The sequence below is a fragment of the Lemur catta genome, chromosome 7 (genome assembly GCF_020740605.2).
Source record: "Lemur catta isolate mLemCat1 chromosome 7, mLemCat1.pri, whole genome shotgun sequence".
NCBI lineage: Eukaryota > Metazoa > Chordata > Mammalia > Primates > Lemuridae > Lemur > Lemur catta.
In genome coordinates, this window is record NC_059134.1 from 37,937,832 (window position 1) to 38,009,920 (window position 72,089).

General features: G+C 32.9%; 1 long non-coding RNA gene across 1 annotated transcript; it reads left to right on the top strand.

Annotated features, from left to right (window-relative positions):
* Nucleotides 1–26,556: 26,556 nt before the first annotated feature.
* LOC123642234 lies at nucleotides 26,557–37,956 on the top strand. The gene is made up of 3 exons (XR_006736406.1): nucleotides 26,557–26,571; nucleotides 30,414–30,487; nucleotides 37,945–37,956. It is a non-coding gene; the product is annotated as an uncharacterized LOC123642234 (long non-coding RNA).
* Nucleotides 37,957–72,089: the final 34,133 nt, after the last annotated feature.

A 72,089-nucleotide genomic window follows, 5' to 3' on the forward strand; every position in this document is an offset into this window, starting at 1 on the left:
TTGCATGTAGTTTTGAAAATAATTCTTAGATCATAACCATCTTTCTCTGGAAATGAGATTTTAAATCAGTTTGGTCTAAAATTTTAGCCTCATGAAACAGTTAAGCCACCATAAATCCTTCTATTAAGTTTGAAATTAGTTTATCCAGTGATGGGGTAAGCTTGTGAGAAGTAGGAATTTTATTACTGCAAATTGCATTCTGAACACAGAACAGTTTGGGAGAAGATAAACTTCTCTAGGGAACTCAAAATCCTTCATTAAATTCATATTTTATAGACAGGAGATGACTCAATAATCAAAGAGATAAAACAAGATTTAAAATTTTCATTTTAAATGTTAAGTTAAAAGACAAGTAGAATTTCTTAATAACCTGAAAATTGATAACTTTAAAAATCTGGGTAAAACACTCTTCAAAAGCATTATTTTTGAGCCCATACAAATATAGCAGCCAAATTAGAGATTGTTTCTAAACAGGCCTAGAATCAGCTCCCTCACATAATGAGAATTATGTGTATGTATTTCAAATGTAGAATCCATACACTTCACGTTTCTGAAATTAGTTAAATAATTTTTGGTCCTTCAGTGGCTGATGTCCATTGGATAGCCAAAGGAGGAGACTTTTTGTTTTCCCCCTGAATAGTCATATATACACATGCACAGAACACGAATAGCAGTTATTTGTTTTTCCACACTCCAATTATAGATGAAATCATCTGTCTATTTAATACAACCATTGGAATCTAATTAGTTTACGCCCTCGAACTTCTATGTCACATTTTGTTTTATTACTCCCTGAATCTTTCTTCCCTTTAATTCAGTTTTTATAACAGAGTTTACTACAGTTATTATCTTCTCTTAGTGTGTTAAAGTTTAAAGGGGGATTTGGCAAATCTAAAGGTTTAGCTTGTTTTCTTCTTCCTTTTTTTTTTTAAATGAAGCAGAACGGGGCTTAAAAATGTAATTGTTATTGCTAAATGTCACCCAATTTCAGAAGATCTCTGAACACTTGGCAACTGACATGAAATTCATATTGGTCCTGAGAGATTTAAAATAAAAGAAGCAAATTAGATGCAAAAGCTAAAAGGAAAGTATATTTCCGTATTTTGGTAAGGAAAGACCAGATGGCTTGGGGAGCATTCTAGAAATGTGAAAAAAGTTGTACTGTTTAATAGGTTAACAAGAATGTAAAGTAAAGGAGGTAACAATGTGAGAACTGGTTTCCAAAAAAGAAGTTCATAAAACCATTGGCATTGCCCAACTCTTCATCGTAATGATGTACAGAGTAAATAAGAGACAATATAAATGTAAGCATCATAGACTCCTTCTTCAAAAAGGGCACAGTAAAAAGCTGACTTCATATTGCCCTAAAATTTACCTACCCTTACTCTATGTCATTTTCCGCTTTCTAGGCATTCCCTAAAATTACCTAAATGCATGATATCCCTTAGCTGATGCTTTTTGGGTTTATATTGGCTTGTTGACAGTAGGAAAGTTTGACTAGGAAAAACTGGATAGAGAAACAGAATGAGGAATTCCCTCAATATATTTTTTCCTTAGAAACAATTATCAAAATTTGCCTTTGGCAGTTAATATCCACCTTGCTCTGAAACAATCTGAGAATTGGATAATCTTTAACAAAAAGTATTGTTTATTTTGCCACAATAACCACGGGTTTTATATTTTTCCCTTGAGAGAGGAGAATTTGAAATAAAAAATTAGAGGGCAAAGATCTATAGAAATCATGTAAATGTGCTCTATATTCAATTTCACAGTAATATTTACTCCTTTTACTGTTTAGTCTCAACTGATAATATGTCTATGGCAACACTGTGATGGAAAAACTATTCATCTTTCTTATAGGTTTAGCTAATAATTGATTATAATAATCATGCATATTGGATAGTGGGAAAATAGTATAACTCATTTGGTACATGCACAGAGGTTTTAATAAAATGACAGCTTACAAAACTAATTGGATAATGGATTTTCTTATTTCTTGTAACTGTTTTTGTAAAACTTTGCTTCTTGGTTTAGCTTCATCTTAAGTTCAATTAAGTAGTCGTGAGCTGCACTGAAAAATAAAATCTTTACATAATAATGACTGAGAATAACCATTGATAGCACATACCCCCAGTCCATCATGACTTTAGTAAAATTTGTGCAAGACATAGTAGAATGTATACAGGTAAATTGTGCTGTAAGTCTGGCAAAATGTCATTATTTCCACTGGAAAGAGTTATCTCTAAGAGCTTTTCTGGCACAGTTGTCTGGGTGAAATTTTCTGAATCTGAATTCTAACTCTGCCACTTTCTTGCCATGGAGGCTTGAACAAATTACTTACTTGACCTATCTATGCTTCATTTTCCCCTCTATAAAATGGAAGAAACAACAGTATCTGTCTCATATGCTTGTTATAAGGATTAAATTAGCTTCTATAAAATGATTACACCAGAACCTAGCATATGTTAAGCACTCTATAAGAGCTAAATATGGATTTTTTTTTTCCACAAAGGAAAGCAACAATTGTGTGTGTTGCGGGGGGCAGTGAGTGAGTGAAGTTTACATTGCTATTTAACTTGATACAATATTTAAGCTGGAACGTTTGAGCTAACAAGCCATGCTCATTTTCTGAATCATCTTTTGGATAAAAGTAATGCAATTATAACATATCACATAATGCAATGTAATGTGTTATAATATAATATATTCCACATAGGCAGTGTGTAAATTATTATATCTTTCTTGTATACGAAATATATTTTCTGACAATAATCCCATTTTTAAATTTTATATATTTATCAAATACATGTTCTAAAATATGTATACATTATAGAATGACTAAATCAAGCTAGTTAACATATGCATTATTATGTGTAACTTTTTTTGTGGTGAAAACATATAAAATCTACCATTTTAGTAATTTTCAATAATATGATACATTGTTATTAACTATAGTCACCATGTCATATACTAGATATCTTGAATTTATTCTCCCTATCTAATTGAAATTATATATGCTTTAATCAACATCTTCCCATTCTCCCTGTGCTCAACTTCCAACCACCGTTCTATTCTCTATTTCTATGAGTTCAAGTTTTTCAGATTCTACATATGAGATCATGCGGTATTTGTCTTTCTATATCTGGCTTATTTCACTTAGTATAATGTCCCCCAGGTTCATCCATGTTGTCACGAATGACAGGATTTTCTTCCATATTTTTCAAGGCTGAATAGTATTCCATTATGTATGTATATATAGATTTTCTTTATTCATTCTTTCATTGATGGCTACATAGTTTGATTCTATACCTTGCTATTGTGAATAAAGCTGCAATGAACTTGGGGATGTAGATATGCCTTCAACATATTGATTTTAACTTCTTTGCATATTTTTCCAGAAGTCAGATTCCTGGATTATATGGTATTACTATATTTAGTTTTTTGAGTTACCTTCATACCATTTTCAATAATGGCTATACTAAATTACATTGTCCACCAACAATGTCCAATAGTTCCCTTTCTCCACATCCTATCTAACACTTATCTATCATCTTATTGATAACAGCCAGTATAACAGGTGTGAGGTGATGTTTTATCACAGTTTTAATTTTGATTTCTCTGATAATGAATGATTATTTTTTTAGCATTTTTCATATACCTGTTGACCATTCATATGTAATCTTTTGAGAAATATCTACTCAGGTCTTTTGCCCATTTCATAACTGGGTTATTAGTTTTCTTGCTATTACGTTGTTTGAGGTCTTTATGAATTTTTGGATAGTAACCCCTTGTAGATATATGCCTTTCAAGTATTTTCTTATTCCATTATGTTGTCTCTTTACTATGTTGATTGTTTTCCTGGTTGTGCAGTAGCTTTTTAGTTTGATATACTCTAATTCGTCCATTTTTACTTTGTTGTCTCTGATTTTAGGTTGTTATGCAAAAACTCATTGCCCAGACAAATGCCATGGAATTTTTCCCCTGTGCTTTCTTCTAGTAGTTTTACAGTTTCTGTTCTTACATTTAATTCTTTAATCCATTTTGAGTTTTTTATTTTGTATGTGGTGTAATAAAAGGGTCTAGTTTTATTCTCCTGCACGTGAGTATCCTGTTGTCTCAGCACCATTCATTGAAGAGATTGCATTTTTCTCATTGTGTTTTCTTGTCATTTTTGCCAAAAATCAATTGATCATAAAAGGGTAGAAATTTTTCTGGGCTCTATCCTGTTCCATTTGCCTATGTTTCTGTTTTTTATTCCAGTACAATGCTGTTTTAATTACTATAATTTAGTAATCTCTTTTGAAGTATAGTGTGATGCCTCTAACTTTGTTTCTTTTTTCTTCAGATTGCTTTGGCTATATGGGGTCTTTTGTGGTTCAATGCAAATTTTGTGACTGTTTTTTCTATTTCTGGAAAAAACTTCATTTGAATTTTGACAAAGATTGCATTGAATTTGCGGATCACTTTGAGTAGGGGAGATATTTTAACAATGTTAATTCTTCCAATCCATGAATATGGGATATATTTCCATTTATGTGTGTGTTCTTCAATTTCTTTCATCAGTGTTTTATAGTTTTTGTTGTATAGGTCTTTCATCTCCTTGGTTAAATTTTTTTCCTTGTTTAAATTTATACTTAAGTATTTTTTTTTGTAGCTATTACAAGTAGGATTGCTTTCTTGTTATTTTTTTTCTCAGATAGCTTGCTGTTAATGTATAAAAACAGTAGTGATTTTTGTATTTTAATTTTGTATGCTGCAACGTTAGTGAATTTGTTTATTACTTTCAATAGTTTTTTGGAATCTTTAAGGTTTTCTATTATAAGATGATATCTCCTGCAAACAAGGACAGTTTAACGTCTTCCTTTTTAATCTGAAAGTATTTTATTTCTTTCTCTTGCCTAATGTCTCAGGCTCAAACTTCCAGTACTGTTCTGAAAAGAAGTTATGAGAGTGGGCATCCTTGTACTGCTCCAAATCTTAGAGGTAAAACTTGAAACTTTCCGTTATTATTTAAATCTGATGTTAGCTGTGAGGATGTCATATATAGCCTTTATTGTGTTGAGGTACATTTCTTCTATACCTATACTTAAGTGTTTTTATCATGAAATATAATTATATTTTATATGATTAAACTGGATTTCACAGAGTTGAATGATTTATGTGAAGTCATATAGCTAGTTGTAATTGTAATACTTGTACTCAAACTTACTTTTTTGAACTTCTAATTCAGCTAAAGATCATGCCATTTAATAGCTGTGTGACCTTAGAATAAATAATTGTTCTTTTAGAGCCTCATTTTTTAAAAATCTTCAAAATGGGCATAAAATTATGTATGTTATAGGGTTATTTAAAGCATAAAACTTAGAGCATATCAAACATCTGACACAGTCAAAGTTCAAAATAAATGACAACTATATTTTACTTCACATATATATATCTCATATTAGCTTGCAAATATGATATACAGAGTAGCATGTATTTGAGAAGTGAGATAAGTGATGGATGGCATATAGTCCTTTTAGAAATCCACAGTAATAGTTAATATTTATTAAGTTCTTATTATGGACCAGTTACTATTCTAAGTACTACAGATGTATTGCTTCATTTAATCTCATAATAAATCCAAAAGGTAGGTACTATGATTATACAAATTATATGTGTGAGTAGATTTTGTTATCAAATGGATAAACAACTTGTTTATGGTTTCACAGCTTACAGTAAGTGGGGAAACAAATGAATCCAAAGAGTCTTTCCAGAGAGGGTACTGCTAAGCACTCATACTTGCTGCTTCAGAAGGCATAGAGAAGCACTAATGCACAAATAACTAAACTTTATTATCCATTCAGTATTTACAGATTAAGTTATTTTAACTGCTTTATTTATTACAAAGTATTTGTTAGGGATGTGGAACACTACTGTCTTTGTTACTATCAGTTTCTCTCTTTCCATTGGTTTCATGTCAATTTCATAAGCTAATAAATTACACTTTCAGAAAAGACTCTCTTCAATACTTTCATATTACAAAAATTAACTGGTTCTTTTACTTTTGCTCAACATAAGCATCTCTTTAGATGCAGTATCATCCTAAGGGAGTTTGCACTATTTTTAAACAAATTAACACCTAAAACTAACATAAATCCATAAATCTACTAAACTCATGAGATAACAAAACATAAAAATCTGTGTATCTATCACTGCTGACTGTTTTCTCCTCACTGATTTATCTCCTGATACAGTTAGACACAAATAGAGACCCTTCATTCTGTGATTCTCAGTCTATTTGTCTATAAAGACTTATCTTCCCCTGTGTAATGTAGTAATGACAGATAACCCCTTTAACATTTTATACTTTCTCTTTATTTATTTACACCACAGTGTGGTGCCACTGACCATTTTTCAAGTAAACTTGGTCCAGTACTATGTAAAATTGGTAATGCATTTGTATAAATTAACCTGAAACCTCTGTAGTATAAAAATATATGTTCTAATGAGAATTGGGAAGCATTATGGTTAGATGCCACTGATAATTTTAGTGAATTCTAATAGCCTCTCTTACGTGTCTACTATAATATTGCCTTGTTATTTCTTTACATGATCAACTAAAAGCCTATTCAATGCATATTGACAACTAAAATTGAGGAAATACTTGTGATATATCATAGTTACCAGGAAAATAACAATTTTTAGGGAACATAGGAAAAAGACTCCAAAAATTTGCAACAGCATGACATTTTTTGGCTTGTGAGTATCCATGCCAAGTGCCTTTGTCCTTTAGAAAAATTTTAGACATATTGTACTGTGTTTTCAGAGATGCAAAACAAAGCAAGATCCAGTTCTTTCTGAATTAAATATTCTTTGTCTTCAGTGAAGAATGTTGTAAAGGTTGAGGAGACTTTTTACTGTGGTTACAATCATAAAAACAGAGCAACACTGAACAGCAGTTTTGCTGCTGGAAACATGGAGCCTTGGTTGTTCAGTGTTTGAGACAGAAAATGTGTTGTGTGTGAATGGTTTTCAGCCAAAGTGGGTCACAGCAATTCTGGGAATCAAATGAGCATAAACACCTAGATGTGATTCCACTATTTGCTCTTCAAATTGCTTAGCTCAAATAAAAAATCTAAACTAATGAAGTGCATCAGAAAATAATTAATTCATTGTATGAAGTAATTTTTTTATTTCAACAAAAAAATTGAGACTGTATTGCTTTAGCAGATACTTCCTCTATCAGTTACATACAAACATACACATACAGAGACATACATACACATGCACACCACACAGATATTAAGGACAACACCTGCAATTGAGTTTTAAACACAAAATCATATTTGTGAAAAGAGCTTCAAAATATACTCAAGGAAAATATTTTTAGTACAATAAAAGTTGATGAATACATTTATTCTGATTTGACCTTTTTCAGAATTTCTGTTTCTCCTGACTTTTTTTTTTTTTAATACCTACATGTTCTCCAACATTTTTCTGGTTATTCCTCCTCAAAGAGTGAATAAAGGGGAAGATGTGGCTATTTTTCAGAATTAAGAGTTTGGGTAGTTAAGTACACTTTTTGACTTAATCTTTCATACAACTTTAAATACTGTCATCAAAGCAAAATCTCAGCAGGAAAGAAAGAAAACTCGCAACTTCCCACTAACAGCATTATTTCAGAAAATTAATTTTAAAAATCATCTCTCACCTGTGGTTCATCATTCACAGCCACATTTCTTTAGATTGTAAGATTTATTTCCCTTACTGAGCCTTTATAATTAGAATTTTAAATGAAATTACAGTAATTTTTGTGACTTGGATTTAAAACTGCCACACAATTAGTTTTTATTACTACCTACATTTTATCTCTTCACTAAAGCTTTTATTCACTAAGTCCATTTCATTCACCTTAAATCAGTAGTCCATAAGGAGAAGTCTCCCGGGTTGCTTTGTCTTGCCAAAGTTGTGATAGCCTTGGACAGGGAATTCAGTACTGGGAGAGACATAAGAGATAATTTGACACTTTGGGATGTGTAACAGAAAAATGGAGCAAACTATGGCAGTAGGTTGGCGTGATTTACCAGTCCACACCAGGGTGTTGAAAAAGAAAGCCTAAAACTAGAAAGGAATCTTGTGCTTTTGGGGAATGAGCTAGCAAACCATGAAATGGCATAATTAAATAAATAAAAATGCAAATCAAGAAGGTGATGGCGTCCCTTGGAAACAATGACAGGGTGTAGCCTCCACACGCTCAGAGTGGAACGAAATGTACTAACCTAGCCCTCTCAAAAAAGGAAAAAAGTCAGTAACAACCTCAATGCATTTTGTTTCCTTTCTAAATTTAATAGGCATATTAAAATGTTCAGTTCTCATTTAATTTTTCTTTAAATGCATTTTTAGAAAATAACCTCTAGCTACAACACAACTATAGTGGCAGAGATTTTATTTCATTAAAATTTTAACAGGACTAAATGACGGTAACAATCTTCTTAGGCATATTTCTAGTTTCCGTAGAAGGGAATTAACAAGCTGCTGTTTATATCCTTGGTGGAAAAAAAAAGAACTCAACTCAGAAACTGCTTCTTTTCAAGCAGGTGTTTCAGCATATAAAAAGTAGAATTACCTCTAATAGCCATACCCCAATATAACTTTCTTTGTTGTTAGATAGTTCTCTCTAAAGATAATAATGCCAGGCAAAGACAGCTGCTAGACTTTATGTATTTTATTATTTTTTTAAAATATTGATCCACTTTTGGTTAAATCATTGTAATTGAACCGGATGCTTGTGACATAGACAGATGAACACAAGTTGGTTAAGAAAATTTTCTCAGAAGGGCTACCCTGCTTCTGTCCACTGGAGCCTTAGGACAGGAGTGGGAAACTTGTTCGTGTTGGAAGGCCACATTAATTTAGCTGTAATCAAGTAAGGTCACGTTCAAGCAACTTCAATTAGCTATACTTAAAAATGTATATTATTTTGTAAAAATCTACTATGTACTTAACAATTTCAAAAAATGAAAACTATCTGTTAATTTTAAAGTTAACTAACCTTTTAATGACTTTGTTGTATCTGCTTTTTGTTGGACAGCATTTGAATATATGTTTGCAGCATGGAGGTCTGCAGTTTCAGTTGATCCTCTAGATGGGTATCAGTCATTTGTGACCTTAAGGGTATCTTGATTTGGGTTAGGTAGGAGAATGTAAATTTGCAACAAGTGGTTGAAAAGCAAGACAGCATCATTTGTGCATGTTGCCGAAGGTGTGGGTATTCTACATTTTTCCGTATTTCAGTTGGATTTTTCTTAGCATCGATGATTTTAAAAAGTCATCTACTGAGAGCTCAATCAATTCCACCTGTAGTTCTTTAGTTGCCTCAGCAAGTTCTAATTTGAGTTTGATGTCATGATTCTCAAAGTCAGTGAACCTTTCATTGTATTCTCCAATTAATAGGTCTATTTCAGTTGTATATTCTTCAAATGATTCAGATATATCATCCTGCTCATTGAAAATACATTTTAAAAAGGTATAATGTAGTCAGCCCTCTGTATCCACGGGTTCCACATCCATAGTTTCAACCAACTGTAGAACAAAAATATTTGGAAAATAATTCCACAAAGGTCCAAAAAGAAGAATTTGAATTTGTCACACACCAAGTACTATGTTGAATCTTCACAAATGAAGTGATGTGTAGGCATTTTTTTAGGCATTATAAGTAACCTAGAGATGATATAACAAACTGTATACAAGAGGAGGTGTATAGGTTATATGCAAATAATACACCATTTTATGTCAAAGACTTGAGTATCTGTGGATTTTGGCATCTTTGGGGATATCCTGGACCCAATCCTCCATGAATACGGAGGGAAAAGTGTACTTATTTTTCTATTTAATATTTATTGACTTTTGCAATTTTCTAAAATCATGATGAGATGTCTAGGAAAAAGAGAACCTCCCTAAAATATATCATATCTAATGTAAGGTGTTCAAACCTTTGAGTGTCAGGACCTCTTTATGCTCTTGAAAATATAAAGATATATAAAGGACCTAAAGATCTTTATGTGTATTATATCTATCAATCTCTACTATATAGGAAAATAAAACCGAGAAATTTTAACAATATCTATTCAATGTTTTAAAAATAAAAACATATTACATATTAACATATATGTGTTAAAATAATTATATTTTCCAAATAAATTGAGAAGAATGACATCATTTTTAAAATTTTTGCAAAACACTTTAATATCTGGTTTAATAGAGGGCAGATGGGATCTTATTTCTACTTCTACTTCCAACCGATTGAATTATACTGCTTTGGTTGACTTATATGAAGAAAATCCAGTAACACAAATATGTAGTTGGATGAGAAAGGAATATTTTGATAGCATTTTTAGAACATTCTGGGTACTTTTCTTTGCTACTACACCAAAATTCAATGACCTTCTCAATAGTGGTTTCTTAAAAGTTAAGTAAAATGTGGAATCTGACAGTTTATTAATTATTGCTTTTGTACTCTGTTTACCTTAGAGTATATTAATCTTAGAAAGCTGTCATCAAATTCATAATGACAAAGATAATTTTCTCAACTTCTAAATCTTTCTCTAAAGCCAGACTTTTGTCACAATACTATCAGTTGTTTTTTTTCTTGAAATTACAGGTTCCCTTTATTTGTTTTCGAGAACATTTCAGATAATTACCCAAATCAGAATAACCACAATTTCTCTGTCAGTCATTATTATTTTAAATAAAAATGATGTTGCATGAAAAAAGCAGCTAGTTCAGCTCACATTCACGATGATCATACAACTACTTTATCAGGAAATACTTTTGTATTGGGGTACACAACAGAAGTGCTTTCTATGCACTTCACATTTTTTACACAGACTGTTAAAAAGACATGAGCTCAATGATCAATAGTTGATATAATTAATATAAATAATACATTTTTTCCTGTTTCATCAAGGACATTGTTCAGCAACGTTGTTTACCTTGTGTATTTATTTATTTAGTTATTTGTTTGCTTATTGATTTATTTTCACTATCCATGTATGGAGGTGAGGAATGCAAGATAATATAGCTTGATGCCATTGCCTTGATTCATGCTAATCCACCTATAATTTTACCACCATTGCTTTTGCCCGATCAGTGCAAATGCTAGCACAGTGAGAAAGATAAGTAATGTCTTAGTGTTACTATGAAAATTGTTCAGACAATGCAGCCCCATCAAAGTTTCTCTGAGACACCCAGAAGTTTGCAGAAGATACTTGGAAAACCATTTGTCAAGTGGAACCACACTATCTTCTTTAACAGTAGAACACATGGAAGAAATATGCACTTTGACCAAATTCTGAGAAGCTTATACTTTCAGAATGGAGACAGTATAATAGACCACATATTTATAATCAGAAATATCGAGGTTTGAATTCCAGCCATGGTACTTAGTACCTCTATGGCTTTAGGTATATATTCAATCCTGTTTTTTGCTTTTCCCTCATCACTAAAAAAAATTGGGGGAGAGTTTAAGGAAAAAATGAGAATATACACAAATGTATGCATACATACACAATGCCTGGAATATGGAAAATTTCTCATAAACAGCAGTTTCTAGTATTTTTGTTGTTGCACACAAGGCATATGATTAATAGTATTATATAACTTGTAAACTTTTTACCCCACAAATCTTTACCACATTCAGTAAGATAAATTATAGACAACTGCAGTAGGTTTTAGTAAAAGAGCCAATTTTAACACGTGGGCCATGACAGGTGATTCATTCTAAAGATAATAGCACTGGAAAATTAATGCAGATAGGATCATATTATTCAACTGTTTGTAAGAAAAGAATATTATCCTACTTCATCATTGCCTACCCTTTTTGGGCATCATCTTTTCAATCATTGACTTTCATGTGTGAGTAACTGTGACCCATCAGAATAAAATGCCACAGGAGTTGGGAGAGCTAATCAGTGAGTCTACGACACCACAAAAGAGTAATGAAAGAAATGGGCACTTGTTTCTTATTTTAGGAATATATTCTTCACATATAAAAATGATTCAACTGTTGCAAGAATTCCAGGAAAACTGGATTTTTATCTTTGTCCTACATAAGAACCTAAACTGTGAAAATGAGAATAGTACAGATATATCGAGATTGGGCTTCCATTCTGTTTAGACCTATTTCAGTTGCTATTAGAATTAAAAGAAGAATGTAGAAGAAGGTAAAGCATATTTGAAGCAGTGAAAAGGCTGTTAACTTTGGAGTCAGTTAGGCTGGATTCATGCTCCAGCTCTTACAGAATCCAAGAGTTACTCTAGATAGTTCCTTAACTTCCTTAAACTCTGATTTCCTCAACTGTAAAAGGGTTATAAAATAATTTCCACATGGTGATTCTAAAGAATTAAATAAGATAAACTAAAGTGCATAATATCCCCACGTGAAGCAAGTGTTCACTAAATAGTAATTTATTTTCTGCTTGTTCTATCATTATTACGTTGATGGGAAATTCAGTTGTATAAATATAAAGTCGATAGAAAGTCAATCCTTTCCTAATGTATAACCAGCCTGTCCCTGGTTATCTATCCCTGTCCCCTCACAAAGTTGATTGTGGAATATGAGGTTTTCAACACTTCTTCCAAAGGGTTAGTTGATTTGGTCAATTCAACAGACACATATCTCATATTAGAATCTCAACAAAAAATAATTTAATAAAAATAGTTGTCTTCTTCTCTGTGTAGTTATGGAAATATAGAATTGAGTTGTTATTAAGATTATCTTTATTTTCAAAATAATTTTTAGCAAGGTAGTGACCATATGTATCTTTGAACATTGTTAAATGCTGTTAACCAAAGCAGCAAGAAAACACCATCGAATTTAACTTTGCAGCCTGCTCCATCCCTGCCACCATCACTCCCAGTCAGTGCTCCTACCCTGTTCTTCATTTTCATGTGTTCCACAGTTTTATTACTATTCTTATGTGCCATATGATTTACTAATATGTTATGTCTATTGTGCATTCCCCCTCCCCCTGCTAGAATGTAACTTCTTTAAGGAAATAGATATTGGAGGTTTTGTTTCTTGATGCACTGTAGGAGGAGCATCTGACTCATAATGAGTGCTCACTAAATGATTTGTGAGTGACTGTTTTGAATCAAATAGGTGTTAAAAACTGTGTGGAATAAGATTATTGCTTTATGCCTACTCCATTTTATGAGTGTTAATTCACTATATAAGAAAAATAACTATATATGTTGTTCCAAAGATATTAATAAATTATATTATTCCAAAGATAATATAGAGCTATAACATATTCCATATTTATCAATTACACTGAGCAACATTTATTAAACACATATTCTGTATTAGGCACTATGCTTAACAGACATAAAATCATCTGACAGGGGCAACATGAGGGTATCAGGGTAAATCTGTTGTATGTAGTGAATGTAAGGCTTCATTCTTTCTATTTTATTTAGAATAACAAATATAATTTTATTCCCATTCCTCAGTGGGAATAAAATTGGGGAGTGTGTGCCACACTTTGTAGCATAAAATCACTTTTATATAGATAAAGAAATATTGTCACTCTACTTTTGGAAGAGAACCTAAGAAATGTTGAAACTAAATTAATCTGATACATTTACATCACTATAGGTATCATTCAAGTTATGATTAAAACTTGATCCAACCTTATCTACTAGATTTGATCTCTATGTTGCTTAAGGTGACCTTGAGGCACAGTTCCTGACCTAGTGAGAATCTTATCTAATTATAATGTGATGAAAAGATTTTGGCTTCATTTCATATATTAATTCTGAAAATACTTGTTGAATGATTATTAATAAATAGTCTCTCTGGAAATGAAGAAAAATAATATTCTTGATTTCTATGGGTTGAATTCTAGTGGGCAGACAACCACAGAACAGTAGTATTGATGTAAGATAATTGCTATGATAGATTATTTATGAGGGCAGAAACTTCAAATTCTACTGGGGAAGTAAGCAATACTTTTGTTAGGTAGCTAGTTAGGCTATCCGGCTCTTCTAGGGACAAGGGTCCCCTGTTTGGTGGTGTTTGGAGCAATTGCTCCACTTGGGAAGAAGGATAAGGACAAGCACTTCACTTTTGTGTTGCCCCACCCTTAATCCTATCCCAAGCAATTGCTACACCTGGGGAAGGCAGGAATGCTTTAGCAATATAGGAATTTCCCACCCCAGGCATGATAGGATTTGGAAGGTGACTTAGAGTAACCTAAGGCTAATTATTATGCCATTAGCTTTAATCTGCATTGTGGTTCACCACCACCACCACCACCACCACCCGCCCCTCACCCTGCCCCACCACCCCGCCCCAGGTGGGCTTTCTGCGAGGGACCTCCTATATATATATATATATACATAGATGGAATTTTGAGGACACCTGTTGATCATTTGATAACATCGTCCTACATCTCCCGAGAGCCCGCCCCTGGACTGGGCTAATAAAAGGAAACGATCAAAACTTCAGAGTCAGTTCTTCAGTCAAACAATCAGTTGGTCTGTCTCTCTCCACTCGCAGAGACAGACCCATTTTGTTCTACAGTAAAGAGCTGCTCCTCGGAAACTGCTTCCTGCCTGCAGTTACTCTGTCCTATCGGCCCTGCTGGTGACTTTTCCAAGATAATAGTCTGGAATAGTCATTTTTCAGCCAAGAGCACACCAAGAACCGAGGGCAGACTGCCACCCTGACACTTTCAGAAGTTACCTACTCATAGCAGATATTCAAGTGACAATCATAATATTTTCAGGTTTGCAGAAGTACTAGTGAGAAAAGAGCATTTCAAGTAGAGGAAACTGTGTAATTAGGCATACAAATATAGACATACAGACACCATCAGAGTGTATATGTGGTTCAGTTTTGTCATGGGTGGAACAAGTAGAAGATGAATGAGCAAAGTGAGGTAGAGGTCAAACTATGAAGGGCATTGAGTGTCACATAAAGGGAAATTAGATTAAAAGTCTCTCAACAGACTGTTTTACTTCTCAGATATTTCCTAAGTATAAGAAAACCTGACATGACTATGTAATCAAAGTCACTCAGTTGTAATAAGATCTTTTTTCTTTTAAAAAAAGAACACTTTTTTATAACACTTTATATAAGAGCTCCGTCATTTTAAGCCAAGTTGAGATTGAATTAATTTATTTTAGAAAGTGAAGCTCTGCTAATTAGGTTTAGTCCTCAGGCCTATGGCAAGTTGTCAATGTAGATTCTGGTGTAGAAGGCAAGGGACTCCTTATTGTACTAGCCTTTGGGAAATATTACCTTAACTGCTGAATTGCAGAAAAGTTACCAAGAGCTTCCACCAGCCTTTGGTGGACAATTAGAAAGAAGGGAACTGTGATAAAACAAGCAGATTTTATAACATGAAAAAAATTTACAACTCCAGGTGTTTTTCTATGAGTAGGAATCTCAAAATATTTTTAAACCACAGACAAAGCATGTTAGCAAAATTGTCAATGTACCTAAGTAGTTTTAAAACTTAGCCTTAAAATTTTGAAAATATTTTATAACAAAGATGCAGTTTCACTCTAAAAAGCATTTATTGTAAGTGGGACATTCTGCTAAAACATGGATAGTGTGTACTAAAATAAAATCTTAAGCCCCCCAGCCAACTGAATGGACCCCCTCTTAGCCAAGGGGACTCCAGAAATACCTTAAACCTGAGTTGCTGGCCTCGAGAAGGGAGGTCAGACACGCCTGATCATACCCCTCTCCCTTCCTGGAGGCATCCTTTCTAACTCATTAACAGGCCTAAGGCTATTCACGATAAAGCTTAAACCATATCTATAGGTCATCAATTTATTTAATAGATCACTTGAATCCTTACCTTAAGTTAAAATATTTCAAGCCTTTAGACAAAGCTTCATTTCTTTAATCAATTATACATCAAAAGATCTTAAAAACGTCTATAACATGTAATGCCCCTCCTTGAAATATCCTGGCTTTTTGGGCCAAACCAATGTATGCCTTCCATGTATTGATTTATGACTTTACATAAATTTGTTTCCCTGAAATGTCTAAAAACAAACTGTAGCCCAGCCACAGGAAGACCACTTGCTTAAGGTTTCATGGCCCTGGCTCTCCAGGACATGGTAGCAGGTATTTGGCTCAGAATAAACCTCTTTAAATTATTTCACAGAGTTTGGGTTCTTTTCCATTGACACTAGGTATTCACTATGTACTTTGCATCCTTAATAATGGTTTATAAAATTCCAAAATGTAAACTGTGCTCACAAAACTAAAATGCAGATGTCAGAAACTATTAATATGTTCCGTCTCTATGCTAGTACTGTATTCTAACCAGGTGTTCTTTATTATCTCCAGCTGTAAACTTCAATCGAGTTATTCTTGGATAATGGCCACTCGTCTTCCCAAGAAGCAATTGATCTATGAAGCTCCTTGACCTTAGTTATAGGTCTTTTATTGTCATTAATGCCTCCTATATACTGCCACAATTCTTGAAGATGACTGGGTTCTGAAGTGTTTACATACATGTTGACCACTCTCTTAGGTTCCTACTGGTTTGTATATATCTGCCTTTTGACCCACTATTTTGAATTCATATTTGTTTATGTCTTACTTTGAGTTGTTCACTTTGTCCTAACCAGATCTTATTTATAATAATTTCCTTATTTTATTTTTTTTTTACAACTGTGGGGGTGCTTCTTGTGGCCAGAGAACTTCCAGGTGACTTTAACTAGCTGTTCATATGCCAGGTTAGCACGGAAGGCTTTTTCATGTTTGTTTAATTTTCCACCTATGGGCAGTTTTGAAGAAGAGATAAGTTTGGATTTGTATTCAAATCAATTTTTATATTAATAAATTTAATCAAGGGTAATTAAATATATCACTTGGAACACTTAAGAAAGTTATTCATGAGTTTGTGTGGGTCAGGATTTGAGAAAGGCTCCACTGGGCATCATTTTTCTTATTCATGTAGAGGCAGATGGAACTGGAGGATCTATTTCCAGTTGGCTCACTTTACTCTCTGGCTTCTCTTTTTCTCTTAGCATAGGATCTCATTCTTCAGGGGCCATCCAAGTGCCTTAGCTTCTCACTTTTCAACTAGTTAAACTTGGAAAACTTACCCTTACTCAGTAATACTGAAGTAATCATAGGAAAAAAGAAGAGTGACTGATGAGGATATGAACATAAACTAAGAAAAGTCTAAGAGATTTTGTCCCACATAACTTGATTACAATTATGTCCCCCATTGGAGCCCTGTAATGGTGGCCCTGTTTCATTCCTGTAGTCCCTCTCCTCAAGTACTTTTCAGAAAATGGCAAATTTAAAAGAAAGATCCCATTTTAAAATGAGTAACGATATACAGAAACTAGCTTGGGAACGCTTACTTTTACAACAGAAGTCTTTCAATATTTAACTATAAATTACACAAGGGATCAGAAGAACGTATTTTAAAAATGAATCTCATAAAGTCAAAGAAAATAATGGTATTTCCCAAACAACAGTACAAAAAAGAAATGCTAGGTTTCAAAAAGGTTATAACAACACAGAAGGAGATGAAATGTAAGCTCATACAATTCAGGAAATAAATGAAAGTAAAAAGTAAGATATTACAGAAATTAGAGCCTCATTGAAAACGTGGATTCAACTTGATTACCCCAGTGAGCAATCTGCTGCCAGCAGTGTACTGTGCCAAGGGCCCCCAATCGCTGCAGCTTCCTTTTGAAAAGGAAGAATGATAATCTTGTGCTTTGGACATGTTCTTGTTCACAGGCTATAATTACACGTTGGCAACTTTCATTTCCCTTTCCTCTAGCTGCTGCTTCTCCAAGGAACTTCAAATGTATCACCCCACCAGGAGTGCTTTCTGCTGCCCTCCATGCTCATTTTGAATTCAGGGCAGAGGGATCATGAAGTGCTGAGATTTATAGCGCCATGGTGCACAGACAACATCCTGTGAAAATGTCTCCACATCAACCCTGAAGCCAGCAGGCTCCCAGTCATCTGTAGGCTTGTCAGAAGCAGGAACCCTAATGAAAACACCTTGGCAGATGCACAATAAAAAGAAACTAGAAAATAATACTTTTGAGGGAAGGACTTTGAGGAAATGCCAAGATGCCCTCTTACTTTTGCCTGGAAGAATTCTTCCTTAAACTATTTGTGTATTTGATATTAGCACAACTTTATCATGCTTCTCAGACTTGCAGAGGCACAGGGAGCCAAAAAAGACATTTGCCAAAACTGTTGTAGTGTAAATTAAGTCTTACATTAGTGGCTTTCCATTTCTAGGCCAGACTGAGGATGTAAAAAGTAAGTCTCCAGAAGTCCCATGTCCCTTGCTGCCTGCCAGAAGTTGCAGTAACTCAAGAACCATTCCATTCCATTTTTTGTCAATCATTTAGGGAGTTTCAGGGTGCTTTTGACAGTGGTGCTAGAGCTCAAATGCTACCAGTCCATAAATATGTTGGTGAGACTGTAGCATTAGTTGATTTGTGGAGCGTGGTTTTAGTTCTAGCTTACCCAAAAGTGGCCACGTATGCTTACTAGATTTGTGTAACAATATTGTTTCTGAGCTTTCCCTTTTTGTAAAATGAGTTACCAATATCTGTCATGGGGATTTAATGGGGATTGATTTTGGGATTTGCTTTGTACTTTTGCACTAGTGGGCTTTGCCAGAAAAGGTCTCTGTCCTTCCGGGAATGCTCCCACCCACTCTTGCTCCTCTGCCAGGTGAAATCCTTTTATTTACTCTTCTGTCTTTATACTCATCCTTTTCTAACTTCTCCCATTTCCAAGAAATCATACTTGTTTTCTCCTCTGTATTCTACACTTCAGTGATTTTATACTAAACATGCAGATTCCTAATTCTCAGAGATTATGATTTACAGGCCTGGTGGAGCTCATGAATCTGCAGTTTTTAACAAGATCATTGATGATTCTGATGCCAAAAAAAAAAAAAAAAGACAAAATGCTTGTAACTCAATTTTTAAAACTTTCTGATGACAGCTTCTAATATTTATTTTTATTTTTATTTTAACACTTCCAAATGCTATTACAACTGTATCAATGAAAACAAAGGTTATGTCTTAATTTTCACTTAAGTTCTTACAACATAATAGAAAAAAATCAATAATTTTTTATTGAGTGAATGAAGCAAAATACAGTGCTATAAAAAGTGATTTGCCACTACAATGTCTCAATAGTTCTGCTTCTTTGGTTGAACACTGAAAAATAGAATACTCCACCAAATTAAAAGACTAGACAGAAGAAAACCATATGTTCATATCAATTGATACAGAAAAAATATTTGAAAAAAATCAATATCCATTCATCGTTAAAAAAACAAAAACAAAGCTAAACTAAACAAAAGAACTCCTAACAAACTAGAATTAGTGGAGAGCTGCTTCAACTTGATAAAGAACATCTACAAAATACCTCAGCTAAAATAATGATGAATGACTAGATATTTCCTCATTAAGATTAGGAACCAGACAAGGAAGTCCACTCTCACCATTTTATTCAACACAGTACAAGAAATTCTAGTCAGTACAATAATGAAAGCAAATGAAATCAAATATATTCTGATTAAAAAATAAGAAATTAAACAGTCCACTTTTTGCAAGTGACATGATAATCTATGTAGAAAAACCAAGAATTCTACAAAAACTGTAAAATATGTTAGTTTATCAAGGTTGCAGGATACAAGGTTAACACACAAAAATTATTTGTATTTCTGCACAGAAAAGCTAAAATTAAAACTATAATATCATTTAGAATGACTTAAAAAATTTTCAACCTAGAATTCTATACTCAGAGATAATCTTTCAAAGATAAAGTCTAAAAATTTTTTATGGCTTCCAAAACTGAAGGAATTATTGCCAACAGGGCAACCCTAAAATAAATTTGACAGGAAGTTTTTCAGTGCGGAAAAAAAAACTAAATAAAAATATGCATCAGTGAACATCAGGACTGACAATTATGTGGTTAAAAACACAGATATTGTTTATTTAAATGTCTATAAAAGACTTCTGACAGGTTAACAAAAATAAGAACAAAGTATTATGGGATTTATAAAATATGTATAAATAACAATATTATAATTGGGGTTGAATAAAAAATGTACTATTATAAGGTGTTTATGCTATACATAACTTAGTATAGTAACACTTTAAGTAGATTATAATTAAAGATATATGATGTGAATGGTAAGGTAATTGCTAAAATAATAAAGATAGTATAGATAACATACTAATTCAATATAAACAATAAACCAATAGATTAGAAAAATGGAATTATAGAAATTCTTATTAATCTTAATGATTGAAGTAAAACGGGAGAAAGGAAAGATGGGACCAATAAAATACTCATAGCAAGAAACTAGAATTAAACCTAATTGTATGTGTTCATATTAAATGTAAGTGGTCTAGACATTCTAATTAAAAGAATGAGATTTTCAAACCAGATAAAAAAGAAAAATCAAATATATGCTGCCTACAAGGAATGACTTGATATATAAAGACAGAAATAAGTTAAAAGAAGAAAAAATGTTGATATCAACTTCAGAAATGTTAAGGATCTCAGTGAACTTGTTCTCTCACTCAAAAACAACAATACTGGCAAAACAATTAAAATCAATCATTTCAAGACTCTAATAATTAAAACCACAGAAAGAACTGAAAATCATCTACCAAGAGAAACGGTGGAACCTCAGTGAGATAGCAGGGTCTATGGTGTTTTCCCAGTTCATTGGTGTGGTAGCTGTGAATAGCTGACAGTCTTGCAACTGACAGAGAGGAATAATCTGTTTTGGAGCTCTGATAAAAGCTTCATGTTCCAAAATTGTCAATATTTAGTCCAGATTTGCAGGTCTCAGAAAAATTTCTACATGCAGGATTTTCCAGTTTATTATGTTGACTCAGTGCTCAGCTCAGAAAACAAAAAACAAATAAAAAAACCTACATCCAGGATATTACCATAAACTATCACAATGTGTTGGCAACATCACAGCTGCCTTAGGCTTTGATTTCATTTGGGACAAACAATAGCCTGGTAAAAGTTTACAGTGAAATTCTGGTGAACTAGACACCCCCATGCAACTTTGTAAAGTTTTAACATATTCCCGGGGATAGAAAAGTTTGTATGCATGCTCAAGGCTATCTTCATGCCTAAGAAAGACCTGGAAATGGTGAAGGCATCAGTCATTCACTTCCAGCTGACAAAGAGGACTTGTGCAAGCAGTAAGTAAAAGCTAAAATTGTCTCATAAACTACTTGAAGTTTGAAGGTATACTTTTCTCACACAGATCCCCAGGGTAAAGGGTGGAAGTTACAGTTTGGAGAGCTAAGAAATTCACCTAACATATCACAAGAGAACCATTAAATTATAATGATATGCAGGAGACCTTCATGAGGCCAGGCTTGAAAACAAAAACTTAAAAAAAATATATTACTAGCTAGCAGAGAACTTAGTGTCCTCATACTGCAAGGAATGCATCATCTGCACAACTAGCCCAGCAAAGTTGCTAAATAAACATCAAGAAGAAAATAATAATAGCATTGAAAACAAAATAGAAACAATGATCTCTGGCCTGGGGAGATTTAAATTATAATTATTATAATATATCAAATAAAATGCCACATTTTCATTTAAAAATATGAAACATATGAAGAAAAAACAAAGGGCGTCACCTACAATTAGAAAAACCCAAAACAACCAAAAGAAAATGTTGCTAAGGGGCCACATGTTGGACTTAGTAGAAAAAGACTACAAAACAGCTATTATAAACATGCTTATAAAACCAAAGGAAATCATGTTTAAAGAATTAAAACTAAATGTGCCAACAATGTCTTATAAAAGAGAGAATATCAATAAAGAGATTGCCTCTTAAAGAGTTCAAATCTGCTTATGAATACCCCTTCATGTTTCTGTATCTGCTTAAAAATTCTGCATCTGAAATTCTATAGTCATCCACACACAGAAGATTTATCAACTTTTAATAGTAGAGAGGGCATTCAGATAACCCTCAGAAAGTACAGTGATACTACACATTTTTAAAAGCCCCAACAGCTTAAATCAGATATACTATTTTTAATTCTTATTTCAGCATATTGTGGGGTACAAAAGTTTAGGTTACATATATTGCCCTTGCCCCCCCACACCCCCCCCCGAGTCAGAGCTTCAAACATGTTCATCCCCTAGATAAGAATGGAAAAATAAGCACCACATGTACTCACCATCAAATTGGTTTCACTGATCATCACCTAAAAGTACATTTAGAAATCAGATATACTTTTACAAGTTCTTTAGATGAACTGCAAGAAGAGGGAAAGCTTGATCTTAAATGTTTGACATTGCTTAACTCTGCTGATTCACCATTCAGGTTAACAGGTCTTGACATCAGCCTAAAGATTTCCAGTGGTTGCTGATTCAAGTTTTGAAAGGAGATGATGTTCTACCATCAGGACAAATTAAAATCCTAAGACAGTCAAGGAATTAAGAAAAAGCATTTCATGGGCATAATGTGGCATGTAGATTCACAAAATCTTAGAGTTGGAAAGAAATTTAAAAGCTAGCATTAATAAAAATACCACATTTATTATCTGTTTTAAAATGGATTTTGCTCTTATGCATATCTAAGGACACATAAGGTATTAAAATATATGAAAGGCTATCGTTTCTACTTAGAAAAGGTTGGGTATAAAATAATCACCATCATAATTTCATTTCATTAAAAATGTTATACTATTCATGCATGTATTAATGCTTAAGGATAGTTATTTGCTTGCAAAATCAGTGAACAATATTACTTGGTCAATTAATCTATTGTACAGATTTGGAAAGCTTTTAGGCACATAGAAAAGATAAAATAATAGATCATGGAGAATAGAAGAATAAAAGTTATATGTGATTTAATCATCAACTAAATAAATTTTTCTTGGCATCTATTTTGTGTCTGGTAACATTAAATCACTACAGATTTAATGGTATGCGAAAGCACACACACTTTGTTCTCTCACTGAGCTCCGCCTATTAGAGTAACAAATAGATCAGTAAGTAAATAATCCCACAATTCTATGTTCATAAAATTTAAAATTGAGAAAAGATCTGGGAAAAAATGAAAGATTTAACTAAATTATCTGATCAAGACTGCAGCTAGAAGAAGGAACACCTGAACCAGGCCTGAAGCATAAGCATGAGTAGGATGAGGCAGCTGAGCAGAGGTTAACTAGGCCAAGAGCACTGGTCCCATTTTTGACCTAACTCCTTATTATCCCTCAGGTTGAGCTCAAACCACCCCTTCACTTGCTCTTTGAGAAAGAAGGCTTGACTGACTGACTCTTACAAAGGAAGAGGGAGACAATGGTGGTGAAATAGGACTAATGACATAGGCAAGGATCATGACAATCCTTGTAGGACACACTAAGTATTTTGGAAGCCACTGACAAATTTATGAATAGTGTGAGTTTGGTGAGAATATATGAAGAGATTTGCTTTCTTAGGAAGATTACTCTGCCTGCATAATAGAGAAGATGAGTGATGATACGTAATATAATGGGAGATTCTCAAAATATACTTCTGTCACCAAACATTGTGTCTCTTGAATTAAGGAACAACACAATTGTATGCATGCACAAACACATGCACACATGTATACACATACAGCCATTCACGTGATGACCAAAACACACACAGCACAGCTACATGCATAAATAAATTTATTGTAGATTTTGTTAAAAAAGTAAAATTTAAGAATGTCAGATAAACTCAAATACTGAAAGTTTTCTGGTGTTGTTTTTAAAGTACTGAATAAGAGAGGTTATAAAACCCAAGAAAGATACACAAAGATACACACACACACACACACACACACACACACACACATACATACATATATATTCCCTGACCCTCTCAGGTTGCCAATTTCAGGGTTCCCAAATTACAATATCATTAGCGTAACGTATGTGACTGGATCCTCTCAACTCTATTTCTCCTTATTTTCCTCTCTCTCTTTCCATTTGACCCACTTGCTAATTGTCTCTTCCAAGGTGACCATGAGGTACAATGTTGAAGTTTCACCTGGGAAATGATGCACTAGATGAAAACATCATCTTCTTTCAAATATTGGGTTGCATGAAGAAAAGACTGTTCTAAGAATTTCCCTTACTATAGGATGGGGAAAGATGAGACGCAGGCAAGAAACTAATGAGTTATCAAAAATTTTTAAAAGTTTCCTTTTTATTGTTTGTTTCCATTGTGAAATATATTTCTAAAAAGAGATTATCCAATATATTTGAATATTAAATGACAAAAATAATAGTAGTCAGTAGCAATAACATTAATCAAACACCCATGTAATACACAGTTAAAAAGCAATGCCAGTGTTTTTCTAAAACTCCAAGTGATCTTCCCATTGGAAACCTCTTCTGCTCAGAGATTACATATACAATAGATTTTATGTTAATCATTCTTTGTTTTATTTTCTGTGTATGCATACTGCATCCCCCAAAATGCTTTAGTTTTACCTAATTTTGAATTTTACATAAATAGAATGATTTTCTTGCTTTCTTTTTGATATAGTTTCATCACATCTTTTTGTATATCTGAAATGTATAATTAATATTTTATGTGTCTTTAAACTTTATTAAAACAAGTCATGCTGTATGAAATCTTTTATTATTTCCTTTAAAATTATGTTGTAAAAATTTATCGGCAATATTGCTTATGATGATGGTATTTATTTTCAATGCTAAATTGTATTATGAGACTATACCTAAATGTTTTCATTTATTGTTGTGTGGGTGGGAATTTTGGGCATTCCCAGGTATTTGCTTTTATGAGCAGACTTTCTGGCATTCCTGTACAATTCTCCCTAATTGCTATGTAACAGTTTCCCTTGAACATATTCTTAGGAGTAGAATTTCTATGTCATAGGTTATGAGAACGGTCAAATTCAGGAAATAATTCAACTGCTTTACAAAGTGGTTTCACCAATTTACTCTTCCATTAGCAGTGCATGAGTTCCTGGTTCATCCATACATTCTTCAATGCTTCTGAGACGTTTTAATTACTTTCTGACTCAACGGCAGACTTGTCTCCAAGGAGTGGTGAATCATGGCCTTAATACGATCATTTTCTGTTATTTGAAACTGGATTGGAGTTTCATTAAGGCTCAGTCTATCTCTGGCTCAAACCTGTTTGTTTGTAGGGCAGAGTCCTCCAGGGCCTTCAACTGAGCTCTTGGCATTTTTTCATGAGGACTTCTCTTCTTGGTACAGAACTCGAACCTTTTTCCTCAGCACTGAGAGACTGAAAAAGAAAAAAAATCTATTCTGTTTTAGAGGGGTCTTCAGCTTAACTTTATTATCCATTTTGATCCATGCAGATACAGAATTTTGAAAATTAGATGGATACTGCTTTGCAAATTGAATGGAACCTATTTATTTAAGGATCCTCAAATTTTCAACCTTGTTTTCTCTGTGCTAAGCAACTGCAAAAATCTCTGCTGGTTTCTCTTTCCCCAGCAGCAGCCTTTCAACAGGGCAGTACCTGGGAAAGCAAAGGGAACCTTTCCCCTTTGTCACAAATCTGCAAATGCTGCCCAGTAGAAAGTGGGTGCAGAACACAGCTATTTTCTTTCTATTTGCTCAGCCCCCGTGGTCCCTATTGCTTCAGTAATTCTCCAGTGTTATTAAAAATGGTTTTCTTATTTTATCTGGATTTTCTGACTGTTCTTGTCTACTTCAAACAAGTCCATCCAACATAGAATAGGAGGTCTCCTTTTTCTCTTGATCTGTTTATAAGGTTAATTTTAAATTATGTAATGATGTTGTTATATTTCTTCCTTTTTTTTTTTTTTTTTTCATTGAGACAGAGTCTCTATCTGATGCCCGGGCTAGAGTGAGTGCCGTGGCGTCAGCCTGGCTCACAGCAACCTCAAACTCCTGGGCTCAAGCAATCCTCTTGCCTCAGCCTCCCGAGTAGCTGGGCCTACAGGCATGTGCCACCATGCCCGGCTAATTTTTTCTATATGTATTTTTAGTTGGCCAGATAATTTCTTTCTAATTTTAGTAGAGACAGGATCTCACTCTTGCTCAGGCTGGTCTCCAACTCCTGACCTTGAGCGATCCACCCGCCTCGGCCTCCCAGAGTGGTAGGATTACAGGCGTGAGCCACCGCGCCCGGTCTGTTGTTGTTATATTTCTTCTTCTGATGGAATCCATAATCCAGTATATTTCTTTTCCTTTTTAAAGTGTTTATTCTTCCCAAATACCATATTATTTCAGCTTGTGAGCTTGTTTTCCCCTAGTGGAGTGTCAGCTTCTGTCAACAATGTGTATCAGGAAAAGCTTGACCTTTGTGCTATTGCTTGAAGTGCACGATGGATGAACTGGTGAAAAGATCTATGACCAAAAGCCTCAGACTGCATCAGAAAACTAAAGTTAAACATTCTTTATTTGACAAAACTGGTCAGATCTTCACTTTTTGTCTAGCCAGAGAGATTTGGAATGAGGCAGAGATACTCCTTGGACTGTAATTAACCATCACTGGGGGTTTGGATGCTGGAGATGAATAAGTGGCTGCCTGTGGTAAGTGAATCTCCACTTGGTTTCCGATAATGGTACTAAGTACACATGGACCAGGCATATTTCCCAGAATGGTATGCACACTCTCTTTCTCATTCTCATGACAATATCAGGGACTGGGGAAAATAAATGGGGAGCAGCAGTGATAACAAGAACAAAACATAGATCTCATCTTCCCCCCACATAACTGTCCAAAATAGCCTCTTGCCTCTCAGCTCATTGCTCCAGGGTTTTCTCACTATTTTCTTTCTTTTCTTTTTTTTTTTTTTTTTTTTTTACTATAATTCCTCAGAGAACCATCTTGATGCAGGTGGGAAAAGATGGCATCTGTACCAGTTTGGCATTCTGATAAAATCTCTTTCTTTTCATGATTTGATATATGCTGAATATATGATCCTGACATTCATCCATGTGGATGCAATAGCTGTATTCCTTTTATTTTCCTCCTGTATGGTATTCCAATGTATGACTTTAACAAAATGTATGTCTACAGTCTCCTGATTGATGGAAAATTTGGTTGTTTCTTCCTTTTTAAAAAATCTAATATGAAATGTGCTTCAGTGATCATTCTTATCTTCTGGTTGTCTTCTGATTTATCTTCTGGTCCATGTGTGCATAAAGTTTCTCTAGTTATCCAAGACTGGAATTGGCAATTCTATGGTATGCATGTAATCAACTTTACTTGGCATTGGAAAATCATTTTTATGGCATCTGTAGCAATTTACATCTCACCCATGCCAACAGTGTAGAAAATTCCCTCTGCTCCATATCCTTGCAGGCATTTTCATTTTGATGTTTAATTTTTACCAACTGCTTGGATTTGATGTTATCTTATTATAATTTTATTTTGTATTTCATGGTTAACAGTAAGGTTGATCATCATTTAATCTGTGTATTATCCTTTGTTTCTTATTCTGAAAATCCTTATTTCTTTCTTTTGACCATTTTATTATTGTGGTATTTGTATGATTCTTATCAATTTGTGAAATTTCTTTATGTATTCTAGATGGTAATTCTTTATAAGTTTCATTTTTTGTAAATATCTTCTCCTGGTTTGCACCTTTATCATTCATTCTCTTTATAGTGTGTTTTAATAAAATAAATTCTTCTATTTAATGTATTCAAATTTAGCTACACTTTTTTGTCATATATACTTTATTGTCTTCTTAAAAATATTTTCCTATCATATCGAAATGTTTTTTCTATAATTTTTCTAAATATTTAAAAATATTGCTAACACAGGTAAGAATTTGATTATTCAGAAATGTATTTTTATATTTTGGTTGAAGTAATGATTGTCATGATCTTTTTAAATTTTTCCATATAAGTAAAAAAAAAAAAAGTGCCCCAACATAATTTATTGACTACTTTATCTTTCACCAGTAATTGGATGTGGACTTTTCTGATTTAAATATATCAAAATATGTCACACATGGACACACACACTAAACTTCTGGAATCTACATCTATTCTACATAGTCCTTTGTTTATTGCTTCACCAGTAGCACATTGTCTTAATTAACATGACTCTATAATAAAAACATTTATATCTATTAGAGCTAGTTTTCCCTCTTGGTTCATCTTTAAGGTACTTTGAAATGTTAACATTTGATATCAATTTTAAAATCAAATTGTCTAGTTCTGTAAAACAAAATGGTAGTTTGAAACTGCATTAAATTTATACATTATTTTGACATATAGAAAATAGCAATTCTATTTTGATTATATTGTGTTTTTTACTCTATGAACAAACATCACATCTCTTCCTTTTTAAGATTTTTTATTTTAAAATAGTTTTGCAATATTTTACATATATTTGCTAAGTTTTTAAATATATGCTTGTGTGCCACTCACTTTTATTGCTAAAGTGTGTGTATATACATATATATGTATGTATGTGTATATATATGTGTATGTGTATATATACACACTATATACACACACACACATACACATAGACATGTGTGTATATATGTATAAAGTATACCTACTTTCTACTGGGGAGCTATATATGTATATAAAATATTTTAATGTTTTAAAGGTTGTAATTGTTGCCAGATTTCAGAAATACAGAAATTCCATTAAAATTTGGAAATAATCTTTTATCTGACAAAATTGCTAAACTTTGTCATTAATTATAATAACTTGATCTTATAGTCACTTTGCTTTTCTATATTTATACAATCATATAATATGCAAGTAATGGTAATTTCTTTATTTCCTTTCATTAATATAAATTGTCTATATTAAATTTCTAGAATCTCAGCTTTAGGTTTCTTAGCCGCCTTCCAAATCTCTGGCCTAGACTTTATAGCATGTCTAAGTTCTTAGCTAGTTTAAAATATGGCTCTGGGCCAACAATGACTGGCAGATACTCCAAAGAAAAATATATGAGGAACTGGCTTTAATACTAGGTTATTCCATAGGGATTCTTGTTTTCTTGTTATTTCTAAACTCCAGTGAATGTCTTCCTTTTCTGACAGTTTAAAAATGCTTTTTAAAAGAGGTTGTTTGCTCGCTTTTGATGTTTTAACTATCATTTTTGTGATTGCATTTCTGTGAAAGGTTGAGGTTTGTCTGATGTTTTACTTTGCTTTATTGCTTGGAATATTTTACTTTGGTTTTAATTTCATTTTTTTAAGATAGGAAATATTACAGCATATACTTATGCTGATAGGAACTGTTAGGTAGATTTAAAATAATTAATGAAACAGAAATGAGTGAAAACAATTGAGTGATGATATCATTGCATGATTAAGTCTGAGAGAAAATGTTATACAAGTCACAATGAAGGGGTTGTCCTTAGACAGATGTACAGACACTGCATTTACAGAAACAGCAGGAAGGTAAAGAATAAGGATTCTAATACACAGATTTGTAGAACTGGTAATCAGAACATGGCTGGCACCTGTCTTTCCTTTTTTTCGGACTCTTGCTGATTTCAGCTAGGAGGTTTTCATGGAGTTTTGCTGCATGTCAACTCCACTTACACTCTTATAGGGTTTTCTTCTCTTATGGTGATTTTCAGGTTAGTAAATTTTTCAGGCCAATTTTCTTGAGCTTTCTGAAAAATTACAGCCATCATATTTGGTGTCCAAACTGATATGGATATTTCCATTTTATTAATATGTTTTAGAGTTCTTCTGAAAAACAAACTTAGCTATGAAGGCACTTAAATGTGTAGGTGTAGGTAGTTAAATTTATTACTGCACTGATCTTTCCTCAGTGGGGCTGAGTTAACATAAGCTTCAGGGCAACATAGTACAAGACAGTTTGTCCCAACAGGACTAAACTTCATTTCTTTCTTTTTTAGTGTTGAGGGGGAGCTTATGGTATTCTTGTGACTGTTTAACCTTGGGCATTTCAGTTCACATTTTGTATTTGGCTTCTGTATCTGTGAAGTGTACAGTTTTAGCTTGATCACCCTTAAAATCTCTACCAGATTGCACACTCATAAAGGCAGATAATTCTGGAGCTATAATTCGAAGCTAGATTTGTTTGACTCTTAGCCTATATCCTATCTGTCCTGCTTGTCATACCTGTGGAATTCGGTAAATAAACCAACTGCAATCAAGTGAAATTTGTCAATGAATACCTTGCGCTTAATTTTTGACAACAGTCCAAAGATTGTTGTTTGAACTATATTGTTAATTGGTCAAATATACTCTAGTTTATAATTACCTCAGAATGATACCATCTGTTTAATGAATGAAAAAACTAAACTGCAAGAAAGCCATAGTTCCTTCACTCTCATTATTACTGAAACATTTTGGGAGATAATTAAGCTCTACAATTTACAAATTCTCCATAATTCTTACTTTCCTTTTTCTCACATTGTTTTTTAGTGTTCCAACTGACCCACAGGACCAAAATGACTAATTTGGATCCCCATAAGTTTCAGCCATTAGACACTGAACAGGTACACATTTATTTAAGTGCACTTATAACTGAAAATTTCCAAGATCTTTGAAATAATAAAAAACATATAATTTCCTATAGTTTTAGAATGACAGCAAGTTGTCCATATTAGTTCACACTAATTGCATTTTAATGGGTTCCTAAGAGGAAATAATTAATATCACTCCTACCATTTGTAAAAATTTATTAATCATTTATTTCAGGTTGTAATATAAGTCAGGAGATGAGATCTCATTTACTAATTTTAAGCTTTATGTAAGCACAGGTTCATGAACAGAAGAGCACTGTATAAGTTATCTCCTCTGGTGGCTAAGAACAACCTCTGAAATCAAATATAAAGTACGAATTGTACAGAGTACAAGGAGTTTTGAGATGTGGGTTCATGACCTGGTCACTCAGCAATTGTTCCACTGTGCAAGCTATACCACTTTTTTAGTGACCTTTATTTTCTTAAGTTTTAAATATTTGTTTAATTAGGGGCACTTTCTCATTTCAGTCTTAGATACCAGTGGTTTCTCTGAGGTATGGAAAGGACCATTTACTACATAGGGTCTCATGTGCCAGAAGCCTAAGTAAAAACAACCTCTTTTCTCATTTTTCATGAAAGAATCTTTCATTATATCAATACCAATCTTTCCCTCAGTTTTTACCTTATGAAACTATTTCAATTAAAAATATAATATTTGATAGCTCATTATTTCCTAAGCAGAGGACTACTGATATTTCACCTCCACTTGTCCCCCCAGAGTAGTTCTTTCCTTTAAACAGAAAGGTTCAAAGGGCCAGGGAAGGAGGTATTTGGTGAGGAGGACAATGCAACATTGATTCCAAGATCCAATTTATCCTTAGCTCTAAGGGAAGAATTTATGTTCCATGGTCACAACTGATGGGACTGGCTGCTCTCATTATCTTTTAATGTCCACTGTAGACACATAGAAATGTGGCATAATCATCCTTAGAAGCTATTCTTCAGCCAAGATCAGCCAAGATATGTGACTCTGAGTAGGTATGGTGCTTAAATCCTTAAGGTTGAAAAGTTTAGCATGAGAAAATCTTATTCTATTTCCAAAGAAATATAAACTTCCATTTAAATACTTCACATTTTTTTCTAATTTTCTAACAATCTTCTCCTTTTAATGAAGAATAATATTTCTGAAAAGGGATATATAAATTATCTTAAAATATTTTTATGATTAAATTATACTAGAAAGCTTATAATTTAAAAGGATCTCTCTTTCAAATAAGAATTCCTTTTGAAAAAATCATCTTGAGATGTCTTTTATGTCCAGATATTCTTAGGTTAATCTTAAGAAAATTTAAATTTATCATGGATTATAATTTTCTTAAGTTTATGTTCAAACTGTTAAAACTAAATTTTGGTTATTACCATTGTGCTATGGACTACAACTTACTAAAATCATATAATTTTATAAGAGGCTTCTGATGATTCAAAAATTTTCCTCTCCTCACAAAAGGGAAAAAAAAGTAAAAAAAAAAAAATCATTGGCTGTCCTTGTATTTCAGTAGATAGTAAGTTTCTCTTTCTCTGTCCTCTTTCAATAATCACTGACATCATGCTGCATGTTTTTAATTTTTTTTAATTTCCTAAATTATGGAATTCATTTGAATGTTTTACAAAATTAAACAGTGTATCTCCAGGTAAAACTCAAAATGATGGCTACAAATGGATCATAACTATAACATAAATTTTTTTTCAAATCAATTACCAGAAAAGTACAACTACTAAAAATATAATTATCAAAAATTTAAAACCATGATTCACATGCAAATTAAAATGAATATCTATCAAAGATTTGATTGAACTTATTAATCAATAAAGAAAATAATGATGGTTACTAATAAAATGCTGAGTTATATATAAAACTGATTAATGTCCAATAGTGCCAGAAACTGTACTCTTTGGGGTTATCTGTTTCATTGAATAGAACCTCGTTCCATCTCTATTGCAAAAATGTACACAAATTAAACTCTGTCCCTACAGAACTATAAAATGGCTCAGAAGATAAAAAAGAGCCCAAATAGCCAAAGTAATCCTATGCAGAAAGAACAAATCTAGAGGCATCACATTTCCTGACTTCAAATTATACTACAAGGATATAATAAACAAAATAGCATGGTACTGGTATAAAGGTAGACACATAGACCAATGAAACAGAAAGAAAATTAAGAAATAAAACAATATAGCTATAACCAATTGATTTTTGACAAAGCAGACAAAAACAAACTGTGGGGAAAGGACCCCCTATTCAATAAATAATGCTGGGAAAGCTGGATAGCCATATGTAAAAGAAGGAAACTGGATCCCTATCTCTCACCATGTGCAAAAATTAACTGAAGATGTATTAAAGACTTAAATGTAACACCTGAAACCATAAACATTCTAGAAGAAAACATAGGAAAAACTCTTCTAGACATTTGCCTAGACAAACAATTTATGGGTAAGATCCCAAAAGCAAATACAGCAAAACAACAAACTTTACCTTAAACTTTAAAACCTTGGTTTGAGAAATAGGTAAAATTTGCAAAATGGAAATAATAATAATACCATTTCTACATGATTGTGAAGAATACATGAGAAAACTTTTGTAAAACATTAGTGCATTAGGTGATATATACTGAGCACTCATTAAATATTAGACATTTTAAACTCAGACAAATTTTGTCAAGGTTCATTTTCTTGCCCAGCTATACACTGAAATAATTTTTTATATTTTTAATAATCACTCAGGAGGAATGTATACAGTGGATTTTCTTCTTCCTATTTACCCAAATTTGACTGAAGTCCTTTTTGCCCTTTTCAATTTGTTATTACTATTTGATAAATCTAAATAAATGTGTATTTATCCTGTAAGAGGAGTGGTGATGTCTAACAGCGTGAGTCATTGACAATAGGCTTGCTAATTATTTAATTGTTATTTATTTTGTTTTTAATTAGTACCAATGGATCACTTAAAAGTATTTCTCAGAGTCCTTAGATGATCAATGACTACAATGAGAAGCCCCATTTTCTGTAGTTTAGCAGGTATCACTATGCTTGTGTATCTGTGTATTTTTCTGTAGATAAAATGTGAGTAGACACAGGTTTAAAAATTTACTAGGACTACAACAACAAACTATCACAGACTGGGTGGCTTAAACAACAGAACTATATTTTCTCACATTTCTAGAATTCCAAGATCAAGGTGTTGGCAAGTTTGGTTTCTTCTGAGGCCTTTCTCCTTGGCTTGCAAATAACCACATTCTTGCTTTTCTCTGGGCATGTGTACTTCTGGTGTTGTCTCTAATTTCATTTGCTTATAAGGATACCAGTCATATTAAATTAGGGTATACCCATATGATCTCATTTTACCTAATTACCTCTTTAAAGGCTTGGTCTCCAAATGCAGTCACCTGCTGTGATACTGAGGGTTACAACTTCAACATATGAATTTGCAAGGGATACAATTCAGCCCATAACACATGTGTAAAGATCTTAAACGTACATATATCTTTGGAATTTTTTTCTATTTCTTTTGAATAAACCAATCTATCTCAATACAAAAGACAGCAGTCACTGATACCATGTTGCCTAACTTCAAATGCTGCCCTACCACTCCCTGATCTCTCATCCTGAGTGAGAGCTTTAACTTTCCCATACCTCTTCTTTCTCTGTATCTTCAGACATGGTAATTATAGCACCTACCTCATAGATTTGCTGTGAAGGGTAAATAAGTTAATTCATATACTGCATTTAGAAGAAGTCCTATAAGTATTTAGTAATTGACAGATGATATTAACACTTGTTCAAATTTTTTTTTAACTAAGTAACACATAGCACAAGCCATCCCAAAGAATGTCAAACAAATTAAGAGGAAGCATTTATCAGTTTGCCATTGTAAAAAGTATTGAAAATATTTATGTGCATGTGTGTATATATACATATATATAAAATATAAAATTTAATTTCTCTGTCTCTATTTGATGTACTGTATTTCATTCATGAATAATTAGAATCTCTTCTCTTATTTGTCATTAAGTTAACATTGTACAATCTGATGTCTACAAATCAAGAGAGAAGACACTAGAGTTCCTGTTAACTTACACTAGAAGAAGCTCAACGCTTTTTGGTTTTGCGATTAATTCAACACATCTGTTTTGAGATATATATCATACAAAATTTGGAAAAACATATACATTGTCTCCTTTTATATAATTAATATTTAAATAATATAGTGTATTATACTAATATTTAGGTTACTTGGAGATATAATACAGAAATAGGTTTTTGTTCTTATTGAAAGGCTTTCTTCAGTGCATAATGACACTAAATTAATATTCCATATTTGACAAAGAGAATGGAAAGAAATGAATGATGGTGAGAAAGAAATATTTGGTAGCTACTTACATATGAAAAACAGAATGTCCGCATGTCTGTTTGCAATGTGAAATACAGCATTGTACAGTGGATTACATGATTTACCAAATATTTCTTCCCCTCTTCTGACCCTGTGAGCCTATAGAAACTTTATAGATGTAGATGCCATAAGTACTCATAATTCCTCTTCAGCACAATGAGTCAAAGGTGATTGATCTGGCTTGACCTTCATCTGTATATGGTGTCAAGTGTGTATGGTACTTTTCTTATTTTTCACTCTAAATTATAATAAAAACTTTCCCTTTTGCATCAAGTGGTTTTCTTTTAAATTTTCATTGTCATTAGAGTTCATTTGAGAGGTATTATAGAAAACAACCCTGTATTTGCTATATGGGAAGTTCAATTGTTCCAACCCATTGCAGCATCACATTTGAAATAGTTTTATCTTCTCAACCAGCAACTATCTTAATAATTCATATCTAATTGTAGGTGAAAAATTGCTGATAATCCCAAGAAGGGGCAGAACCCTGTTTCCTAGTTCCTGATTATGGGCCTGATCTGACAAGTGAAAATAAAAAGTAAGATTTACTGGCAGCAAAGAATAGCTATGAAACTCATAGGCTAAGAGAATTTGACTTATTTATTTAACTGAGTTTGAAATGAAATATACAGTATAGTGCAAGTGAGGGTCAGAGGGAAATTAAATAAAATATTGGAGAATGGAAATATTACCTGAGTTTGACTGAATATCAAATAGAATATATATTTATCACGTTCTCTTGGGATTACTTTATTAAAACAGTTTTCTTTCTCTTTTTCTTTAAATAAATAAATATCATTTTCCACTGGGAGAAAAAAGACACTGGCAGGGCATCTTTATTAGATCTTGAACACATACTGTATTTGTGCCAATAAATAGGAATGTTATTGATCTTCCCAATCAATGTGTTTTCCTAACTGATAGCATTGTTAAGTAGATTAGGTTTAGTTAGAAATTCCCTTTTCTGTTAATTTTTTAATAGTGTAATACATGTGCAGACATTGTATGCTATTTGAAAGACAAAATCACAAGGTTTATTTACATGAAAGAAGACAAAATGAACTATAGAAATTATTCACAAGTGTCAAGAACATAAACCTTATACAAAACTGTACACAAAGGATAAACATCTTTAGGATAGAAACCTAATGTCATCTCTAATTTTTCTTGTAATTAAAATAATTGAAGAAGTTGGTGAATGCATAATAAAGGTAAATTCAGTAAAATAAGCCACCATCTTTGTGAGCAGCACACTGAAGTGCTACTACTTTAGCTTTTTTGGAACTTATGGCCTTACTAAATTTCCCAAATTGATTTCTATATGTGACAGAGAGCCTGAAAATGCTTTTTCCCTTAAGCAATTACTTTCCAAGGAGTAGTAGTCTGGTACTAAATATTTTGATTGAGAAGATTTACACTTACTGTGTTCAAATCTCTTGCAAATATATGAATGGCCTTAGGCTTAAAGATTTTATACTCCTTTTACCCACCTATGAATAAAATACTGTTTATGGAGAAAAATAAATAAAATACATCATTTTTGCTTTATTTAAGTTTCCTTACATTTTCTGAGAACATTTCACATGTGGTTCCAGAGAATTTCACACACACAATTAAAAGATGTTCATATCTTGGGTTAAAGATTTAGTGGCACGTTAAAATTGAATTTTTGAAGCAGCAAAGTGTTTGAGAAATGGCATGGCTACTTTTAACAGCTTATGATCAGATACAGCATAAGAGGAATAAGTAAAGGTGAAAATTATACTTAAAAGGAAATAAGAGCATAAAAACACGAAATATTTGCAACCCAACTATTTGGCAGAGAAAGACCATTTTCAGGAAAGGGATCAAAAGGTGCTGTAGAACAATCACTTGCTAGAGAGATTAGTATAACCAAAAGAATGCCAGGTGCTAATAGTTAAGACAATGGGGAAAAAGGGCCCCAGTACCATTTCAGAAATCTTTGGGACAGCCCTTCCAATCACAGGCTTAGAGGACTAAGAGCACAGAATAGGTATAGGGGACAGGCCTAAGACATTGCTCCCTGAATCCCAGTTGTGCTGGCTCCAGAATCAGCTCAAAGGGCTCTAGGTACTGCTTGGGTCACTGTTGCAGAGGGCACAAGAAATAAGTCTGTCGGCACTCAGAATGCAAGAGGAGTGGAGGTTTGCAAGCTGTCACCTAGATTTCAGAGGATGTATTGGAAAGCTTGAGTGTCCAGGCAGAAGCCTGCCACAGGGGCAGAGCCACCACAGAGAACCTCTTAGGGCAGTACCTAATGAAGCTGTCCGGGCAGGGCCGATGCCCTCCAGACCAGAGAATTATAGAGCCACTGGCAGCATGCCACCTCAGTCTGAAAAAGCCACAGCATTCAACTCCAACTCATGAGAATATCCCAAACCCATGGGAGTGGGGCTTCTGAAGGCCTTAGGAGCCCACCTCCTGCACCAGTGTGCCTAGATGTGGGTAATAGAGTCATAGATTATTTTGAAGCATTAAGATTTAATGACTGCCCTGCTGAGTCACTTCTTTCTTTTGACCAAATTCTCTCTTTTGAAATGAGAATATTTACCCAATATCTGTACAACCATTTTTGTTTGGAAATAAATCAATTGATTTTGATTTTATAGTCTCACAGCTGTGAGGAACTTGTCTTGAGTCTTGGATGAGACTTTGGACTTTTGAGTTGATGCTGGAACAAATTAAGACTTTTGGGGACTTCTGTAAAGGAATGATTGCATTTTGCAATGTGAGAAGCACATGAAATTTGGGGACCAGAAGCAGAATGCTATAGTTTAAATATTTGTTCCCTCCAAATCTCATGTTGAAACTTGATTATCAATGCTGGAGGCAGGGCCTAATGGGAGGTGTTTGGGTAATGAGGGCAGATTCCTCATGAATATATTAATTCCCTCTCTTGGAGGAGGAGGTAAGTCCATTCTTAATCTATTAGTTACTAAGAAAGCTGGTTGTTAAAGAGTCAGGAATGACCCCCCACCCTCTCTTGTTTCCTTTCTCGCCATATGATCTCTGCACAAATCAGCTCCCATTCTTCTGCCATGACTGGAACCAATGTGAAGCTTTCACCAGATGCCCAGTCTTCCAGCAACCTGAATCATGAGCCAAATAAACATCTTTTCTTTATAAATTACCCAGCCTCAGAAACTCTTTACAGCAACACAAAGACAGCCACACACAGGACCAGGAAAGATGCATACTTAGAAAAGACCTGAGAAGATATTAAGCTTGCACTGAGCCATAATCTAGGCTGAAAACATGCTAAGCTGATTAAACGATTGTTGTGGCACAAACCAAGTCTGCAAAGACTGGTAAACATGACTTTTAAAAAAATTCTCAGTTTTCAACCAAAAATAATAAGGCATACAAACATACAAGAAAATATGGTCAATTCAAAGGAAAAAAATAAAATGGCAAGGAGTACCCATAAGGAATCACAGGAATCAGACTTGCTAGATAAAAACTCTAAAATAACTGTCTTAAGTATATTTAAAGAGCAAATGGAAAATATGGACAAAGAACCGTAGGTAATCAGGAAAAAATATACAAACAAAATGAGAATATCAACAAAAAGAAAAATTATAAAAAGTAACCATATATAAAATCTGGAGCTGAATAGTAAGATAATTTAATTGAGAAATTCTTTAGAGCATTTAACAGCAGACTTGAGTAGTCAGAACAAAGAAACAGTGAATGTAAAACCAGGCATTTTAAATTATCAAGTTTGAGGAGCAGAAAGAAAAAAGAATAAAGAATAGTGAACAGAGTCTAGAGGACTTAAGGGACACAATATACACATATGGGAGTCCCATAGGAGAATAGAAAGTAAAAGTGAGCAAAAGACTATATGAAGAAATAAAAGCCGAAAACTTCCCAAATTTGTTGAAAACCATGAATCTATTACACAAATCTAAGCCCAACAAACCCAAAGTAAGGTAAATCCAAAGAGACCCACACTGAGATGCATCATAAACAAACTCTTAATACCAAAAGACTAACAGAGAATCCAGAAATCAGCAAGAGAAAAGTGGCTTGTCATGTACAAAGGATTCTTAGTAAGATTATATGCTGATTTCTCAGCAGAAAGCTTTGAAATCAGAAGGCGATAGAAAGAGGTATGTGAATCACTGAAAGAAAACAGAACACAAAACAAAACAAAAAACCTGTCAACTGGGAATTCTTTATATGACAAAACTGCCTTCAAAAATGAAGTAGAAATTAAGACATTCCCAGGTAAGTAAAAGCTATGGGAGAGCATTACCACTAGGCAGGCCTGTCCTACCAAAAAAAAAAAAAAAAAAAATACTAAAGGATGACATTCACATTGAAGTGCGAGGGCATTAGACATAACAGAAATTCTGTTGAGAGGAAATAAAGGATTGCTAAGGAGAAAGAATGGATCCAGGAACAGATATTAGCTTGTAAATATTAATATTAACAGTTCTTTTTCACAGTGAAAGCATCTGTTTAGGTATGCTTACAGTTTTGGTCTTACAGAGAGAGGAAGAAAAGATAACTGTTCTTCTTGATGGGTCTGGATCCTAGGCAGGTAAAGGATATTTAAATTATTTGGGAGAGAAAGTGAGTGGGGAGTGTGGTCAGAGAGACTTTGAGGCTTCTTAAATATGTCAAAACACCATATTTTGGGGTATCAGTCTCTGAGCTCCAACATTTTCATTTAAAAAATTTTAAATTGTATTTAGTAATAAGATTTGGTATATTTTCAAAGAATAATTGACATTTGATTTTTTTCTTATGTGGATTATCTATTCCTATAATTTGTCTATATTTATTTTTAATTATCATATAGACTTATAGGTGTTCTTTTTTATATTGTGAAAGTTAATTCTTTTGACTTGTCTGGCAAATAAGTTTTTAAGTCTGTGGTGTCTTTTCCTGTGTTTATATTCACTTGTGCTAATCTCAAGTACTTTTTAAAGCATGTTCTGTCAAATATTTCATCCAGTTGATCTGCAAATGCTACCTATTCTCTCCACTATTTGAAAATGTTAGGTTGCTCCATTCCTATTGTCAAAATATGCACATGCTAGAGTTTTAAGAGTGATTATGTCAGCTATAATTCCTGCCTGTCTGTACTATAAAATAGTCTTGAAAAATAGTCCCAAGATAGTTATTGAAAAGTATGCTAAGTGCTAAGACTGAAACAGATGAATAGAAAGTGAATGAAATGAATGCATCTGTGTTTTAGGTGGTCAAAATGAACCCTGAATAATGAGAAGGGAACAGATGTAAAAAGCGATGATAATGAATGTTGGAGAGACAATGGTGATGGTGGTAGTAGTGGGATTGCTTCAGGAAGATGTTATAGCGTATGCAAGTATATTTACTTAGGAAAGGGCTTGACTTGTCAGGTCAGCAGTCTGATGTGGGTTCTTGGCGTGCTCTTGGCCGAATGACCAGTCACACCGAAGGTAAGGTAAGTACAAAACAAGGTTCATTGAGGAGAGAAAGATAGAATTATAGAGCAAGAGCAAGATATAGGTTTACAGGGCAAGAGCAAGATATATTTGCCACAGATGATGAACGGGTCTCTTGTGGTAACAAAAAGGCCTTGGTTATGGTCTGGGGTCTTGTTTTATAGTGTCCAGATTGAGCCCTCTTTGTGGTTCAGATGTCACCCTTGAACCACTTTGATGGACAGTTGGGAGTTATATAACCTGAGTTTTACTATGCATGCAGATGTCCCATGAACCTCTCTGAAAGCTCATTTTGGGGGCTGAACCACATTGTAGATTTAAGCTAATGACATGATAATTAGCCTTAAGTTGTCCTGGGTCTCCTTTCAGACCCCATTGTATCTGTGAAGCTTGGCCCATAGGCTAGAGAATCCTTGGCATTTTTTTGATGTTGGCATGCTAAGTTCTGATTGGCACATTCATAGGGCATTCTCTCCTCCCCCAGATGTAGCAATTGCTCGAGGTGCACACTTTTGTCCCCAGAAGGGGCCAGAGGTCCCTTGCTGTATACCTAACAGACATATTTGATGAACTAACAGAGATCTAAATTAGAAAAGTCATTCATCTAGAACCAGGATTTATTCTAAGAATGGACATTTTATAATATAGCAATATACAATACAGTGACATCTTAGGACTTTCTAAAACATAAGCATCACACCAATTCTGGACTGTCTTTGTCTAACTATTTTTGTGTGTGTGAGGAAAGTAAACTATTTTATTTAAGTCACTATTCTTGTGCTCTGTCACATTTTCTCAAACATAATCCTAAACAACATAGGACTGTTTCTATTATAAGTTTTGCATCAGTAGAATGGTTTCCTAATGGGTGACTCCTTGTTTTCTCATTAATTTACAAATTTTCCTTTATGTATTAAGGATGTAAAAATGTGTCCAATACATATGTGACAAATTTTATATGTGATTGTTTTAATGTAAAATATTTTTGGAATTTTTATTATTTCTGTTCATTATTTTTCTTTTCTGCTGACAAAAATGGATTTTTTCCTTAGAACTCACCTTTATTTTCTACCAGTTAAAAAAACATTACTCATATTTTAGCCTTAACATTAACCCAAAATCTGAGTATTTATGTTGTAAGGAAGATCTCTAACATTGTTTTACATGTTTTACCACTGGGTTACAAGTAATTACTAACTTGTTATCTCATCATGAGTTTGTAATACTACGCTTTGGCAGAGTGTGCCCTCATATATACCTGGTTCTATTTCAGAGCTTTCTATGGGGAATTGTTGGTCTTTTGGTCTGTTATTACACTAAAAGCAAATGCTATTTTTATTATATAGATATATTTTATTATATCTGTAAAGGAAAAGAAAAACTCTCTCCTTATAACTCTACAATAATTTTACCGAAATTGACTTCTGGCATGACAGAGTGAAGAGCTCCATAAAGCTAAAAAAACATATAAAGCCCCTGGATACAGTCCCAAGGGCATACAGTAAATGAAAAATTATCTGATGAAGAAAATCTATGAAAATTTGGTAAGAAAATTGAGACCGTGGTATTTGAACTAACATCATGCCTTCTCTACTCCATTCCATCTTAGTGAAGTCAAAACTTCACTTGAAACTGGTGCTACTAAGAAAACATAGCTTTCTCTCTCTCCAGTGTTCTTCCTCAGAGGAGCAAAATATCAGCACTTCTCATCCTACCCCTAGTTATCTGTTGCTGAGCATCATTTCCAGGCAAGTGTGGTCCTGAAATGGAAATTCCTTTCTTCTGCTTAGCTTCCACTCATGGAATGCAGGCTTTACCTTAAGCACTGCACAATGGAGCCATATTAAGACGCTGATTGTCTTTGATCCAGTTTTATGTTTCTTTTAGATGCTCTTTTGGTTTTTTTAAAAAAAAACATTTTAATTTTGTGGGGTATGTTTTTCTTTGGAAATGCCTTTGATTTGTTCATGAAACCTATCATGCATTTCAGACTTTTGAGGGAATTTCAATTCTTTCCCTCTACTTTGTGTTTGTGACCCATTCCCTACACGGACATTAAACCTGAAAGTTCTATGTTCTGTGACTGTCATATTCCCTGGATATATCAGTGCCTTCAGTTTATGTTAGAATTTTGCCTACTTGCATTCTCTTATTTATTTTATTTTTTATTTCATTGGCACTTAGAGTATTTACTGACATTCTCACAAGCTCAGCTACTGATTTAAAAGGATGCTTATCTTGTTGTATGCAATATTTCTAAATGTTTGTATCAAAGAATTTTCAAATTAGATAGTAGTTCATTATGTTAGTAAAAGCAGTCAGCTCCTTTACCATTAGAAGACGACTTTGGTTCTATACTATACACTATTTATTAAAAATATATTAATTTTTTCTTCCAATGTACAGATAATATCATAATGTTACCTTCATCTGAAACCATACTTTACATGTAATAAAACAGAAATATTCTTCCTCCTGCTCAGAGAACTAGCTGAATAAGTTTTCTTCTCTTTTCTTTGTGTCTTTATAATCTCTTGCTTAATGGGATCTTTCTCATCAGCATTCAGTCATATTCAATAATTTCATATTAAATATCATATTTGTCCATTCTTTTCCCATAATTCATAGTTTTCAATTCCCTTTCATATCCAAGGTTCTCAAACTGAGTCACTCTTCAACTTCCTCTAACCTATCATACATCTTCACTCAGCTAAAATCATCAGTAATCTTCAGGTTGTCAAACTTAATGAATGCCCCACCTAACTTAACCTCTATTTTCAACATTTTGTCAACTCAATTATTTAAACACATCTTTTAATTATTTACTATTTCCCTGTATGTTTCTTCATACATTGAAAGATATCCTCAGTTTTATTGGCAACTGCCTAATCCAATACTGCAAATTTCAGAATTATCAGATTTAATTATTTCTTTTCATTCATTCCTAAACTATGCATTTTTTCAGAGCTAATACTTTTCTTGACCAACAGATGTCAAATATAGCTAATAGAAGGCAACATTTTCTATTAATATTTGAATTTTCAAACTCTTCCATTAAAGCTACAAATTGATCAGGTATATTATCTGCCTTCTAACTTATGACAGGCAACAATTTTTTCAAGAATTTCTATTGCATGTTATGAATTATCATCATTTCAGTCACCAATATCAGCTTTCTTGCCTCCTGGCTCCTACATATGTTTGAGGTTTGTAATTACAGTTTCACCCCACATCTAGATGTCAATCTCTGTGTCAATTCTGATGATTTAAAACAACACATTTTATTTTTTATTCATGTTACATGTCCATTGTATGCTTGTAAAAGCTCTGTTTGGCATCATTCTTATAACTTGGCTGGCACAGAGTCAATAACTATAATGTTGCCAGGTTTTGTCAGAGGGAAGAATGCCAGGGGTCCTTGAACTGGTTTTTAACACTCTGTCCTGGATGTGATGTGTATCACTTTTATTCCCAACTCATTGACCATAACTAGTCTCATATCCCTACTCCAAAAATGAATCCAGAAAGTTCAATTATGCCATGTACTGACAGAATAAAAACTTAAGTATAATTCAAATAAAACATCCCCAAAGTATATATTATAACATTGCTATTTATAACTGCATTTTATATATGTTTAAATTAAGGAGTGGAGGGAAAGGAAGAGAGAGAGAAAATTCAAATTCAAATATTCAATCATCAATTAATAATTTCTAGAAGAAAAGTAACAAAAATGCTTAGAATGGGTTTTAGTAAGGGCTTGAGAGAACCAGTCTACAAATCCTTCTTTTTCCTACTTACATATAAAACAAATAAAAAATAAGACATAAATCAAGAAGAGAAAAAAATGTTTTACTTTTTTAATGCAAAAGTTTATATTATAGATCATGTTTTATAAATAAGGGTAAATATAATCTTGAATATCAGATTTATACATATTATTTTCTATAAGCAGATGAAGCCTATATAGACCTCACTCTTCTCTATGAGCTTCTTGCTGAGAAAATCAACTTGTATAATGAAGCATATCAGTGTTTGGTTTCTGCAGGAAACTTGCCCCCAAGACAAAAAGGGGAAAATATTTGATTATGCATGTTTAATTTCTCTCTGAAACTTAAAAATAAAATAAGATAATAAACCTTAGGGATGACAAAGAAGCATTTTCACATTAATAATTCCCAACTATTAAACCTATGTTCTACCAGGCATATTCACATCCCTCTTGGGGAATTAGATCTGTCTGGCAGGACTGTTGTACTCCCATCCTCAACTATTCCTTTGTGGATGTTCTTGGAATTAATCACGGGAAATTGTGATTTTTGCTTTCAGAGGCTTTTGAAATGAGTCTGAATACTGCATTAATTAATTCCACGACCGCACTTTTTGCAAGGCTGAAAATTCAACCTCTTTTCTATTACCCATACCCAATTATGTTCAGACATATTGTTCCATATGTGATATATGATATGATACAGATCATTAGGAGATCTGCAATGAAGTTCAATCAAAAAATTTAAGATAATTCAATGATAAATTTCCAAAAAGACAATGTCTCAAGTTTTAATATTCATATAAACACTCATTTAATACTCACATAATACTCAGACAATCCCTATAATCAAATTCTCAAGAGCAAATAAATCCAAAATTTAGATCCCTTAGAAAATTGATATTTTAAAAATTCTCAAATTTCCACAAAATTTCAATGATTAAATCAAAATATCATTCATGTTGAATAAAAGGCCAAGGATATCAAAGCCCAGAATCATTCAGTTATTCTCTGTAATCACTTACTTGGCCCAGTTTCAGCCTGGTGTATTTTCAATGTCTACATAAAATCCTACAGTACATACAATTTTTTTAAATTTCAGAATATTACAGGGGTACAAACACTTTGTTTACATATATTGCCTTTGATACAATTTGGATTTTTTCTTAGAAATAGATGCAGTACTTTAGGTACTCTCATGTGCCTTAAATTATGAGTCCTGAGGGTTAATATGACAGAGGAATTATTGCAGCCCTGCCCTTACACTCACCACATCTGGAATACAAGACAATCCACACTCTTAGAGCAGTTATCCAGTCACGATTACATTACTGGAACATATGTTAAGGTTTCCACAGAACATAAAGGATGTAAAATGGTATGGGAAAAAAAGTTTAGATGAAAATCTTCATTTTAGATGGCTGGTCAGTGTTTGCACTTACTCTTATCCTATGACTAGCGAACTTAAACTCCATTCAGTGATTCAATTTGGAGTTTGATCATTGAAATGGTCATATCTGGGGGAGAGTTGTCAGAGAGCTGCATTGGCCACACTATGCTTTCTTGTAAATTATAAATATTTTTCAGTGTTTAGATCCCTAATCACCAAATATAGTGTAGGCACTTTTTTTCTAGTTATCCAGGATATTCAAAACCTCTCAATTTACATTCTCCTTTGAACCCGTATTTCTGGCCCTTTGTTCCTGCTTCACAGTCTAATGACATAACACTCACTGTTTATTGTGAGTAGGTTCTTTCAGATTTGGGCTACAATGACTGCTTCTACTGCTCCTTACTCTGGCCTCTCACGTTTCTGTCATTTGGATCCTTCCTTGACATTGTTGTCCTAATTTTTGGTGTGTGTGTGTGTGTCTGTGTGTGTATGTGTGATTTCTATAAATAGTATTGTCTGGAGTTTTCTATAGTGAGGAAAATAAATAATTTCAGAATCTAAACAAATAATTAACTGTTAAAGCACGTACCCAAATGCCATGCATTTTTCATTTCCTGAATTCAATAATCTGTTCCAGGAGAAAATTTTGCCAGTCGTCCCACATCTAAACTATGTCTGAACTTAATTTATCATTACCCTTAGGTGCATGATTCATTTTCAATTGATATCTATATATGTCATGAAGTGAGATTCAATGTTTTTCTTTAAATTATTCATATATTTCATTGTTTCCCATTTGTTGAACAAGTTATCATTTTCCCCCTTGAATAGCATTGACACCTTTGTCAAATATTAATTTACCATATTTGTTTGGTTCTATTTCTTGACTCTTGATTCTGTTACATTGATCTATATGTTCAACCTTTCACTGTAGTCCTATGGCAAATCTTAACATCATGTAGTGTGAATCTTCCAACATTGTTTTTTTAAAATTGTTTTAGTTATTCTACATCATTTGGATTTCCATACAGATTTTAGAATTAATTTATCAATTTCTACATTAATGTATGCTGGAATTGTTATTCAGATGATATTGAATCTATTGATAAATTTGGGATAAAATGGCATTATAATAATATCAAGTTTTCCGATCCATGAGCAGGGTTTTTCTCTCCATTTTGTTTATCAAATATTTCCCACAGCAAAGCTCTGTAGGTTTTGAACAACTTTAGTTATATTTATTTGTAATGTTTTTTTTTGATACTACAGTATAAGAATTTTTAAATTTCATGTTCCAATTGTTTGCTGTTATTATTTAGAAACACAATTGATTTTTTATATTAACCTTGTGTTCTCTGACTTTAATAAATTCATTTGTTAGTTGTGGTAGGGTTTTTGTACATTCTTTAGAATTTTTATTACACAGTTATTATTGTCTGCAAAACTTTTTTTTAACTTTTCTTTATTTTCCTGACTTTTTGAAATGGCCAGAATCTCTAGTAAAATGGAGCACAGAAGTGGTAAAATGAGCATCCTTGCTTTGTTTCTGATCTTAGGGGGGAACATATTTATTTAAGCATTTAACATGATGTAAGCTTTAGTTTTACAGTGTTTCCCTTTATTAGACTGAGAAAGTGTTCTTCTCAGTCATGAGAAGAGTTTTATCATGGATAGGTATTGAATTTTTTCAATAATTTAATTAATCTATTGATATGATCATAAGTTCTTTTCTATTCTGTTAATATGGTGAATAAAATTGATTATTGCTTATTACAAATCTAACCTTGTATTTCTGAGATAAAACCAAGTTGACCCCAATATAGTAATATTATTAGAGTAATGCATCACATAAAAAAGGAGATATATTCTGAGAAATGCATTCTTAGGTGATTTTGTCATTGTGCAAACATCATAGAGTATACTTACACAAACCTAGATAATATAGCCTACTACACACCTAGGATATATGGTATAGCCTGTTGCTTCTAGGCTGCAAACTTGTACAGTATATTACTGTATTGACCAGTATAGGAAATTATAACACAATGGTAAGTATGTATATATCAAAACATATCTAAACATAGAAAGGGTACAGTAAAAATACAGTGTCAAAGATAAAAAATGGTTTAACTGTGTAGAGCACTCACCATGAATGGAACTTCAAGGACTGGAAGTTGCTCTAGGTGACTCAATGGGTGGGTGAGTGGTGAATGAATGTAAAAGCCTAGGACATTACTACACACTACTGTAGACTATAAACATTGGATACTTAGGCAACATTAAACATAAAAAGAAGTTTCTTTCTTCAATAATAAATTAACTTTAGCATCCTGTAATTTTTTACTTGATAAAGTTTTTTAATTTTTTAAACTTTTTGACTCTATCATCACACTTAAAACACAAACATGTGCAGCTGTACAAAAATATTTTCTTTCTTTATATCCTCATTCTATCCAAAATCAATGTGCTAGCAGAAAAAATGTATATATATATATATCTCCTCATTCTATAAGCTTGTTTCTTTTTAAATTTTAAATTAATTTGTACTTTTTAAACTTTGTTCTTAACAAATTAAGACACAAATACACACATTACTCTAGGCCTACACAGGATCAGGATCATCAGTATCACTGTCTTCCACCTCTGTATCTTATCCCATTGGAAAGTCTTCAGGGGCATTAACACACATGGTGCTATCATCTCCTATGACAATAATACCTTCTTCTGGAATATCTCCTGAAGGACCTGCCTGAGGCTTGTTTACAGTTAACTTTTATTTTAGTAAGTAAAGGAACGCACTCTAAAATAATAAAATGTATAGCATAGTAAATACATAAACTTGTAGGATAGTCATTTATTATCATTATACAAATGGCAACATAGTAGGTTTGTTTACACAAACACATGAGTAATGCATGACATTAGGATGGCTGCAACATCACTAGGCAGTAGGAATTTTTCAGGTCTATTATAATCTTATGGACCACCACTGTATATGTGGTCCATCATTGACCAAAACATCATTGTGGGGCGCATGACTGTATATATTATTGCTAATATATTGGTAAGGATATTTAAATTTAAGTTGGTGAGGAACTGTGTTTGGTTATTGCCTATCTCACTCACTTCTCTGTCATCCTCAATACCTCTTCGTATTAATTTTTTTTTCCAATTTTTAGTATTCTGACCTTTTAAAACAAGTTGTAAGTGTACACTTCCATTATTTTCTGAAAAGTCATTTATAATATGCTATTTGTTCCTTGAGTGTTTGACAAAATTCATTAGTCAAACCTCATGGTCCCTGTGTTCCCTTTATAGGGAGATATTTTATAGAAAATTCAATGTTTTAATAGATAAAGTATTTTATATTCAGGCAGGAATTAGATGTTATTTCAATGGGCAACATCTACTAAACTGATTAAGAAAGGTGATGGTGCTGCATAATGCTTGTTTTAACAGAGTTTTAGGCGATTAATCCTTCAAATATGTTTTCTGCCTCAATCTCTCCCTTCTGTCCCTCTGGGACTCTATTTATAAAAGTATTTAACTCTGTGATATAGTTGCACAGGTTCCTGAGCCTCTGCTCATTTTTTTAAAAAGCCTTTTCTTATCTGTTTTTCATAATAGATATTTTTATCTATCTGCAAGTTGACTGAAGCTTTCTGATGTTATCTCTGTTTTGCTATTAATTGAAGTCGGTATCATTTTTATTTTAAATATTGTATTTTTCAGTTCCAGAATTTCCTCTGGGTTCTGTATGTGCTTTCTGTTTCTCAGCTGAAATCATCTATCATTTTACACACTAAAACCATGTTTTCCTTTACCTCATCAAGAATAGTTACAATAGCTACTTTAAATTTCTTGTCTGATAACTGTAACATTTGGTCATTTTTCTTGAGCATGGGTTTCGTTGTTTTTTTTTTTTTCCTTGAGAATGGACTACCCTTAGCTTTTTCTCTGTGTTTACTAATTTTGGATGTATTTCAGACAGTTGTGTGTTATTTTGGAAGCTCTGGATTCTATTATATTCCTCCAAAGAGTGTCAGTGTTTTGGGTTTTATAAGAATTAGCTTAGTTAGACTCAAACAGTAAACTCAACCTTTTATGGATGGCAGCTCAAATCTCAGTTTAGTTCTTTTAGCTTTATCTGTAAGCTGCTTTTAGTCTACCTTAATGTGTGGTCTAGGGATCAGAGACTGGAGGACACTATGCTAAGTGAAATAAGCCAGGTACAGAAAGACAAATACCACATGATGTCACTTAAATGTGGAATCTTAAAAAAGTCTATCCCATAGAAGCAGAGAGTGGAAAAGTGGTTACCAGAGGCTGGGGGCAGGGGAAATGGGAAAAGAGGAGATCGAAGGGTACAAAATTTCAATTGAACTAGAAGAATAAGTTTTAGTGATGTATTGCATTGCCTGGTGACCACTGTTAATAATAGTGTATATTTCAAAATTGCTAAAATAGTAGATTTGTAACATTCATACCATAAAAAAAATAATTGGTGAAGTGATGAATATTAGCTTGATTTAATCTTTTAAAATATTTCTCTAATATATACATACATGAAAACATCACATTTTACCCCATAAATATACACAATTATTTTTCAATCAAAAACTTAAATAAATTTATAAAATATTAATGTATGTAATTTAAGAAATTTAAATAGTGATTTTGGGAAGGAAAAATACTAAAAACATTTTTTAAAATATGTATTTATTTTAAATAAAAAATTTTAAGAAAAATAAAGCTCATGAACTTTTTAATAAATATAAGTATTTAACATTAACTTAAATCACATAAAACATAATTATAATTAAAAAATCTTGCCTTTATATGCTTTACCTTTTATGACTATTATTTAACCTACTCTACCATTTAAGATAGGTGTGCACTTTTATTCACAAAATGTAAATAAAGCAAATTGAGATTTAAAGAAGTTGAATGCCTTTTCATTTATTGAATAATGGTTGCCTTTAACCCAGGAGCAGTATCAAGTTTATTGACTTCAATAAAACTAAAGAAATCCACAAATGTAAATCAGTCCCATTGCCTAATTATAAATACATAAACTGATTTCCTGATCTTTTTTCTTTCAATATTCTCAGAAATTTTCCTATTGAATAATATTTTTTCCTTATTTCTACCCCTCCTCTTCTATATGTATTAAGCAAGATATGCATGTTAGGACTGTTAATACTTTAATTCTTATATGTTTTTATTCTACTCTTCCGTGATTTGATAGTATGCTTTCTATTAATTTATTTTTTATTTCACTAATGTAGTGTAACTCTTTAATCTGTATTTCCAGTGGGTATCTTTTGTATTATCTGTGTTTTTTTCTCTTTGGTGTATGCCAAGTAATTTTTGATTAAATACTGAACATTCTTCATGAAAACCATAGTGATTACCTTGAGGGTCTTGATTATGGGTTGGAAAACTATGGCTTGCAAGCCACCACCTACTTTCGTAAAAAAGTTTTTGAAACAGCATTTTTTTTACATATAGCTATGGCTGTTTTTGTGTACAAAGCAGACATGAATAATTCCAACAAAGACCGACCCACATTATATATTTATTTCTCTTATATAGAAAACTTTTGCTGACTCTTGTTCTAGATGAATATTTATTTCTCCATAAATGACTTTATTTTTGTTTCTATAAAGCAGTTAAAATATGCACAGACCAAAGTAATTCAGTATAATATTAAGCTGATTTGATGCTGGATCTAATCATAAAACATGTATTTCTGATTTGCCTTATTCCTAAAGTAATATGTAGCTCTTCTGGAGTTCTAGCTTAAAGCTTAGTATTTTTTTTCTTTTTTTTCATAAGTACCCTTCTCCAGGAAGGCCCTTTGTTCCAATTATTGTTGTTCAACCCTGAGATTCTACCTAATATTTTTCTTAGTTCTTTTTCTTCTTGACTTAAATCTTTATCTTGGGATCTTTTCTGCCCAGCTACTGCAGGTTTGTTTAATATAATTTTTATTTTACTCATAAACAGCACTTTAAAACCATCAAGAAAAAAAGCTGTATTTATTTCTCCATTTTAAGCTCCAGGCAAGGTTTGTAGTATATAGCAAGTACTTAATGAATATTCTTTTAATATACTATAAAACTAATTGACAAAAATTATGAAAAATAAGTATACACATTGGAAATGCCTTGTGTTGAAGTTAAAGAGTGCTGCAAGTCTATTTTGTGGTCTAAAACATAAGGAAGATTTTGATCCATCTTGAAAATTGAAAGCTTTTCATGGTATGCTACAAAAGTAGCAAAATGTGTAGATGGTTGTCATGCTTACTGCTGTTGAAATGAAGTCTTCCATCATGCAACTGTTTTTATTATCACTTTTTGTGAATCAACACTTTAAGAATAACCTAATTATGATAAAGAGGATAATAAGGAGGATGGAAGTTTATGATGTGCCATCTTGTAGAAACATTTTTAAGATAATAAAAAAATATGGTATATTAATATCATTTATAAATGTTGTTATCTTTGTTGTGTTTACATCATTTTGATGAAATCTACCTTGGTGCTTGTTAATCAACTCTAACTGATGCTTTAGTATTTTTTTTTTTGGTCTATTTTATTGTAACCTTATTGTAAAACCTCCATCTTTATTCTATGTTGTCTCCTCAATGCCTAATACAAGGAAAGAGCAGAAGTAGGAAAATTAGGCCAGAAAATAAAGGAAAGGAATTGAGAAAGAAATTGAGTGATTTGTGTACCTAAAAGAAAACATGTTTTGCTTTAATATGAAAACCAAATTGCATTGCAAAATAAGCATTAAAAAAATGACCCAAATTAGGAAAACAGAAAGTGAATTAAGAATGAAAACACTGACTATCCTAATTCGAATTAAGCAAATTAATTGATTTTATACATTTAAAGCCCAACATTGAGGGCAAGGTATTTTGCACTTGAAATCTTTGAATGATTTTTATTTTATGAAAAAAATAATTAAGCAAAGATTTATTAACTTTTAGCACTACTGTGTGATGCTATTAGTCATAGATGCCTTTCTAAGTCTTTTATAACCCATTAGGATCCCTAGGACTTTGAGACATTTCAAAAAGTTTTCAGGGAAATGTGATAGTTCTAATATTTATGATAAAACTGAGAAAACCGGGGAGTGAGAAAAGATATTTAGTTGTGACACTTTTCTAAAATAAAAACTCTAAAATATCCACAGGTGAATAGTTAAAGCTATTGTGCTCTCCCAAGGGCTGATTATGTTTCCTCTCATACCTGCGTGATAATCCCTCACTTGCCTAGAATCCCTCATTTCTACAGATGCAACATAGGATGCCTCAGAGGTCACTCATCTAGTTGTGCCTGACACTTATCCTCTGTCCTTTTACTTTTCTCTTTTTCATATTTGACACTGGTTAAGGAAAAAGAGCATATTTATTTATCTATTTATAAAAATTGTTGAAACAACTATTGATAGTACAGTTAGGGTTGCTTATAGATGTTTATTTTCCCACTTTTTTAACAATGCTTTAACCATTGTGCAAGAAGTTCTAATAAAATATTTTGCTGTGAAAATTTACTTTTCTTTGCCTCTCGGTGACCTCACTTGGATAATTACAGCATATGGTCCCAGTGGGTGAGAAAAGTGAGTATGAAATTTAACTGTTTTAAAACATGCCAAAAGCAAGTATAGCAAGAACTCTTCCTAGAGTTTTCTAATGAACAAAATGATAATTTACCAGATGCTGTAGATTTACAATAATTAAAACTATAAAATCTTTCCAACAGAATTAGCAAGAATACAAAATATTATATTTTATATACTTGAGCTATGATTTCAGAGTGCAAATTAATTTATCAAACTCTTTGTTAAAAATGTGCAAAATTTTATATCATTGATTTTGACTCTGAACTATACCTTAAAGAATCATATTTATGATGCATCACAATCACTGTTATAGCAAAAAGAGCTTTCAAAAGTCAAATGGTGAAAGAGTCTATAATTTTAGGAGCAAATAGCTATCCTTAGGGAATTATATAATAGATTAATCATCTATATTCTCAAAAGTTTCTATAAAAGGCTATCAGAAATTTAAATATGTTATTCACACGTTTAACAAGAACTTAACAGAGGCAACATTTGCAATAGCAACATACTACTGAGTTAATTTAATCAACCCATACATTTTTATATATATTTTAATATTTAATATATTTTAAAATAAAACTTCTAGGAGATTTCTAGTGAAGATTCCCAGTTAAAAACCTTGTGTATGTCAAAGTCACTATTGCATTATTTATTGAAACTTGTTGACCACCTCAAAATTATTTCTGTATTTACATTTTTCTGAAATAAATAATGGTTAACTTTGAGAATCATTACCAATTATAGAGACAAATTCCAAAATTAAATTTATGATAATCTATAAAATAACGTATTTTGCTTCCACTATACACACAGTGATTATTAAATAATCGCATTTATTTATTTATACACAAGCAAGTTAAAAATGAAAGGCAACTACAGTAACAAAATATTAAAACACAAAATTTCGATTTCAGACAGTTTAACAATGCCCAGTCAACATATCAAATAATAAAAATTTAAAATAGACAAAACAATTAAGCAATAAGAAATAGAAGTGAAACAATCAAATAGAAGAAAGAATGATTTAAAACAAAATGGATGCCTTGAAATCCTAAGCATTTTTAGAAGTGATTCCCAAATTTGGCAGTTACATTTTTGTGGTTATCTCCCATGTTCTTTAGTTTATTCCACTATAATTTCAAAATGTTGTTTTTATATTTTCTTTATAAAATTTATTTGTAGAGGCCTCAGAATAGCACATTTCTAATTGTTTATTTGAAGGAAGCAAACAGTTGTAAGGTAGACCCAGAATTTTATGCTAAACTCGAAGACAGACACTACTTTTTCTCCCCAAGTCTTTTCCTACTTGGGCCATGGACCAGAACCAAAATACGTAATAGTGGAGGGCTGAGTTAGCAGTGTCTATCTGGCAGAATTTTCAGGCCTAGTCCGTCTTAGGACACTTATCAGATTTGTACATCTTGGCCTAGTAGTGGTTCTAACTAAGCAGCTAGCAAAACTGAGAATGAAATATCATTAAATACTGTTTTGAGCTCATAAAAGAAATGAAGACTTGAGAACAATATTATAATATTAAAGGACCCAAGGGAGTCTGGTCGAGACTAACATTTGGGTTGAAAGTTTTAGCACTTAACCACGTAGAATTTGAGGGTGGGAAGAAAGAGAAATACGAGGTTGTGGGGTACACATAATTTATTTCTTCAAATTTTTCTTCATTTTCTACTTTGTAATTCTTATTGAGGAATAATATATTTTTCATAGTGTGAATAAATCTCAAAGATGGCTTGGTTCAACTGAGAAATGTGGTAGTATTCAGTAAAGTACTATGATTCATAACTTTCTTAGTGTAGGTGTATAGTATGTAGTATATAGGTGTAATGTGTATTTAAAATGAGGCCTTAAAAGATAAACTGAAACCACAAGTATAATTCACCAAAGGAGGGAAAATGAAATTACTCAAGATTAAAAAATTACTTAAAATATGATTTTTGTCCTCAATTCCAGGGATAACTTTTGATTTAGAGCTATGTACTAGTTAATTGAGTTCCAATTATAACACCTGTCAAGTAGATTTTAGTTACGTTATTAGAAGAATAGAAAAATAGTTGTCTATTATTTCAAAAATGTCTACCTCATTCAGTTTAGAACACACATCAGAGATTATGTACAATGCACTTATAAAAGTATCTTCAACTTAGTTGTCTGATGAATTTTATATGCAGATGAATCTTTACAATACATTTTACACAATATTGCATGAAATTAAGTCACATTTTATAATGGGTTTTTGATATTTCAGCAGTATTTAGTAAGTAATAAATGAGAACTAAACTTTGAGTAAAATTATAAAATTCACCTTTATTTGTATAGCAAAAATATCTTAATCCAAAGTAAAATCCTACATAAATTAGCATTTCCACTCAAAAATAATTTTCAAAATCATCACTACTTGACTGTATGTTTTTTCTTTGATATGAATATTTTAAAACTAAGTTTTTTAAAACTGTGAATATTTGTTTGAAAAACATTATCAAATTACTATAATTCACCTAATATTTCACATTGTTAAAGACAAAAGTTCAAGCAAAACCTTTTTTTTTTTCCGGCAACAGACTAATTGTTTCATTAAATGCCACACTTATCAATCCATCACATTTTTTCTGAATGACTCAGAAAATATTCCCCAATCTCACAAACCACAGTCCTAAAATTTGGAATGCCTTTGATAGCAGAAGGTAAGAATCTCTAATACATACACAGGCTCTGGGTCTACCTTTTCATACACCTGTTTGCTTCCTTCAAATACATCAGCACATGCATTACTCATTAACAGGCATGCCTTGAAGATATTGAGAGTTTGGTTCCAGATCACTGCAATAAAGAAAATACTGCAAAAAAGTGAATCACACAATTTTTTTGGTTTCCAAGTGCATATAAAAGTTGTTTCCACTATGTTCTTGTCTATTAACTGTGCAATAACATTATGTCTATAAAAAAGTATATATCTTAATTTAAAAATACTTTATTGCTAAAAAATGCTAACAATCATCTAAGCCTGCAGCTAGTCATAATCTTTTGCAGGTGGAGGGTCTTGCCTCAATATGGATGGCTCCTGACTGATTAGGGTGGTGGTTGCTGAAGGTCGAGGTGGCTGTGGAAATTTCTTAAAATAGGACAACAATGAAGTTTTCTGCATGGATTGACTTTTCCTTTCGCAAGATTTCTCTGTAGCATGTGGTACTGTTTGGTAGCATTTTACCCACAGAACTTCTTTCAAGTTGGAGTCAGTCCTCTCCATCCCTGCCACTGTTTTGTCAACTAACTTTACGTAACATTCTAAATCCTTTGTTGTCGTTTTAAGAAAGTTTATAGCATCGTCACCAGGAATAGTTTCCATCTCACGAAACAACTTTCTTTGCTCATCCATAAGAAGCAACTCCTTCTCTGTTCAAGTTTTATCATGGGATTGCAGCAACTCAGTCATCTCTTCAGTCTCCAGTTCTAATCCTCCTTCTCTTACTATTTCCACATCTGCAGTTACTTTCTCCACCGAAGTGGAGTAGATATAGGGTCTTTGAAGAGGTAATTAAATTAAAATGAGGTTATTAAGGTCGGCCCTAATCCAGTATGACTGGTGTCCTTACAAAAGAAGAAGACATTTGTGCACAACCAGATACAAAGAGAAGAAAGACCTTGTGAAGACACTGGGAGAAAGTAGCCATCTACAAGCCAAGCACAGAAGTCTCAGAAGAAACCAACCCTGCTTGATCTTCAACTTCCAGCCTCCAAAATCCGGAGGAATTAATTTCCTATTGTTTAAGTCACCCACTCTCTGGTATTTTTGGTATGGCAGCTCTAGCAAACTATTAATAATATAAGGGACAGCAGGTAAGTGAATAGCAGATCACTTAAGAATGTGGTGTTTACTATGATAGGTGCTATAAGCTGAACAAGAAGGGATACTTTACCTGGATGTAGAGGTAAATTCACAAATATGCAATCTGTTCAGTCAAACAAAGCCCTGTGTTTAGAAGGGTCCTGAGCTTGGTGTGATGCAACTGTCTTGAAGTTGTAGTGTGGTTTTTTGTTTTGTTTTGTTTTTTACCAAGGAGCCTCAGATTTTTATTTTGCACTGGGTTATACAAACTACATAGCTTGTCCTATCTGTACTTTTGGGTTTAGAGGATACTTCCCAGAGAAAGTTAAAAGATGAGTAGGATGCTCAGCACATTAGTCATACATGTGAGTCCTTAACTAAACTAAGTATGAATTTATATGTATTTGTGTGTGTGTGTGTGTAGAAGAGAAGAAAGCATTAAATCAATTGAACACAAATAGTTATTTAAATGCAATTTCAAACATAATCCTAAATGCAACAACAACAATGATTTTGTGCACCATGTTTTTATTTAAATGTAAGGTTTCACATGTAGAATTAAAACTGATGTATAATTGACTATTGTCCAATAGTTTTTAGTGATACAAAATTTTTCAGGCTTTTGTTAGAATTAAATGATCTAACACATGTACTGTGGAGCATGCATACTAGACTGAATCATCTCTATTTACTCTCCTGTTAGTGATTTTCATAATTGTAAAATTTTTATCACACTCCTCAGTTTTAGCTTTCTACTAAAAAAAATATTTTTAGAGCATAAAGAAGATTCAAAGAATCCTTACTCTACTTCTTCATTTTTCAGGGTTAGTAAAACCAGGGTTTTTCCATCTTAGTCATAAGGCTTTTAGAAAGAGAGAACAGAGGAAATGCATGTAAAGGGATTAGCAAAGATACAATACACTTTTCAAAATGTGACCCTTCAGATTGCAAGCGTTTACTGGTACTCAGACCAAAAATCTGGAATATCTTCTTTGAAGTTTTAAGCAAAATTAATGGAACAAAATTGAAAGATGAGGGCAAGAGAGATATGGAGAAGAATTTACCATAAAAGCATTAAAGCAGGGATCTGACTAGTGGGTATTGAGGTAGGTAGCAGTGTATGCATTATTATCCCCCAAAATTTCCAAACAGTACTTTCAGGCCTCTGTTTCCATTAGTTTACAATAAAAATTACATTATTTTCCCCATATTTTAGTCATTCATCTTCTCTGCGTATTTTACAGCATTTATCACACTATATTAAAATTGACACAAACACCTCATTGCATTGCTAGATTGAGAACTTCTAAAGGGTAAGAATCGTATCTTTCATTTCTGTTTCCTGAGTACTTAGTGTCTAGAAAATAATAATTGAGCAATGAATAGATTTTGAATGAATGCAAAACTAATGGGCACTTTGATGGTTCTGTAGCATTATAATTCAATGATAGCAATCTAGAAAAAAAACATGACAGATCATTTAAAGAGCCATATATTTTTAAAGGAGAATTTGTATTTAAAATGAAAATAAACATTGCAAACAAAAAGTGATTTTCAAGTGCATATTTTAGAAGACACTCATTAACTACTAGATAAATATCATTCAAAGTATGTTTGACAGGGCAGAAGTTTAAAAAAATCGCAATTAACCAGATGTGTTTTGAACCAAATGATTCTGCTTACAAACTATACAATTAGAATCTGTGTATATTAAGTAGGTACATGAATGCTTCATGCTGGTTACTAAATTGCTTTGTTTGTCAAGTGAATATATTGATTTTCTCTGAAATATATTTATAAAACTCAGTTTGGGAAAACATGTAAAATAACTTCAAAGATGTGTTACTTAGAGAAAAAAAGTAAGAGACTAGTTCACAAAACTAAATTCAAATGAATTTCAAAACTTACCTAAAATAAGTAATTTTTTTGAAAATAGAGTTTATAAAATTTGACTAGAGAGGTAAAAATTTTAGGAAGAGAGAAAAAACAGGCACAAAGACATGCACACAGATTATCATAGAGAAAAGGAGATAATCATTTAGGATAGGATAATTTCTAATTTCCAAAATATACAAGCCTCTAGGATGAGAGAGCTCACTGTGTGCCAGCACAATAGAACAATAGATTTTACTAATATCTACACTTAGACATCACTGGAGGTGCTGCAATTTCTGGTAAATATATGAAGATAGATATTGATAGATATATAAAGATATCATCAATTTATATATATACAACATATATACCACTACATACATATATACATAGTGGTATAATAATGAATTGAGTAGAATAGATGAGAGAATATTTTTCCATGAAAAACACATCACAAAAATGAAGGATCTGTGTATGGATTTTTAAGTCAGTATCAGAGATAGGTATTGGGTTGAGTAAAACTTATGTTTTTCCCCTATACTATCTTTTATTTCAATTCACCAAAATATGAGTATATGTAAGGCACTATGCTAAGCATTAGAGATCCATTAAGTAAACAACAATCTCTGGTCTCCCGGAAAGTGTAAACTACTTACAGTTTTAGAAATACCTATTCTTTGTGATCACTTATTTTGTAAAGATAGGATAAAGCCAAATTAAAGGGGGTCTTGAAGCCTGGCTCGGGAGTTTTTACTTAATTCAGTAGACAATGGAGAGCATTAAAAGATTGTGAGCAAGGCAGAAAGATATCTACATTGCTGTTTTGGAAGTTTGATACGAGAACCATATATGAAACTGTTAGGTAGACAGCGAGGACCTCTGACCCCTCCTGGAGACAAAGGCTGGTTTCCCAGCAATTGCCACACCTGGGGGAGGAAGGAGCACCTTACCAGTCTGCCAATCAGAACTTAGCTTGCCAACTGCAAAAGAATGCAGAGGATTCTCTAGCCCAGGGGCCAAGCGGTGCAGGTGCAGTAGGGTCTGAAAGGTGACCTAAAACAAGCTAAGGGTGATTATCATGTCTTAAATCTATATTGCTGATTCACACCCACAAATGGGCTTTCAGAGAGGCTCATGGGAGATTCGCATGTGTAATCAGACTCAGGTTATATCACTCCCAACTGTCCATCAAAGTGATTCGGTGGTGACATTTGAACCACAAGGAGGGCCCAGACTATTATGATGGGAATCTGTTGGTTGTCTATGGCAAACGTATCTTACTTTACTCAATAAACTTCAACTCGTGCTTGCCTTACTTGGGTGCGTCTGGTCATTCTATATCCAAGAGAACACCAAGAACCAGTAACAAGATTGCTGACCCGACAAAACAAAATTGGGTAGAGAAGGAACAGGAGCTACAGCCATGAGTTAGAAAATTACATATGGAATAGATGGTAGTCAATAGGCTCAAATCAGAATAGTAATAATTAGAAGAGAAGATAGGTAGAGATTTAAAAGATATTTCAGTTATAAAATATGCAGGATTGGCAAATGGATATGGCACATAATGAAGAAAGACTCAAAAATATAAATTAACATAACACAAAAATTAACAGAAAAGAGGCCAGTAGTTTTCTTGTGTCTGTTTTATAGTTACAGGCAGATTAACTATAAAGCTAGTGAAGCTTAAGCTTTGAAAACCCCCCATAAAAGTGCTCTTTTTGAAGTATTAGTAGAGAACCTAGAAATGTGTTCCCAAAGACATGTTTTTCTAGAAGTTACAAAAGTGAGATATTTTAATCAAAATCAATTCTTCCCATTCTGCCTTTCATTTATCAAATATGTTGGGTGACTTCAAATGGCTGCAGGCATTTTTACGATCCATCTAAGGGGAAATTTGCTTGGTAACATTTAGTTTAAAATTTGTAGAATATATTCCTAGTCAGTTTCCTGTATAATTAAGTTATTTCTAGTCATCTTGGTCTTAGCCTGGCTTCTAGGAATATACATACTTCCCACTCTGCTGATTCAGTCAGCATCAAGATGGGGAGATGCAAAGCCAGATGTGTTATTCAAACTTACTCTTTGGAGTATGTGGGCGGTAAAGAATAAAAGGATTTGAAATTCATGGTACTGGAAGTTAATCTATGGAAATTCTCCCTATCTTCAGACATGTAAAATTGTAAGCAGTGGAGTTAGTATTTCTTGATGCCATCGGAAATGGAAATTTTCACTTCTGATAAAGAGACTTGATTATATGCATTTCCAATTATAAATATTACACATTTTCTCTTTCTTGATAGAAGTGTATTATCTATTAAGCTTGTTAATAAGCCATTTTAAGTGCAATTTGGAAAGATGTTTTGGGGCATTTCAGTAAAACAAGTGAGAAATTATTGACTCCTGATTTATACATATGACAAAAACTTTAAAAAATAATTTTATGCAGCCGGGCATGGTAGCTCACGCCTGTAATTGTAGCCCTCTGGAAGGCCAAGGCAGGATAAGGAGGATTGCTTGAGCTCAGGAGTTTGAGATTGCCGTGAGCTATGATGACACCACTGCACTCCAGCCCAAGGTGACAAGAGAAAGACTCTGTCTCAAAACATAAATAAATAAATATAAAAGAAATTATGAGGTAATGTTTTAAATAGTTAAATATTAATTAAATAATTAATTGTGTCACAGAAAATTTAGACTTAAAATGATTATGAAAAGTAAAAAAAAAAAACAATAAATATTTTGACACCTAACCATAAATTTTAACCAAAATAATAGGTAATACCAATTCAGCAACTCATTAAGAGGACTAGATAAATTTCAAATGGATGAATAAATTCTTGTATTGTTTGATAATCCTATCAAGTGAGAGGAGTGGGTCACATGGACACTCTGAAAACATTTTAAATTTCTTGCTTATAGGAAACAAAATACTGTCATTGATGAAGGTAAGATAAAACTCAAATATGCCAATTCAATATACATATTGACAATAAACTGGTTAATGAGTAACAATTCAAAAATACTTAAAATATGCGAATACCCCAAAAAACTTGAAATGTTTTAAATCTTACGTTTTATATACAAAGCACACTTTAAAGCATTTTGCTAATTTGACAATTCTATAAATGTAACAGGGGTTACCAATAAGTGGTGAAAATGAAAGGAAAATTTTAAAGTTATAAGAAATAAAAAACCCAATTCAGCAAATCACACAAGGGGCAAGAACTATCTTTCTTTTCTTCCTAAAAAGTCATATCACAATACTTTTGACAAAGGTCAAGATAAATACATATTCTTAGAGTTGTCAGGTAATTAAAATGCTTTTTTCTTAGATTTATGATTTTGCTAGTACTTTTTAAAAATTTGTAATTAGTCTTGCTTTCTCTCTCATTATAAATACATTTTTACTATAAAAATTTATTCATAAATGTATTCATTATTAAGTAGCCCCCATCTCGCATTTGTATGTACTTCAAGTCCCAAATTTGGATTTGCCTCTACTCTAGTAAATATTCAAAGATAATTTTAATATATACCTAATTTATTAAAATAGCTCTTTTCCCATTTTGTTAAGAGTATATTGCTCTCAGCTTCTGTGTGCAGCTTATAGAAACGAGATACAAAATATTAATAAATAATTTGATGAACATGATTTTCTTTGTATCACTTAATAGTGGAAGCATTGCTGGCTATGATTTAATTTTTGAGATTTTAATATATTATAAATAGCACTTTCTATGTCAACTTTATAAAATGACTATATTGCAATGACTTTCCTTCAAAAGAGAAGGACAAAGTAATACTTTTCAAGAAAATCAAGAGACTTAGGAGAAATGTGTAGGGTACCTGGAGATTGTGGGAAATTAATACCTAATAGTACACATGCTCCATATATCTAACTTTTTGTTTTTACTCTAAAACATGTCTTTAAGAATCAGTTACATATAGTAAAGGGCACATATCTTAAGTGCAAAAATTGATCAATTTAAACACGTGAAACCCCCATCAATGTCAAGATACATAATACATCTAGTTTTCATACCTACCCTTCAAACCCTGGAGATAATCACTATGTCAACTTCCACCAAAGATTAATATTGCTTGTCATTTTATTGCTTTTTTTTTTTTGAGACAGAGTCTCACTCTGTTGCCCGGCTAGAGTGAGTGCCGTGGCGTCAGCCTAGCTCACAGCAACCTCAAATTCCTGGGCTTAAGCGATCCTCCTGCCTCAGCCTCCTGAGTAGCTGGGACTACAGGCATGCGCCACCATGCCCGGCTAATTTTTTCTATATATATTTTTAGTTGGCCAGATAACTTCTTTCTACTTTTAGTAGAGACGGGGTCTCGCTCTTGCTCAGGCTGGTCTCGAACTCCTGACCTCGAGCGATCCACCCGCCTTGGCCTCCCAGAGTGCTAGGATTACAGGCGTGAGCCACCGCACCCAGCCTACTTGTCATTTTTAACTAGCCTTTTGCCAGCAATTCTTTGAGTGATAAATTTCCATGTCTGCTTCACTATTGGTTTCCCAAAGCCTCAATAACTATTGGTTGAATTAAATTATTAATGACACCTTTTCCAAACGTAATAGTTAATTAATTCTTGCTTTTAAAACAACAATAAACTTTATAATCAAATAGAATTTGTATCTAGTTTAGGTGTGCTTTTGTATGTCTATGTCTGGTGTTCATGTGTATGTTATAAATGTGTGAGTGTGTGCACATGTATGAACTGGTAACCAGATATACAAATTCTCTCAAGTTGAGGGTCTAATGAAAGCACAAAGAAATGCACTATATCTATTGGCCTAGTTCATTTCTTCTTTATAACCCTTTAGTAGAATAGGTATAAAAGTTATTAACTTAGTTCCTTCAGATAAATCCAAGAAGTCTTTTTTGAAGACATAATTTTAGAGGTATACTGAGAAGTGTGCGAGTATCAGAGATGAATGGAAAAGGAGAGAAGTGAATATACAATTGGCTGAAAGGAAACATCCCCAATATGGGTAATGGAATAAGCAGATTATATAGTGTAAGCATGTATTCTGATGTGCAGGTAGGAGCTAGGGAAAGGACAACAGAAGGGAATGAAAAAGAAAACAAAATCAAGAGAGCAAACAAAGGGAAAATCTTTAAGCTTAGCCCAGAAAGAAGGGCTAATGAAACACGATTTCAGTGGAAAATCATAAGCAGTTAATGGAGATCTTTCATTATTGGAAAAGACACTTTCTTTTGTCCAGTTGGTAAGAAAGTGAAGCTATAGGTATTAGCTATATTTATTTTGTAAGGGAATTCTAATTTGTGGTGCATTGAATGCTTAATTTTTTTTAACATTTATTTATTTATTTCAGCTTATTATGGGGGTACAAAAATTCAGGTTATGTATATTGCCCATGCCCCCCCATCCCCCCGAGTCAGAGCTTCAAGTCTGTCCATTCCCCAGACAGTGCGCATCGCACTGATCATGTAGGTATACACCCATCCCCTCCCCCCACCCCCCCATGTTTAATGAGTGCCTTCCTCTGCCATGCCTATTTTGTTGTTCTTGTTTTGTTTTCAATTTTGTTTGGGTGCTTGATGTCAAATAAATATTGTCAACACAATCTCTTATTTCAAAGCATAAAACAGCATCATCTTTTTATTTTATGTTTCCCTGAAACATCTAAATTGTTATATTTCACTTCAGGATCCCAGTTTCTTGCTGCTATCAGAGCAGTCATCTGAGATGTCTCCTCATAGGAAGTGTTGTTTTTCTTGTTTTCTCATTGACCCAACAATTCTTACTGCTACTTTAAGGCTTAACATAAATGATATTAACAGGAGGCTGCTTAAATATAGATGTTCCTCTTTTAATAAATTACAGTATTTGACTTTATCTTTGTAAACCTAAAAGAGAGTAAATAGTAATATTTCATTCTCTATATTTCAGAATGAGAGTCTCCAGTTTTCAGGACACTTTCTGTAGTTGACTTTCCAATTAACTCTTGAAGGAGTGACATGATGCTTTAGTCTAATGATTCTTAATCCAAAGAGATGATTAGCACAAGGCCTAACTTCATGATTTGCTGATTCTTTCACTTGGGCAAGTTAATATACTTCTTAAGTATCTTCATCTATAAAATGGAGATAGTAGTAAAACCTAGTTCAAGGACTGCAGTGATTATTAATTAAAGTAATTCATGTAGCAGAGTTGACAACGTAGCTTCTCAAGTCACTTCGATAATTTGTCCTTATACCATCTGGTATTACAGTGCTTTTTCTGTTTGTCTCTTGAAAGTTTTTCTCTTCATTTCATTTTCTTTTATGGGCCATAGATTCCCAGATTACTTAAAATCCATTACAAGAAACCAGTCTTCTGAAAATGTAGATATACCCATCCTACATCATGCAAGCACAGCTCATAAATTATTGCTTTGCTGTTGATTTTTGCATTCATGCTGGCTTGCTAGATAAACCTTTATCTTCTTTAACTTTCTTGGCACACAGAAAAATACTATAGTGTGTTTCAAATCAGAGATCTATGACTTCCTTAGTGTCGATTTGAATAAATTTGCACCCAATGCTGCTGAGACTACCATTCAGATTATTCACTAAAATGGATAGTTTATCACAGTTAACTTCAAGCAGCCTTAGAGCTATATGAATAATAGCAAAAATTTAAGCTTAACTCTTCAGATATTTAGACCTTGGGCAGACATATTATCCACAAAGTTTATGGAGTGTGCCTTGATGGAGAGAAGCAATTGGTGTCATTATCTAGACTCTTGGGAAGGTTCCAGGAGTGCTTCAAAAGTATAATAAATCAACACACTTTTTCAAATTATGCAAATACTCATTTCTTTCTAGTTCGAGGGCCTTCACATTAATACTTTTGAAGGAGGAGATTTTTTTGATTACCAGCATTACTTTATTTAATATTATTAAGAGTTCTTAGACAAAGGCTACAGGTGCATACTTAAAAATATTATTTTTAATGGCTTACTTCTTCCCATATATACCACTGCCTATTATAAGCTACAAATATCTCTTGCCTATTTTGTGATACAAGCAAATAACTGTCTTGAAATGACTTACCATCCACTTCAAGTTTAAAACCTCCAATGACTCCTATTGTTCTTAAGATAAAAAGGCATATCCTTAAAATTACACAAAAGGCCCTGTAGGATTGGACCCTATCAATTGCTCCAGCCTTTCTTTTCATAGCACTTTCTCCCTGGCTTCCTTCACAGAAGTCTCCTTTCATTTACTTCTTTTTCCTTCTCACTCCCAGGCCTTTTATTTTGTGGTCTGATGGGATGGAATCAACCCCACTGCTCATACCCAGAATGCTTTCACCAAGTTAATTTCTTAAAAAAATCTATCAACATAGAGATAGATCATTTAAGCTCTCTCTGAACCCAAAGTCTGGTCAGGTTTTATTATAACATTCATCTATTTTAAAGGAGTTTCTTTCTTTGGAGCACATGCCTCAATCTGTAATTACTTATTTGCTTTTTTTTTTTTAACTTATTTGTTTATTGTCTTCTTCCTATGACCAGGCTATAATCTCCATGAGAATGTACACAGTGCAGTTGCTCCCTGTTTTATGTCTTGGGCCTGTATCAGACATGACTATGTTTATGAGTCAGTGCTAACTCTGAAACCAGGGGCCAGGTGCTGATGGCAATTTACCTCAGATATGATGTAAGGGCGGATGACAATTAATTATAGATCTATACCCCATCCATTTTGAAATAAGCTATGGGGAGGATAAAATGTCCTTACTCTTGACTGCTAGTGTGACAAATCTTGGATAACTTTTTTAAAACTAAAAGAGCTAAATTTACATCTGGGCTTTTTTGATAGGGCTCGTAGAAACACTAGAACTCCCTATTCTAAATGGAGTTCTCAGAAAGTTTAAAAATATTGGAAGAGACAAGAATTTAACTGATGATGGTGGCAAAATCAAGGTACACAATCTAGTTAAATAGATTACTATTTTCGAGATTTTCCCATGTTACCCTTCTCTTTAATCCTTGAAATTCATTATGATACTAGATAAAGAATCATAAGTATAACCATATGATATAGTTTAGTATTGGCTAGTTTGATAAATAGTAGTGAGTTGTTTGGGCTATTGATAGAGCTCAGGATCTCATGGGATTCCTGACTTGGGGAGAGGGTAGAATGTGAGTTTGTTTTTTAAATTGACCTTTCTTTAGGTAGGTCTAGATTAGGTAATAAAAGTGTTGACTCTATTATACTTATTGCTTATGTTATTTATAAATCCTTTACAAATATGTGATTGAAACAGCTTATTTGAATTCCAAGTTGTCAAAACAGTAATCATTTGGATTCATAATCTCACATTTTTAATTACCCCAGTATATTACAAAACTTCAAAGATAATATAGGATTCTGAAAATCTATTTGTGGTGGTCTTATTATTTTTGCTTATCAGTTTCTAAAAATACAAATAGTTCTATATACAGTCAGGTATCACTTAGCAATGGGGGATACATTTTGAGAAATGTGTTGTTAGATGATTTTGTCTTTGTCTTTTGTCTTTTAAATCTAAATTTCTAGTAGATTAGGTATGTCATCCAGTAACTTTAAAAGGCAAAGAAATTTATTATTGTGTAATCTTTATTTTTATAGAAGTAAACTTGACATTGCTCACAAAAGTTTTAGAAAATTGACTGATTTTTTTAATGATTTTTCATACCTTAGGAATTTCTTAGGAATATAGGTAGCTACCTTATTTATTATTTTATTCCTAGTGTCTCCCACAAGTCTAGCTCACTGAAGAACTTACTAATCATTTTTTGAATCAATCAATGCTCAAATAACTAATTGTTTTATGTTCAGTCTCTGCAAATATCTGACTTTTATGTCTCTCCCTTCTCCATATGAATCATAGCTCCCTCTATAACAGCTTAAACATATCTGTTTCTTTTATCATTATATGTAAACACTGTGTAACAGAAAGCACACTGAATACAGGCTTCAGTTTAAGTCAGTAAACTAAAGTCCAAGATCTAGGCAGAGTTGATGTTGGAGAGGGTCAGTTCTTGGTTCTTCATTTATTTTGATAATATTTTCTAGTTTTAGCAGAGTAATTCTGGCCTTATAATTTTAATTAGGAAGTATTCTCCCTGTTTCTACTTTCCATAAGAGATTTTTCTCAAATTATTGATATTTCTTCTCCAAATCTTTAATACAGTTCATCTCTGGGACTGGAGATTTATTTATTCAGAAGAAATATAATTACAAATTCCATTTCTTTTATAGTTATTGGACTATTCATATTATCTATTTAACTTAAGTTAGATTTGGTAATATGTGGTTGTTATGGGATAAACTGTGTCCCCAGAAAATTCATATATTGAAGCCCCTTGGAGGTAGGCCTTTGAAGAGATGATTCAGTTAAAATGAAGGTGTTAGGTTGGGCTCATTCAATCTTACTTATGTCTTGATAAGAAGAGAAAATTTGGACAAACGGACACTGGTAGACACCAGTCACACTACTACCTTTCCCACAGGATTGCTTTGGAGCTACAGTGTGAGAGAAAAAAAAGAGAGAGGAAAAAAAAAGAAAGAAAGAACAAGAGAAAAAACAAGGCTCTACATTCTCCCTGAGAATTAGAAATTTCCTTTCCTGCTCCTCAAGCCAAAACTAGAGAGCTTCTTTTGGGGCCCTCTCTGTGCCCTAGTGTCCGTTGGCAGACATTGCTTTTGCCCAGGCCACCACCATGCTTTCTGATCATCCTCAATCCACCTACTATTATTTTTTTTTTTCAAAGTTCTCAAATATTTACTCTGTCTTACTGGCAATCAAAACTTCTCTTTAATTTGAATATTTTTCTCTAAAGCAAATATTTCAGAAGCAAAATTAGAATGCAGTATTTTTACAGAAATACAATGTACTCTCTTTCCTGAGAGTACATTTTGATAGAGAGCAGTAAGAAAGTCATACGTGACTGAGGTGGAGGATGTGTATAAGAAATAGAGTCGGTATGTAGTCAAAACAGTAAGACAGGAGACAAAAAACAAGAGAAGAAAATTGTTACTACTAACGGGGGTGAAAAGAATAGTGATCTAGAAGCCAGAAAGCTTAGATTCTTATCCTATATTTCAAGGTATTCAACTAAATGATCTTTAAGGTTGCAGTTAAAACTGCTATCATGTAGCTTTAAATGAGTTGGCTCTCTGGTTAGTATTTCTTTATCATATAACTTACCAGAATTGCCTGTGTTCTCAGGACTAGGTGCTATAATTAACTATTTTAACAGTGTATAGGAGGCATCAGTCTTTGGAGCTCTCCTTTAATATGAGCTTGAGTTAAAATGTGAGAGAGGTTATTTCAGGTCAAGTGATTTTTACCAACTGATTTTCCTCATGTTCACTTTGGAATAAAAAAATATATACCTACAACCATAAACTTTTCACACTTTGTGTTTTCCTAAGATTATACTGTTTATAAAATAGATTTTGTTTTGCATATATATTTGTACATTATACATTTTTCATAAACCTCTTCATAGTGTAAATCATTATATCAGCAGTGTTCTCAAATATAATAATTATTTGAAACTCTGAAAGCATACTTGGATTTCTGATTCAAAAAGAATATTATTTTTTTTATCTTGGAGTATATTTCTGATAAAACCACAAAGTGACTATAATCAACAGTAAGTTAGGATATACTTTAAAATAACTGAAAGAGTGGAATTGGAATGTTCCTAACAAAAGAAATGATAAATGCCTGAGATGATAGATATCCCAATTACCCTGATTCTATTAATTTACATTGTATAGCTTTATCAAAACATCACATGTACTCTATAAAGGTATACAACTATTATGTACCCATAATAAAGAAAAAGAAAAAAGAACAAAAAGTAACCTTCAAAATGAGGGAGAAAAAAAGAGAGCCATCAAACTTTCAAAACCTGCAACAGTTAAGATGGATAAGTCTTATTCTAGTATAAGGAAGACAAATCATGGTAGAACCAAAATTATTTAAATTGGGTTGATGGCATTTCAATTTACATAAAGCTTTTAGCCTGCTGTTATCTTTGCTTTTACCAATTTAAATGCATTAACTCCAAGGCAGGTTTTAAATCGAACGTTTAAATTAATGCATTGTCAATTTGTTGTTATGGTAAAGGAAAAAATTAAGTTAGAAACATGAATGTGGAGAAATAATGATACACTCTTGATTTGCTATTTTAATCCCAATATACTCTGCCATTATCCATGTTGCCATTACCCATGTAAACCTAATGACATCTGAAAGCAGTATTGGCAAATCCCATTAACAATATGTTCTTCTTTAAAGCTGAAGTAAATTGTTGTTCAAAACAAACGGTATTATTGTGTATGACTGACTTGGTATGCACCTAGTATCTCTGATCACTTTAGCTACAAGAAAGGAAGGAAGCATAATGTTGTTAATTAGCATCAAGCTCATGTTGAAGTGATTTTCTTTTAGATATTCAATTTCACCTTAAATGAAATATGGAGTAAATTGTTGGCAGAGTATTTAAACATGAATGGGCTGCAAAGGAATTGGTTCCTCAATACTTTTTTTTTCCCTGAGTAGAATTTAAATGATATATAAACAACCTAGTGCAAGCCCAATTTCTTCCTCCTTTGGGCTTAGATGTCCTTAGGTAAGGAAGTCAAAATAATCACCACTATTTTCTGCCCTCTTGTCTTATCCATTAAGCTCTATAACTTCTATTGTTGCAATTAAAGGAAAACAGTGTCTTCTGAATGACCTTGAAGTGCTCATCTCCTAAAGTAAAATAGGGATAGTTCTGAAAAGTACATGCAAGCATAGATCGATGTACTGAACTGTTGAGTGTAGAGTAGTCAAATAGCTCACTTATGTCCCTAGGAGGCTAGACAGACATGCAGGTTAGCTGTAGCTAAGTAGTTTCTTCTCATCCTTCATTAAGTGTCTTTACTTGTGTCTAGGTACTATTTTAGCTACAGGGCAAATACTAATTATGAAAGAAAAAAAGTAGTTTCAGCAGAAATCCACAGACCAAAAAGATGTTGGTAGCATTATTTTTAAATGGTCACTCTTACGTGTTTTTGTGAAGTTTGAAATTGACATCGTTAGCATATTATTGGATGCAAAGTAGGATATATTGGCCTTTGTAGGACACATGAGATAACTGCATAGTTTTTCAGAAGGAAATAAGGGTTGTGGGACATCAGATTTTCTATTACACTGACATTCCAGAAAAGAGAACTCCATTAATTCTCTGTATTTCCTAACACAACTCTGTATCTGTTCAATTAATTTTGCTACAGGTACTCCTTTTCCTCCTGCATATTTTTCCCCTCAGTTCATAGAACACCTGTTTTTCTTTACTTCTTTATATTCTGTTCTCTTCTTAAGTGATGTTAAAACAGAGCATCTAGGATAGATTCTTTGAAAGAGATCACTTATTATTCTAAATGTTCTTAAAACTGTTCCACACTTGCAATACTTGTTTTCCATGTGCCTCATATCAGTTTCTTATTTGAAATATATTAAGAATCATAAGGACAAGCAAGCATCACATCCTATCACGGTCTATGCTTTCTATTTTTTACTACAAATCTCCTAACACAGATGGTCAGTACATCTAGACTAAATGAATTTAACAGTGAAAACTTTTCTTTAAGGATTATACAAGGTAATTCAAATATATAAAAATTCTGATTTTCTTGGGAGACAGTTCACATCATTTGGTTCTAGATCAGATACAATGAAGAGAATGGGGAAAATAGTGGGAAATGGGAAAGGTATTTCAGGAAATACCACCTATGACATTGAAAAGCAGCAGTCACAGTCCACCCCCTTAGTATCCATCAAGGTCAACCTTTTATCTAAACGACTATTAATAACTGTCTTCCCTCTTGCCATTCTTACTTTTCCTCACCTACAATATACCTTTCATATTACTCTCAGGGGAATTCTATAAAACTCCACATGTGATACTCAAATATTCACCTTTGCCTAACATTCCCCCAAGCTTCCTCATAATATTCAAAATAATATTTAAGCCGATTACCATAACACATAGTGCCCTTTAACATATTTCTCATACACATCTCCATACTTTTCTCTCTAATAAATTCCGTTCATCACATATTTTCCTGTCCTGTGAATTCTGTGTCTAGAATAAACTTTCCTTTAATTTTCTGCCTGATCTTCTTTCAAAACTCTAATTATGCCATCACTTCCAAGA